Here is a 72,089-nt window from a genome sequence, read left to right on the forward strand (position 1 = left end):
TGTATTGGCTCTCTTTACATATTTTGTACAATCAATCAATCCCAATATTTCTCTCTCCATACAATGCCTCAAACTTGACTTAATAACATCCCTTACAACTATCCCAACCATTTTTTATCTGTTTCAATGCCTAGTTATGCCTAAAACTCATTAAATCTATTCCCCCCCCCCCCCAAAATGGAACTAATAGTTGGGATTCAAATATTTGAATTTCCCAACTTACAATTTATTGAATAAAACAACTAATAAACCTAATAAGATTTCCTATTAGGTCCTCAAGTTAACCAATCCTAAACCTTTCTATGTCTCCTAAAAACCCAATTAACTCAAATATGCCATTATGTCCATATTTCACTATCAAAGATCTTAAGGTCCTTAACATGAACTTTATGATTCATTATATTTTATCATGTTTAAAGCCTTCTAAGACCATGATTGGCTTCAACACATGTCAGTTGATTGGTTTAAACTCGTCATTGCCTTTGATCTATCTTTTGTCTTCTTTAGGAATTGCTACATATCCTGATGCTCCTACGTTAATTATGTTGGTCCAACAATGGAAGCCAAGGATTTAACAATGCATGTATTGGCACACTCTCCTTGTGAGGATCCCAAGTATCTTTTGCTGCTATTAATTTGGGAATCACTATATGATCTTGAATGTTATGAAGTACTAAAGCTGATAGTAACTTCTCCCATGTATCTAAAAATTTAGCATAGGTTTAGGGTCCCTTGGCTCCCAAGAATTTGTAGCAACTATTTTCACTGTTAGAAGAATAACTTCAGTGAAAAGTTGAGTGTAAGAAGTTAAAGAAGCAAGTTCTACTTCCATATAAATGCCATAATCATGAGGCTCATTCACTTGCAAAATCCTCTACCACACTGACATTACCTCTAAACCATGCAAAGGATGTTGAAGTGGTCCCCAACCTTGAAACACTCTTATAAGAAATGGCAAAGCAAATGTAGATGCAATACATATGTTACTATTATTTATGTATATATATGCATGTATGTATTTATATATATGGAGAGATCTTGACACAACAGAAAAATTGATCTAGCTACATACATATTCCATAATCCAAATAATAAAACAATAAAAATCACTTAACCTATGCTAAGTGACTTACCTCAAGATCCTACACAAAAACAATACACATCAAGAAAAATGGGCACAGCTTGCAAATTTTTTTACAAAAACATATCATAGCATATATTTTTAGAAAGAAACAAGCCATCACCTAGTTAAACTGGTCTATAGAACTGTCATCAGATTAGATACAATAAAATGAACAATCAGTTGTTCCTAGCTAGTAGGATCAGATACAGTTTTCCAAGGTGATAAAATTGCATATGCAAATGTATGTATGCATGCATGTATATATGTATGTATGTAAATATGTATGTGCATATGTATGTATGTACATATATATGTATGTATATATACATATGTATATGTATATATATGTTTATATACATACATGCACACACATGTGTGTGTGTGTGTCTATGTATATGTATGTATAAATATAGAGAGATCTTATGGATTGTGGAGATCAATGGAGATCTAACATTTTGTTGACATGCCCTTGTGATCAAGCTCTTTCATTGTCATGCCCTTGTGATCTCTACACCTCATTGTTGTACTCTTGTGATCTATGTACATATATATACATATGTATATGTATATACATATATATTCCTATGTATATGCATATATATATATATGTGTATATAATCATATATACACACACAGATGTGTGTGTGTGTGTCAATGTATATATACAAATACATATACATAAAGATAAGCTTCTCTATATATACACATACATATACATAAAGAAAAGATTCTCTAATCACTTTCTCAGGGAAATATAAAAAGATGGATGTTTATAAGGAAAATAAAAGACAATTTACATAGGTACCTCTTCTCCCCTTGAAGAAAATCATAGGGCAAGGGAAAAAAGATCGCAGGGGCACAAAATGACAACAAAATCATAAAGCAAGGGCATGCCAATGAAATGTAGAGATCACAAGGGCACGACAATGAAATGCAATGATCACAAGGGCATGACAATGAAATCCTAGATCTACACTAATCTCCACCAAGGGAAAAACATCGATATTCATAGATCATAAGGGCACAAAAATTAAATGTAGTGATAACAAGGGCATGACAATGAAATCTCCACTAGTAATTAGAGCTCAATGCTCTACATCAACATTCAAAACTCTCCACCCTCTTTTAGGCCCAACTCTCCACAATTGATCAAAACAAATGGGGAATGATTTATGTCATTTTTTTTTTAGTTTTTTTTTAATGCTCACATGGGTGACATAATTGCGATGCAATGTTGGTATTTCAATGATGTCGAGGACAATTGCAAAAAAAGAACATGAAAATCGACAAATAACTTGCCATTGCAAATTGTCATCACAATTTGACCCCAAATGTTGTACTGAGAACTTAATTATTTTTAAGACTTTTAGTTTGAAGATAGAAAAACCTATGGTTGAGGTTCTTACTATTGAAAGATAGTTATCTGATCTTGTGATTAAGAGTAGAGAAAGAAGAAAGAAAATTTATAATTAGATGAAGGCTTGCAACAAGTATGATTCATTTGAGCCTAGTAGTTACAATAACAAGAGAAGAGCTAATATTTCTAATGATATAGTTGGTTGTAGTAGTGAGTTTGGACAAACTTCTATGATGATTGATGAAGAGGATTTGTGGATTAAGAGTGCACATGGGATTTATGTTTTGAATTTCTTCATATGTTAATAAGTCCTTATGGAACATCTTGTTTTTGAAACCTTGGGTGTCTAATGTAGGTGAATCCTTGGGCTATATTACCTTAAGCCCTACTTATAGTATCTTGTTAGGAGAAGTCATAGACTCATGGCTCACTTTGATTAGGATTCCTCTTCTCCTCTCTTTAGGAACCTTAGTGATACTATGGTTTCTCATGACACTAATCCTTCTATGGAGCATGACTCTTCTCATTCATCTCATGATGAGGATGAGGCTTTAAGGGTTCCTCATGGACAAGTTCATAAGATTTCTATTGAGATTGATAAAATGCATGATTGACTTCTTCAAGAGAATCATAATATCAATATTATGGTTTCTTTAGATGCTCGTAAGAAAGTGATCTGTAATGATGGACATGGATATTTTGTGTGGTCATACTCACCTTGTCCACACTCATGTTAAGCCTTTAGCTCAAGCCACATTTAAAATAGGAATGGATTCACATATCACTAGTATTGAACCTACCTTGTCTCTTTCCAAACCTATCTCCATTTTTCCTTCTTATGTTTCTCCTATTGTGACTACTTATATTTAATCATTTAATCCTCCTATTAGTATTTTTACTATTTCTTATCTACTTATGAGCGTTCCACCTACTTTATTTCCTATCTCACAACCTTCATACAATAGTGTTTCTTACACTTATCCTAATCCACTTACTAGGGTTCCTAATGTCCCACATGTAGAACCTTCTATTCTAGCTAATTTTTACACTCTTCCTAGTTTGTCGAATGTGTCATTGCCACCTATTTCCTCTATTGATTCCACTATCATTAGTATTGCTCAAATTGTTTCTTCCTTGCAACAAAAAATTTCTTTCCTTAATCCAAGTTTAATGAGCCTACATGTGATATGGGTAGTCCTGCACAAAAATAATGTAGACCAGGAAAAATGGGTAGAGTTTGACAATTCTTTTACAAAACCATATCATAGTAGATATTTTTAGAAAAAAACAAGCCATAACCTAGTTAAATTTGGTCTAGTTGCTGATTAGCTTGGTTGATTACATATTCTTGTAGAAATTTCATCAGATTAGGTACAATAAAATGAACAATCCTCTATTCCCAGCTAGCAGGATCAAATACAAATTTTCAAAGTGATAAAATTGCATATGCAGATGTATGTATGTATGTATGTATATATATGTATGTATATATGTATATATGTATGTGTATATATATGTGTGCATATATGTATAAATATACATATATATACACATGCATCTATATATGTTTATATATACATACACACACATGTGTATCTATGTATATATGTATGTTTATAGATAGAGAGATATTGTGGATTGTGGAGATTAGTGGAGATCTAGGATTTCATTTTCGTGCTCTTGTGATCTTTGTATATGTATGTATGTATGTATATACATATATATATATATATATATATATATGTATATGTATATATATATATATATGTGTGTGTGTATATATACATATATACATATGTATATGTATATGTATATATATACATACATACACACATATGTGTGTGTCTATGTATGTATGTATGTATATAAATAGAGAGATTTTGGCACAATAGAAAAATAATAAAACTCACTTGACACATAGCATGGCCATAGATGCGATGCCAACACCTATTGGTAAATAGATTCCTCTTTTTCTCTCTCATTTTTTATGTGTTTATTTAACTTGAACTATTATTACTTATGGGGCATTTTGTAATATTGGATTCATTTTATGTAGGAGGTGATGAGGACATTATTGGATCTACTTATGTTAGATGTATTAGAATCACTAAAGAATTGTGATGAATTAGTCGTGAGAAATGGAGATGGGATTCCCCTAAGAGTAGTAGGAGGTGATGAGGACATTCTAGGTACTTTAAAGATTTTAGATGTTAATGGGGAATTTAGATGTTTGGGGGGGGGCGGCGGTGTGGGGCCAAATTAGCTTCCACCTTTAGGTGATTGGCCCTGATTAGTAGAGAATATTAAACTATTCTCAAAACCAACTGAAGCTCAATATTAATCTATGATTGCATGACAACTACGTGAATCTCTTAGTTTCAAGAAATGTAGAAGGATGTCATTATTCAATATGCAATCTCAATTTATGTGCATACAACATTAGGTGGAGCTAAAAAAATTGAACATGTTTGCATGTTTTTTAGAGGTCTTTAATTAGGTATTTTAAGTTATAGACCATCACAAACATTATAACTTTGACTCTTATAGGCAAGGGTAATGTCCTCAGCACACAAGCAAATCAAAACTTTCTATGTTGTGGCTTGATGAGGACATTCTCTATTCCATAGTAGCTAGAGTTCTAATGTTCATGATGGTCTATAATTTTAATAACTCAATATACATGTTAAATAAATGTAAACGTGGTGGTTTTTTTAAGCTCTGCCTATTGTCCATACATATAGAATGCATCTAAAAGTGTATTCTTGATTTAGAGTGGTAGAACCTTATTTTGTATGTGACAAAAAAATGACATGCACCAGAAGATGGGAAAATGATGTCACTTTTGTAAGTCTAGAACCTTTTTTTGTACTTTAAAGATTGATCATTTTTAAATATTTTAGATGTTAATGAGGAATTTAGATGTTGTGGGGTGGGTAGGCAAATGAGCTTCCACCTTTATGTGGTTGGCCCTAATTACTAAAGAATATTAAACTATTCTTGAAACCAAGTGAAGCTCAACATTAACCTATGATTGCATGACAACTAATTGTGTGAATCTCTTGGTTTCAGGCAATGCAAAAGGATGCCATTGTTCAATATGAAATCTCAATTCTTATGCACATGATATCAGGTGGAGGTAAAAAAAATTGAACAAGTTTGCATTTTTGTTAGAGGTTTTTCATTGATGGGATATTTGACTATTCTCAATGAAGTTTTGAATGGCCACAATCACACTTGTGTAGAGAAAACAAATGCCATGAAATAGAATTAACTAGTGTCTTATAAGCTATCTCTATGCTCCAAATATATTTTTTCCATGACAATATGTACTCCTACAACTAAAATTTGAAAGGATAATACAAGATTAGTTGACAAAATAGAATCTTTATGTCTTATAATTGAAATTTGAATCATGCTTCCCTTTCCATTTTTTTTGACATCAAAATAAAAATTACAGTTTTCTTTCTATATTTATATTTTAATTATTCTTAATGTGTTCTATTTTCTTTTCATTTTAAACCATCTAATTGAATTACATTTACACTTCACATTTATTGCATCATTGTCATGTAAATTCTACTATAATTCAAATAGCTTTAAAGTTTTGAGAATAAAACCCTATACACAATAATATGTGAATGATAACCAAAATAGATTGATTTGATAACAAAAAAGTGCATCCATACAGATGCCATAGCTACAAAGGATACTGATGACCTATTCTAATGGATAGTTGTCGCTCCCACAACACAACTATCGCATACCCATCATATTTGTGATGCAAGAATGAAAGCTTAAGTCATCCTAACTGTGACAGTCTACTATTACAATTGGAATGGTATGAAGATGAAATCTTTCCCTTGCCTTCTTCCAAGTTATGGTAGTTCTATCCATTGTAATTGTGATGGATGCCCTTGTCTAATTCATTTGCAATATAAAAAGTCTGATGCTCCTCCAACATGAACTAATTTGTGGTATTGTCTCTTGGGCAACGAGTGTCTATCACAGTATTTAGCTATAAATATTTGGTTTTACAATTTAGCACATAGTATTTAGTAGTTAAATATACAATTTTAAGTTAAATTTTAATTTATTTGCATTAGGATTTAGGGTTTAACATATAGAGTTGAGGGTGTAGGGTTTAAGGCTTGGGATTGAAAGTATTTGGTTTAGGGTGTTGGACATACTCAAGACTAGCTAGTTTACTGAGAGGGGAGGGGTGAATCAGTAACCTCAAAATTTTTTTAAATCAATTCAACACTTAACCATATAAATTGTTCATCATTCATTCATCTAATCTATGGCATGCATGAGCAAATATAAACATTCATAACACATGAACACAATATTTGGTGACCTAGAAACCTTCCAAATAGAAAGTAAAATTGGGGTGGGGATGATACCCACAAAAATTCACTACTGTAGTATAAAGTTGGCCTATTAAGGCTTACATTGACCACTTCTAATGATCTACCCTATTAAGAGCAATTTTGGACTGCTAGGTCCACCTTGTTAGAGGTTTTACAAACATACAATGAAGTATGCACTCTATTAGGAGATTTATACAAAGACTGTTAAGTCTACCCTGTTAAAGGATTTAGAAAAATTGATTCGCCTATTAGGATGAAATAGTAGATCTGACTTACAACTTGATTGATGAATAGATCTTGAAGTAGAGGTCACCTCTTGTGACTGATATGTCTTTGTTGCTCCTTAATGACCTTGTTGAATACTTTGTTTTGCTATTGATTTGCATTTACTCTTCATACATTACATATCCATTCCTTAACATACTATGACAATAATAATATTTTCAAATGATATAATACATTACATATATACCATTCCAATAATTACAATTTCAAGGTTGGCTAAAACACAAGTAAACAAATATTACTGAGTTGGCCAAACAGTAAAAAACTCAAGCTCTTCAAGCTGACTTGGTGACCTTCTGATACTCGACATCCACTGCATTACTCAACATCATTATGCACTTGGTAGAAGTAGAAGCTCAGTCCATACTAATCACACAATGTATCTTGGAACTTGATAACCATTGGAGACACAGTAGATATAGTGTCACTTGGTAAATACTGAAACCTTTATTTGCCTTGTTGTCACTCGGTAAACACTACACATCCATTACTCAGTAGAAACTAGCTACATATTATGCAAATTGATGACTCAGTAGATACTGTGAAACTTAGTGACCATTATCTATTCAGTAAACACTATTGAACTGAACATTCGCTCGGTAGCCTCAAGAATGCTCGGTGTGAACTGCTTAACTGTTGAACTTACAAGGTAACCACTAAATACTCAGTATAAACTATGGACTAAGTGATGAGCTTGGTAAGCATTCAGAATCAAACAAGTTTTGTCAGTAATGACAAATACAACATAATGTGAACAATCTCCCCCTTTGGCATTAGTGACAAAAATACTTGTGAGCAAAAACTTATGTACACTGACATTCTGATTTTGATTTTTTCAAAATTGATCTTTGTAAAGAATATCTTACATATCTCCCCCATACATATGGCATAATATATACATAACTTTTATCTGTACATATATCAATTAATTTTCTCTTTTACTCTCCCTATTCTCTCCCTTGTTCATCTCATACTCCCCCTATTTGATAATAATGCCAAAGGGTATATACAATATATTCAAATAGAGACATCAAAATGTGAGAGAAATTTAGAGTGTACCTTAAGAATAAGAGCCAAAGTCTTATCCCAATTATCTTGCAAAATTGTGCAAGTGAAGAGGGCCACTTGAACTTCTATAGAAAGTTTGATCATATGATCTGCTACTAAAAAAATGTTATCTTGGACCAATGTTTTTGAATATGCAATATGTTTTTACATTAGGTCCATAACTAGAAGGATCATATTCTTGATATCAATTAGTGTAGACCTAATCTTTGCTTCCTCTCTGAGTAACTCTACCTACAAAAAAATTCACCTTCATGTGGTGTGTTGAGCTTGAACTAGGGTCAAGCTGTAACCTTTGAGCACTAGCCTTCATGTCCACATCAATCTTATTCAATTTCTCCTTAATATCCTTGGTATACTTTGTAACATCACAAAGCTTTCCAAAAAGTGATGTCACATTAGTGAAGGATTGTTTAAGGTTGCTCAAAATTGAGAATAACTCTACTTGATTTATTGCAATGTGCTCAAGCACCTTATTCTCAAATTTCTTCTCTACCTTCTCAATGAGCTTCTCTTGACCAAAAGTGTCTTCATTGAACTTATTTACAACCTCTTCCAATTGTAACAAAATGTGTTGAGATGGATCAACATCAACACCTATAGCCTTAGTAATTATGTTTTTGGCATTCTCAATTATTGTATATTCTTTGTTTCTCTCTTCTCTAAGCTGCTTCTGCCTTTCCTTTTGCTCTAAAAGTTGACTGACCAATCTCATTTCATTAGCTATGGCAGTGTCCAAATCTATCTTAGGGATAACAATTTCTTTATCCAAGTCTATGTGTTCATCAATTGTCTTGCCAGTAAGCAGAAGTTTTAAAGGAGTCTTTGATTTTATGTCTGTGCTTACTTCCTTAGATTTAGAAATGGAAACAATAGTTGATGTAGTTGGACTAGTAGTAAAAACTTAGATTGGTCCAACTAGAGAAAAATTGAGAGAAGTACCAACTGTATCCAAAATTGATGTTCCTCCCAAAAATGATGTAACAATAGGTAATGTACAAGTTGGAATATTTAGAATTGAAGAACTAACTAGAACAAAAATTGGTGTAGTTAAAGCTGTAGTAGACAAAATTGTAGAACAAACTAGTAAACTTACTAAACAAGCTATAGTAGAAGTTGATACAATTGTAGTAGCTGTGCACATTGCTGAGGTAGATTGCTCGAGTGCTAATGAAGAGGGTTGCAACTCGGTAGATGAAGTAACTGATACTTCCATTGAAGATACCTAGAGCTGTGAGGTGGCAGGAGTAGATGATATTTTTGATGTAGTTGCAATCAATCCTATTGAAGTTGATTCCAACCCTGATGATGTTATTGGCTTAGGTGGAGAGTGAGGAAGGGAAGCAATGACTTCTACTACAATTTTCTCTAGGTCATCTTCTTCATTTTCTTCTTCCTTGTCTTCCTCTTTAGCTTCTTCCTCTTTTTCTTCATCATCAACCCTTAGTGCCTAATAGTCTTCAACATCAATAGTAGCACATGGAGTGCTATCATCTTCTTCATCATCACTATCACCATCATCATCTTTGATCTCAACTAGATCATCACTAGGCTTATGCAGATGATAGATATTCTTCCACATGTTTGGTGCATCTCTTACAACATGCTCAATATATTTGATTAAAATCAAACATGTGTGGAATCTAATAATAATTTTACCTTCATTGTTCTTCATGGCTACTTTTACTTCTACATTAGTAAGATTTGGCAATAGTTCCCTTAAATATTGGTCATAGATATCCTTGGCTATTTGTGCAGCAGATTCCCACCTTGGCTGCAATCTAACAAATAATTCCTTTAAGATTTGAGGAGCAATCTAATTTGGGGAATACTTCCACTTACCATTTTGGTGAGTACTAGTTCCTCAATCTACATCTTCTCGACATTAGTTCTAGTTTCAAACTTTAGAGCCTTGAAGCTTGTGATGCCAGCTCCTTCTTCCATTTGTTTCAACCTTTCTTGGAAGGTAAGCAGAGGCTTGCTGAACACAACTTCATCTTTTCCTTTGCCTTTGCCTCTTCTGGTGAAGACAATTGTGGAGGCCTTTGGTGGCCTGGTAATAATTACCCTACCCTTCTTCTTTGCAAGCCCTGCCTCCTTTTTACCTTCATGCTATTCTCCTTCTTCTTCTTCTTCTTCTTCATCCTCTCCTTTTGCCTTGGTAAGCATTAAGGGACCAGTGGCAGTTATCATCTTAGCTATTTTCCTCTTACCTTTGCTGATTACTTGAGGTAGCTTGATTTCTAGTTCAATTTTGGCTTTTTTCTCATCATATGTGCCAAATATTGGTTGCTTAGGGTCTACAGGTTTGTTTACCAATTCTTTAATGATGTCCTTGGTCTCATCAATATTGACCTCATAAGGAAGAGGTTTCACTTAAGTAGCTCGAGGCTTGACTGCCTAAATGTATACTCTATCACAGTCTACCATGAAACACACATCATCTTCATAATCATCAACAAGTTTAGGAGGAATCTTAAACCTGTTGTTCATCCTTTCTTTGAAATCTTCAAAATAATTGTCCATTATACTGTCAAAATTTACACCCATTTCTACAATAAACTCATTTATCTAATACAAAATGGGAACAACCTTTCTCCACATGACAGAACCTTTGGATGGATAGAATTTTTGTACATAAAACAAAAGGCACGTCAATAAAGAACCAAATTTACAAGGATTTTTCTTTGATGTCCAGATGCTGTCCATATTCTTGCTTAATTGTTTGAGTAGTAACTCTGATAAATCAAATTCCATATTTTTCTTCACAACTTTAAATCCTAAGTCCGCTGCCTCACATGGCATGTTATTTAAATGAATACAACTGTAGATCTTGTGGGAAATTACATGGATACCAAACCTCAACTCCACATCAAAAATGGTGCTAATTTTCAAACCTCTACCATCTCACTCAGCTAGGGTTTTCATCTGGAGTTCATCCCGACCTAGGGTTTTGGTAGATTTTGCTTTGCTTAGTATGGGAAGGCTAGTAATCTTGTGAGTCATCTTTTTGGTTATCAATATGGATTGCTCTAACCATAATTGACCATTCTGTATGTGGCTAAGAATATACCTAATCCATTTTATTTGAAAACTTCTTGGCAGGTGTGTGATATGTGTCAACTCTTTTGTTTCAAGATGCTTGTGCTCAAGTTTCAATGAGTCATCAACACACATTTCCTCCAAAGCACTATCCATTTCTAGGGTTCCTATCTCCTAAATTTCTATCTCCTAAATTGTACACTTAAAATGAGTGTGGATATTGTTAATTAATAGTACCTTTGGTGTAATTTGGGATTGTGCACCATTAGGGCCGAGTGCCTCTGCCACTATTGGAACAAGTTTGAAACTCAGTGCTTTCCACTCTACACCCTTGACCAACATCTCTAAACCCCTTTTTGCCTTGCTGTTACTGGTGCTTCCAGATGTCCTTACTACTTAGTGAGTGATGGAAATTTTTGAATAAATTTCTTAGCTGCAAATTCACTCGAAATCACTTGGAAATACTTGTGTGTACTTGTAAATCTCTTTACTATTTGAATATTGAAGACATAGTGAAAAATGGAGTCAAATTTTACCCCTTTTTTATGAAAATTTGTCACAAATGCCAAGTACCATACTAATGTAGTGAATGACAGACTGTCATCCACTCACTAGCTCAGTAGAAACATGTGACTCACGTATGAACTGAACTCAAGTGATCCTTTTATATTTAAAATACTGATTTGGATCTTCTACTTTCTTTCATTTGAAACTACTCAAGATATAGCTTGAAGATAGAGTTCCAATCCCTCCTAAGAAGAATCTAATTGGAAATGGTGGATTCACCCACTTCTTGAGTGACATTGCCATCATTTGAACTGTTCTGCTTGGTAGATTTAGGAATCCACTGCTGTCTCATCTACTTCCTAATGTTATCAACTTTAGCTTTCTTCTCATCTTCCACTCTTCCTATTTTCATGTAGTTTTTAGCTATATGACCAATTTTAGTGCATGTGTAACATCTTACTATTGAATCTCTCTTTCTTAAGTGATGCCTTGTGTAGTATATGCCAATGTGTCCATATTCTCCACAATAGTGACATCTAGACAAGTGTTGTAATCCCAACCAAATATTTCTTTGACAATTTGTTCAGTTGGATTGAATGGCTTGGATCTACATTCAGATGCCTTGTGACCTTGTTTCTTGCATTTGTGACATTTACCTTCAAATTTTGGTTTCTCATTGCATTCATTAGCTTTATGACCGTGTTTACTACAATTGTAGCATTTCCATTGAATTTTTATTTTCCATTGCTCCAACATTTTTTTGATGTATGACCTAACTTACCACAGTGATTGCTAGTAGGTCTTTGATTCCTTTGGGCACCTTGTTTGGAAGATTCACCTTCTTCTTTGTAACCAAGTCCTACTTTACCTTTTTTCCTATAGAGATTCTACTCGCTTTGTTGATTCAATTGATCCATATCTGCCTATGATTTCATCATCCTTTCATTGAGTTTCTTTTTAGAGATTAGATCAGCTTTCAATCTTTCATTGATTTATCTTTCAATGATTAGATCATTCCTTAAGTTTTCACTTTTAGATCTCAGATTCATGATTTCCTCATTTTTATTGGAGAGTTGATTGATAAGACTTTCTTGCTGAAGGGATTGATTTTGATTTGCATTGGTCCTTACCTCCAAATCTTCACTTGCCTTATTCCTTTGTTCCAAGATTTCACACATTCTTATTGACTGAACTTTTTGTTCTCTTTTCAATTTTCTTACCTCTTCTTGTAGAGAGCCATTCTTTGCTAGGAGTTCTTTGATTGCCTCATTTGCTTCATCTAAGTTGCATGATGGGAAACAATCTTCAATCTTTTTTTCAACATACTGATGGTCATTCATTTATCTTGCAAGTTCCTTCCTTCTTTTCAGAGATTCGGAAAGATGCTCTTTTGCTTTCTTGAGTTGAGCTATGACCATTTCTAGATCTAGCTTTTCATTCTCAATAGCTTTGTCAAGTCTAAATATCTCCATTGTCCTTGATCTTTACTCAAGCTATCAAACTTTATCCTAAGAACCACAGAGCTCTGATACCAATTGTTGGAAATACTCAAGACTAGCTAGGTTACTCTGAGGGGAGGGATGAATCAATAACCTCAAAAAAAATTTAAATCAATTCAACACTTAACCATATAAACCATTCATCATTCATTTATCTAATCTATTGCATGCATGAGAAAATATAAACATTCATAACACATGAACATAGTATTTGGTGACCCAGAAACCTTCCAAATAGAAAGTAAAACTAGGGTGGGGATGATACCCACAAAACTTCATTACTACAGTATAAAGTTGGCCTGTTAGGGCTTACATTGACCACTTCTGATGATCTGCCCTATTAAGAGCAATTTTGGACTACTAGGTCCACCTTGGTAGAGGTTTTACAAACATACAATGAAGTATGCACTTTGTTAGGATATTTATACAAAGACTGTTAAGTCTACCCTATTAAAGGATTTAGAAAAATTGATTCACCTATTAGGATGAAACAGTAGATCTAACTTACAACTTGATTTGTGAATAGATTTTGAACCACATATCACCTTTTGTGACTGATATTTCTTTGTTGCTCCTTAATGACCTTGCTGAATACTCTATTCTACTGTTGATTCGCATTTACTCTTCAGAAATTACATATCCATTCCTTAATATACCATGACAATAATAATATTTTCAAATGATACAATACATTACATATATACCATTCCAATAATTACAATTGCAAGGTCGAATAAAACACAAGTAAACAAATATTACTGAGTCGACCAAACAGTAAAAACTTTGGGCTCTTCAAGTTGACTTGGTGACCTTTTGATACTCGACATCCACTGCATTACTCAACATCATCATGCACTTGGTAGAAGTAGAAGCTCGGTCCATACTAATCACATAACGTAGCTTGGAACTCGGTAACCATTAGAGACTCGGTAGATATAGTGTCACTCAATAAATATTGAAACCTTCATTTACATTGATATCACTTGGTAAACACTACACATCCATTACTCGATAGAAACTAGCTGCATATTATGCAAATTGATGACTTGGTAGATACTATGAAGCTTGATGACCATTATCTATTTGGTAAACACCGTTGAACTGCACATTCACTCAGTAGCCTTAGGAATGCTTGGTGTGAACTGCTTAACTATTGAACTTAAAAGGTAACCATTGAATTCTCAGTATAAACTATGGACTGAGTGATGAGCTCGATAAGCATTCAGAATCAAATACGTGTTGTCACTAATGACAAATACAACATAATGCCGATGTTGTAGTTATAAGTTATATGGTTTGAGGTTAAGGGTATATGATTTAGGGTCGAGGGTATATGGTTTATGGTTTAAAGTTGAAGGTATATAATTTAGGCTTAGTTTTGAGGATTTAGGACCTAGGATTTAATATTTACAATTTACAATTGATGATGGAATGTTGATCATTAAGAGTTTTGGGATTAAATTAGTTTTTAAAGGTTTTTATGTATTGTGATTAATGCCAATTGTTAACGATAAGATTACAATATGTATGGTATAAGGTTTAGGGTTATCTTGTAAATTTTACGGCATATGGGTTATTTTATAGGCTTTGGGGTTTATGGTTGACAAATATGGATTAGGGTATGTGGTATATGGTTGATGGTGCATAAGTTATTGATATAGGGTTAATGGTCTATGGTATAAGATTGAGGATTTAAGATATATATGCTTTATGGGTTGGGTTAGTTCAATGTACATGACTTAGAATCTAATTATTTATGTTAGGTTTCAAAAGATGAAAAACTTGAACAAGAAATCATAAGAAAACAACTTCTTCTCACAAACAAGATTATAGTTAAACTGGATCCAATTGTTGTACATCCACTTAGGCTTATAAGTCTTCCTATATATATATATATATTGTAAATAAATAATCCACATGTAAATAAAAATAGTCAAATGTTGGTTACGATAAATATATACTTAAAAACATGGAAACCTATAAATGTTACATGAAAAACATAAATACATTATTTAACAAGAAAAGCAATTTTTTTTTTGTTTCAAATAAAATATCATAGATATCAACTAAAAATGCATCATTTATATAAGTTGCTCACCTAATAAGATATGATGTTGATTTATATGAGTATTATTGTCACAATGAAAAATATTATTCCTATGTATATGACTATTTAAGTAATAATGTATATATGCATTCGAGTATTTAATATTATTAATAATTGTCTCACCATAAATATAAAAGGTGAACAAAATAAATAAATTACTTGTATTTTTCAATCAAATATAAAGAATTCTCAAAAGATTTTAGTACTCAACTAATCATATATTTATGTTAGATATTGGTTTTGTTTTATCATATAATATATTAGCACTAATCATATTTATATGCTAGATATTGGTTTTATTTTTGTAACGAATTGCCTTTTGACATGCTATTTATTAGGACATGTTATGAAGTTGACTCTTAGACTATGTTTGACTATGTTATGACTCAACTTGAGTCAAATACATTATAGACTCTGATTACACTTTTATTTGTCGATGTTATTAGATGGGTAATTTAATTTACTTGTCATTATGATAGTTGTTATATATTTGATTTATGAGTTAGTGACATGTTGGTTAATGTTTTGGTTGTATTTTGCATGTTTATAACTTGTGATTGGATTATGCAAATGATTGATCTTTTAAATCATGCATAAATTCGGTATTAATGAATGATGAATTTTATAATTCATATTATTAAATAACGAGATCATGAATTCTATTATAAGATATTATATTTGATTTTATTATGTAATCATATTATTATATTGGCAATATTGATGCTTTGGCCTATGCAAGTTTGTGAGTGTGTAGGTACTAAAGGCAGAAGGGTTGTTGAGGTAGAAGAGTTTAGCTCCTCGATAGGGTTGGTATGTGATTGACTTCTGTATGCACACACACAATTATTTATTTTATTTTGAATAAGTTATTTTCTTTGATTCTACATCTAGTTTGATTATACAGATTTTTACATGTATAGAGTAATGAACACAACTAGTAGATTTGTCTATTATTTTTGAAATGTTATAATTTTGATTTTAAGATAAAATATTATGCTCTTAATTTATCAATTAGTAATTAACATTCTCAAATTTGAAATGATAGTTGTTAGTTGAGGAATTTGTTGTTAATTAATAGAACAAAGAGTGAATTTTTCATCCATAATCTTAACTGGAGTTACTCTCCAAAATTAGTGGGAAATGAAATTAAAAACCAATGATTTTAATTTAATGTTCATAATGGCAATAGCATAATAGAAGAAATGATAGTTTGGAGAAAATTGGTTCTTTAAGAGAATTGGGGAACTCATCAAAATGGGGAGTTAGTTTTGGAAAAGACAACAAACTAGAAAAGAGGAAAAATCTTATTCAAGTTTGGAATGGTGAGTGCAGTGGATGAAAAATAATAAATTGTGAAGAATCTGTGGAATTACATCATGTTCCTTTGTTTCTTTACTTGACTATGTTATCAATTTTATAATGTTTAAAAAATCTTATGAGTTTGAAATATGAGGAAAAATCCTTGGAAAAGAAAAATGTTGTTACAAAATCTTTTTTGTTTTTGGAACGATTTTCCTACTATGTATGTATGTATGTATGTATCAAGCAAACAACATTAGTTTTCTATGTTCAAGCATTCCTTTACAATCATTGGGTTAAAACCTCCTATTTCGAAAGTTTGATGTTTTTTCTTTCATTTTCTTGTTCTACTTTTCTTTGGGGTGACCATTCAAATTATTTTCTATTGGTACCTCATAGGTTATCGATGACATTCCTTATTATAAGAAATCGTCATTCTCCCTTCTTCCTTATGAATGTAAAATGGTAGTTTCATCTCATATTTTTGATGTAAATTTTTCTTTGTTAATGACATAAATTTTAGGAAAAACTTAAGAAAGAATAATTGATTGAGAGAAGATTGATTTTATTTATGGAAAGTGATCATGGTTATAAAAGATTGGTTTCTGGCTCACCTGGTAAGTTTAATAAATAAGTTTTGTTTTAGAACATTTTCAATGATGTTGAAAACAATGATTCACTAGAAGCCAAGTCTTAAAAAAAATTTATGACTTAGAGTATGCTTTAGTTAATGTTTTTTATGACTTAGACTATCCTTTAGTTAGTGACTTTTAAATAGGATAGCCCTAGCATCTACTCTATTTAGAATAAAATTTTCAATACCAAATAAGGGGAATTGTGAACCTGTTCAGCTCTAGGGAAACAATGAAGAAATTTGTAAATCATTGTTTAGTTTGATAAAGTGTTTTCCATACTATTCGAGACATGACCTTTTACCAGAACCGATAGCAAAAATTTAGAATTGTAAATTTTGAACTTAGGAGATTAGCCTTGACTTGAATTCTTAAAACAAATTTTTTAAAAATAGTAAAAGTTGTATTAATTTGTGTATTGGAAGGTATATAATGCTTTTAATGTTGGTCAAGTTTTAAATTCATAAAAATTGAGTTATTTTTTTCCATAATTTTTAATGTATTCATAGTATTGGTATTAAATTTTACAATTAAAACCAAGGGATCTAATTTTCAAATAAATTTAAATAGGTTATTTGTAGCTCATTTCCAATGATCTATTAGAAGGGTGTATGTATATCACTTTCAAGGAATGCATTCTCCTATTCATGACGATATTTCATAAAATGTTGGTTACATGCTTAATCAAGAACATATGGAAGAAATGATGTTTTTTTTTTAAATTTACTTTTTATCCTTTTAGGAAATTTTGATCTTAAGGAGGGGTGTTGAATGTGGGCATAAAGGGGAGGGTAGACCTGGTAGGAAAACTTATGATGTTTTTCCTTAAATGCTACATATAGGTCTTTTACATTTTGATGGTTATGATGCTTAGCCAAGCTTAGTAAAACAATTATGCATATGTTTGAAATTCAAGGTTAATTATTATCTTTTCCCTCTTCTACATCTTTGTGTATGTTTCTACTAGAAATATGTGTAAGTAGATTAGATCACATGGTTGTACTGGATCATTCTGATCTAATTGTGTTGAGGTTCTAGCCTTCTTATGCTAGGGTTAGGTAGTTCTTCTTAACTAGAGAACCTCAGGGAGCTAACCACTCCATGGTTGGGTAGTAAAAGAACTTAAGCCACTCTTCCATCCTATGATAGCAGATGGATTGTGCTTTTATGGCTTGCAGATTAGGCTACATGCAAATGGGCTAAAAGATTTGACGACATGTTTCTTTTTGGCACTTTTATGGTATTGCATGCTTTATATCATATGATGTACTAATGCTTTTCTTATGTTCGACATGTACATTGACATAGTTTGTGACATAAGATCAACATGTTTATATGTATATTTCAACATTTTTATGCATTTGTAGTACCAACATGCGATCATCTTTGTATTAGTTACAAATGACATTAATTATGCCAATTATGAAATTTAATGATGACATGATTCATCTTTGTAATTTATTTGAATGTTGCTATATTTAAAATTTTCAACTCTGTAGAAATGTGAACAAGTACTGATGCATATGTAGTTGGCATTTGACTTTTCAACTTTTAGATTTTGCATTTTATGGTTGGTTTGTGTATGTGGCATTGTTAGAGAATTTTAGTTCTTACATGTGGTATTAGAGTTATGTTTAGCACTAGTACCTAAGGTCTTACTATCGATGCTAATGTTGTGAAGTCTACTCTTGGTATAGGAGTAATATGTCACCATGTATTCTCGTAGAGGCAATAGGGTTGGAGGAAAAAATGGGAGCCTAAAAACCACAGGCGGGATCAAATTGTGGTGCTGCTCACTCAGTAGGGACAACACATGGATGACATAAAAAATGTCATGAGAGGGTGACCAACTAAGGAGGATGAGCATAGGGAAGCTATGTGATAGCAAGAAGAATAATATAAGAAAAGAAAGGAGGACCAACTGCTTAAGGCTCAAAGGAAACAAGGGGGAGATCAAAGGAATGAGTTGCAACAAAAGGAAGAAGTTGACTGTAGGATGGCCAGATTAGTTCATGATAGGGTCCAAATTACATAAGATCTTAGTAAGGACCTCAAGACGGTCAAACCTCCTACCTTTAATGGAAATACTTTAGGAAAGGAGTAGAAAAGTATTTCCATGACCATAATTTCACCAAAAAAATCTAGAGCAATATGGGATACTTTTCAATTGGTTGGTGAAGTGACAACATGGTGGGGAAAATGTTATGGTTGAGAAGAAGTTACAACATGGTGAGATGTCATGGGAGGACTTCCTACAACATTTTTGAAAGTTATGGTTGCCTCAACTATTTTATGACAAGAAGGCATCTGAGTTTTATAAGCTTATTCAGGGAGTGATGTCAGTCACACAATATCTTGAATACTTTTGTCATCTGGTTAAATATGTTTCTCAATATCAAAATGATGAATTGTTTAGGACTCACAAGTTTGTCATGGGGATGCATCCAAAGATCTATAATTGTAATGACCCTTACCAATAGGCCACTAAACAAAACCCTAAATTTAATACACTGCTAAAGTATATTGCTGAAATGAGGAAATAATAGTGCCAATATATTCATTCAATGAAAACCAAATGATTTTACAAATGATATGGCAATTTTCAGCACCAAAACATTATGACATGGCACATTATAGACAAACCCTAACTGGCTATATATAATTGAGAACTTGTTACAACTACAAACTGAAATGAAGAACCTGGATTGATCAAATACTAGAGACTGACTGCTGAAGATGATATGGTGAAAGTGAAACTCCACTTGAAACTCCAAACTAGCAATTAAGCACAAGTGAAAGGACTGAAATATACTTCCCATAGCTACAATAATTCAAGTGATCTTTCACACCCTCAAAATTGCGTACCAATTGAGAGTTTTTGTTCTCAATGGCCAATTGTGACTACTTGCAGCAACCTTAGGCTCCACAATGCACATCAACAAAAATCAATAATAAATCTCAATGATAGGCAATGAGCCCTCAATGCCTATTTATTCTTTTTTCCTTGATAGGTTGGCCTCTTTTTTTAATTATTTCTCTGCTCCTTCCAGCAACCTCTAGAACATTATTTTATTTAATGAGTTTATAAGATATATCACTTAATTAAATATAAAGTTACCTTGTAATATTTTATTTTATCGATAACTTTATAAATAATTAACTCCTCCAAAATGGGGACATTACAAGTCCGCCCCCCCCAAAATTGCTTGGCCTCAATCAATCTTAATGATGGATGCTGCAAAATCACTTCCCCCTCCCAAGTAGCATCTTCAATAGGTAAATATTTCCACTTAACTAGATACTCTCTAATTACTCTCCTGCGAAGCTGCTTCTCTCTACTATCTAGAATAGATTTTGGCACTAAGATCAATTTTCCCTCATCATCCAAGGGAGGTAATACTGTAGAAGGCATCACATTCTGACCCAACACTTTTTTGAGGCATGACACATGAAACACATTGTGCACTCTACTATCTACAGGAAGCTCCAACTCATAAGCCACCTCACCAACTCACCAAACGATCTTGAATGGTCCATAATAACATGGCTTGAGTTTCTCTACACCACTCTTCTTGAGAGTGGACTGCTTATATGGCTGCAACATGAGGTAAACTATATCATTTACCTCAAAGTTATGCTTAGTCCTCTTCTCGTCTACATATTGCTTTTTCTGGTTCTGAGCTCTAGCAATGTTGTCTCTGAGAGTAGCAACTATATCCTTACTTTCTTGTAATAGTTCACCTACACGGGGTACCCGACTGTCTCCCAATAACAAATCTAAGAAACTAGGTGCCTCATAACTGTAAAGTACCATGAAGGGTGTCATTTGTATAGTCATATGGTATGTAGTATTATAAAAATACCCACTAAGATATATCCATTGGACCCAAGCTCGCTGTTGATCTGCCACATAATTCCTCAAATACCCTTCCACCCATTTGTTTACAATCTCTGTTTGACCATCAGTCTGTGGGTGATAACTAGTGCTAGGTGTAAGCTCAGTACCACACAACTAAAATACCTCCTGCCAAAAGTGACTCATGAAGTGGCTGTCCCTGTCACTCACAATGCTTTGAGGCAAACCATGTAATCTAAAAACCTCCTTGAAGAAGACCTCTGCCACCTGAGCCGTTGAGTATGTAGTAGCGATAGGGAATAAGTGAGCATATTTTGTTAGCCTATCCACCACCACATAGATACAATTGCACCCCTGGGCCCTAGGCAAGCCTGTAATAAAATCCATAGAGATGCACTTCCACTTCCTATTAGAAATATGAAGTGGTTGTAGGAGCTTTGCTGGATAAGTGTGCTCTTGTTTGTTCTATTGGAAAACATGACACTCACACACATACTGTAAGACATCAGCCTTAAGTCCCTTCCAAGTGAACCATTCTCGTACTAACCTATAAGTCTTGAAATACCTAGTATGGCCTGTTGTAGGTGAATTATGGAATGCTCTCAAAATCAACTGCTTCACTTTTGATCCTAGAACTAGGTAAATCCTGTTCTTGTAAATGATCAAATCATCTATGAGAGTGTATCTGGTGTCGATTGTTGTTCCCTCCACTATAGCAGAGGCCCACATGTCTTTGACATATTTTTCTACAATCAAGTGTCACCAATCCTCTGATATCTGAATCATAGAAGTGAAGTGTGGCCTATAAGATAAAGCATCTGCAACAATAGTTTGTATCCCCTTAACATATGTGATATCAAAATCATATGCATGTAACTTACTCACCCACTTTTGTTGATGATCATTCAGGTCCCACTATCCCAAAAAGTGCCTCAAACTATTATGATTAGTTTTAATACAAAATTTGTTGCCCACAAGATACTCTCTAAATTTGGCCAAGGCATGCATGATGGCCAACATCTCCTTATCATATATGCTGAATGATCTCTCAGGCCCTATGAGTTTCCTACTCTCATAAGCTATAGGATGCTTGTCTTGCATGAGTACAACACCAACTCCCTCTCCAGAAGCATCACATTGAAGCTCAAATGGCTTCGTGAAATTAGGCAATGCTAATACTAGGCATGCAGTCATTATTTCTTTGAACTACATAAAACACTCTTGTGCCTCCCGAGTCCACACAAATGCCCCTTTCTTCAAAAAATCTATCATGGGTGCTACATGTCATGAGTAGCCATAAAAAACATATGATAGAATCCACATAGACCAAGCAACCCTCTTAACTATGTAAGGTTCTTTGATGGTGGCCAATCAACAATAGCATGGATCTTTTCAAGATCCATTCACACTCCTTCCACACTAATGATGTGTCCAAGATACAAAAATTCTGTCATCCCCAAATCACATTTGGACTCCTTGGCATACAAGGACTCCCTCTGTAAAATGCTCAATATTGTCTCCAAGTGCTTTAAATGTTCCTGCCATGTCCTACTATAGATCAAAATATCATCAAAGAACACCAGCACAAATTTCCTCAACTGATGGTGGAAGACCTTATTCATAGTGGATTGAAAAGTGGTAGGTGCATTAGTCAAACCAAAAGGCATGACTACAAACTCAAAGTGCCCACAATGACACTTGAAAGCAATTTTCTCAATATCCTGCTCTCGAACTCTAATCTGGTGATAGCCTTATCTCAAATCATTTTTTGTGAAATAACAAGCCCCATGCAATTCATCTATCAACTCATCGATGCATGGGATGAGATACCTATTCTTTATAGTTCTCTTATTCAACACCCTGTAATCAATACACATTCGTAGAGTACCATCCTTCTTTTTTACCAAAACAATAGAAGATGCAAAAGGTGACTTACTTGGTCTGATGTGTCCCATTGCTATCAACTCCTTGATGGTCCTCTTGATCTCATCTTTTAGTCATTTTGGGTGCCGGTATGGTCTGATCATGATAGGCTTAGCACCTTCCTCCAACTTGATAATGTGCTCAATGCCTTTGTCTGGTGGCCTACCTAGTGGGCTCTCGCTAAAAACCTTCTCATACCTGATTCTCAAGTTTTGAATATTTGGATGATATTTAGTCTTATGCTGCTCTTCTTGGGTAGGCATGATCAAGTCACATATTGTCACCCACTCTATATTATTATGCCTAGCTAACCTCTCCATCTGTCTAATTGAGATAGTCCTGACATCACCATTACGGATAGCCTTCAACACATGAGTCCTACCATCCACCTTGAACCATATCTCCATATCCTCTAGTCTTAGAGTAACCTCCTTCAAAGAATGTAGCCACTACATCCGAAGTACTATGTCCATGTCACCCATGTTGACCACATGATAGTCCACCTTGAACTCATAGTTGTTCAAGCACAAAGGTAGAACTCACACCATCCTGTCACAACGAAGAGTATATCCATTAGCTACCTTGACTCTCAATCCTTTGAAATCCTCAATAATGAGTCCACGCCTCTCCACAAATCTTGCATCAATGAAATTATGTGTGGCACCTGTATCCAATAGAGTAATACCCTTCTACCCTGCCAAAACTCCCCAGAGTCTAAAATATCCCTCTCTTTGAATACTAGACAGACGTGCCTCCTATAAATGTAGCTCTAGAGCCTCTTTTTTTAAAGCACTATCTATCTCTTGTTCACCCTCTACCCCATTAGGATCCTAATCATGTTGCTATGAGCTGTCTAAATTTGAACCTTGTAATAAGCCCACATCGCCCGATTAGCCTTCCCCTTAGGCCTCATAGGACAATCATGACCAAACTCATAGGGACCTTTGCAAAAGAAGCATAGCTTCTTCCTACATAGGTCATTAAGTGTTTCCTTATCCAAAGGTACAGCTGACTTGCCTTTTGAGTCACTAACCTTCTCTTTACCCTTGTTGAATTCCCCTTTGTTATCTCTAAATGATGAAGAACCCTTCGAACTAAACCGGTTTGCTGGAGCAACAAGTTCCATACTACGGGCTTTCTTCATGGCTTCCTATAATGTAGGAGGATCAAAAGCCTTTACCCATGCCTTGAGTGGTTCAATTAATCCCTCTGTGAATAAAATGACCAGCCTCCATTTTGAAATGTCAGGCACCATCACTGCAAGATTCTGGAAGTCATTGATAAATTGTTCTAAGCTTCCTAACTGTCTCAATTGGGCTAACTCCCAGAAATAAACTTCAAGATTTTTTTTATCAAACCTTTCTATTAATCTATCCATGAATTCCTAATAAGTGGTTATCTTATTGTGTTGCAATGTGATCATGCCATGTGTCCACCAATCATGTGTTGCCCCATCTAAGTGTAAATTGGCATGCTTGAGCGCTTCAAATTCTATCATAGTCTTTAGAGATAGGAAGGTATCCACCTTATGAATCCAAGCATGATTAGTCATTTTTCCACTGCCATCAAATGTGGGTAATACCAACTTGTTGGTGACCTGTTGTAACTCACTATATTTATCTGCCTGCTTCTGCCTAATAGCTCTATAGTTCAGGAACTTGTCAAATGTCCACCCATCCTATATGTATGTTGGTAATGAATCCCACTAATTCCTTTCTTGTCGAAGTTCATCTACAATATCTGTTACCATAGCATCAGGTGTGTGTGCTGGAGTTTCTTCCCTGAATGTAGGACGCGTGGGTCTGTCAGTTGTTCCAGACTGTGTCCTATGTTGTGATCCTACTATGCTCCTATCATCCTGGTAAATATCATGATTATTTTTCCTATTTTCCCCAATAAAATGTTGCATCATAACCATCATTGTCTGTGTACTTGCCTCTATTGACTATAGAAGCCTCTCCTAATGTTGTAAAGTCTCATCATCTCGCACACTTCTGGATGGGCTTTGAGAACATCTCTCATCCATATTCTTAGTTATGTTGGTTCCCTATGTAAATTGGTTGTATAAACCCTATTAGGCTAGCAAGAAACCTACACTGATACCACTGTAATGACCCTTACCAATAGGCCACTAAAAAATACCCTAAATTTAATACACTACTAAAGTATATTGCTGAATTAAGGAAATAATAGTGCCAATGTATTCATTCAATGAAAACGAAATATTTTTAAAAATGATATGGCAATTTTTAGCACCGAAATATTATGACATGGCACATTATAGAAAAAACCTAACTGGCTGAATACAATTGAGAACTTGTTACAACTAAAAACTAAAATGAATAACCTAGATTGATCAGATACTGGAGACTGATTTCTAAAGATGATATGGTGAAAGTGCAACTCCACTTGAAACTCCAAACCAACAATTAAGCACAAGTGAAAGGACTGAAATATCCTTCCCATATCTACAATAATTTAGGTGATCTTTCACACCCTCAAAATTGTGTACCAATTGAGAGTTTTTGTTCTTAATGGCCAATTGTAACTACTTGCAGAAACCCTAGGCTCCACAATGGACATCGAAAAAAATCAATAATAAATCTCGATGATAGGCAATGAGCTCTCAATGCCTATTTATTCTTTTTTCCTCAATAGGTCAGCCTCTTTTTCTAATTATTTCTCTACTCCTTCCAAAAACCTCTAGAACATTATTTTATTTAATGACTTTATAAGATATATCACTTAATTAAATAAAAAGTTACCCTGTAATATATTTTTTTATCGATAACTTTATAAATAATTAACTCCTCCGAAATGAGGACATTACAATAATGAGGTGGAAATGCATGAGCCAATATTTATGGACTATGCATTGAGGAAGGCACTAAAATAGGAACAACGATTGAAAGATACAACTCCAGTAAAAGCCTTCAATAACTGAGCTTTCAAGAGAAAATTTCAAGATAACAAGCAATAGGGAGGTCAATAATAGATGAATAACATCAGAGGAAAGGAAGAATCACAAAAGAGAAATAACAAAAATTTCCAAGGACATAATAGGGATAGAGGTGGTAATACCAACAAGAATAAAAATGGTAACAATAACAAGAACTGGAACAAGAATGATAAATCAACAACTTAATCATGACTTTGTGATGGTTGTTTTGTATGTGGTAGTTCTCACTATGCAGCTAGATGTCCTCAAAGGAATGCATCTAGAAATGGACCAAAGGTTTAGCACCAAATTCATGCAGTTGTGGACCATAGGCAAGTAGAGTTCCAGGCAACTCCTTTGCAGTTGACAGGTAAGCTTTACAATTGTGAAGCTTCAATTTTGATTGATACTAGTGCTATGAAGCCTTTTGTTGATCCTAGTGTAGTATCTGAACTTCCATTTAGAGCTAGTTATATGGCTAATCCTTGGTTATTTGAGTGTGGAAACTAGGCAGAATGACTAGTAGAGTATTCTCTATCCTCCAGTGAGTTAGAGCTTCTAAATTTTAACACACAAGTCAATTTATGTGTAGCTCCATTAGGGTCATATGATGTAATTCTTGGCATTAATTGGCTCACTAAGCTTAAGGTAGTAGTAAATTGAGGATAAGTTAGTAGAATTCTTAGATGAGTTTGGGAATCTAGTAGTGGTAAACAAGGTTAAGAGACTGATAGTGTTAAGGCATATTACAACTATGGAGGTGAAGAAGGCTAAGAGGAAAGGATGTCAAATTTATGTTGCACATGTGAAGGATCTTGAAGATCCTATACCTTCCATAGATGATTACTCATTATTGCAGGAGTTTTGGGATGTCTTTCCTGAGGATTTACTTGAGCTACATCCTTAAAGAGAGTTTGATTTCTCTATAGATATCAAGCTAGGTGTAGAGCCTCAATCCAAGGCACCCTACAAGATGACCACCAATGAGATGTATGAGCAAAAGGTAGAGTTGCAAGAATCATTTGACAAAGGGTTTATATTGTAAGAATTTTCCTTGGGGAAAAATCACCCAAGACCAAGAAGCACAATAACTAGCACAAAATAGACCAACAGAGTATGATTAAAATAACAATATGATATTCAATTCATTTTATAGTACACTAGAGGTGCCTATATATAAAGGCCTCTATGATGCATCTATAATGCCTAGGAGTTAGCAATATGATAAGCCTCACAACTAAGCACACATCCACTAGGAGTGGGTTATCCTCCATTAAGCACAGGAGTTAGTACGATGATGAGAGGATAAGCCTACAAAGGTGTGTCATGTAAATTTATGTTGTAGACACTATGTGTTTAATTAAGAGTGCAAACAACTGTGTTGTCAACATGACAACTAATATAAGTACACAAACTCCTAGGTGTCTAACCTAAGAAATAATAAAATAATGCATTTATCCTAAGTAAACTTAAGTAAAGTATAAATAATAATTATTTACACTAACACTCCCCCTTAAGTGCAACTTAGGTAAATGCACTTAAGATCACCAAAGCTATGATGAAAATGCATAATGGGTCTCGACTACTAGGCCATGTTAGGTACCCAAGTACAAATGCAATAAAATCTCTCTACAAATGGAGAAAGAGGGAAAACCTTATGGGAAAAACCCTCCTCCAAAAAGAGAGATATGTACAAGAGAGGAGAGAAGGATCATGTGACCCCCCTAGTGAAAAATCCCTCACCCCAAGAGATCTTGCAAATGAAAATACTTGGCCTTAATGAAGGGCTTGGTGAAGATGTCGGCTACCTGCTGCTCAATAGGACAATATTGCAATGTAATGACCTGATTATGAATCAACTCTCAAATGTAGTGCATATGAACCTCAATATGTTTGGTGCACTAATGTTGCATTGGATGTTTGGAAATTTCAACAACACTCTAGTTATCACAATGGATGACAGTAGGTTTGGGTAGATCAAAACCAAACTCCTTCAGAATCTGCTAAAACCAAATAGCTTCTGTCACCACAATTATAGCTCCTTAATACTCAATCTCAGTCGATGAAAGAGCAATGGTGTTCTACTTTTTACTCTACCAAAAAATGGGTTCAGAACCAAGATGAAACATATATCTTGAAGTAGACTTGTGAGAATCAAGGTCCCCTACATAGTTTGAGTCTCTATATCCCACTAACTAAAGTTTAGTACCGGCTACATAGTGTATCCCATGTGTATGTGTACCTTGGATATAGTGCAAGATTCATTTGGATTCCTTCCAATGAGGTTCATGTGGCTCTTGCATGAAGTAAGAAACCATGCCAATTGCAAATGAGATGTCAGAGCATGTATGTGTCAAGTAGATAAGGCTTCCAACCAACTATCTATACAAAGTCACATCAACAAGTGGAGTGGAACACTTTGTTTCTAACTTAACACTTGAAAGGAATGGGGTAGATGAAACCTTGCAATCACTCATGTGAAACTTAGCTAGTAGATCAAGAGCATACTTGGATTGTGATAATGTTATCCCTAATGAAGACTGATGTATCTCAATACCAAGGAAATAATGGAGTAGACCCAAGTCTGTCATCAAAAAACTATCCTGCAAAGTAGCCTTGATGCTTTCAATAATGGATGTTGTGCTCCCTATAATGATCAAGTCATCAAAATAAATCACAATAAGAAAATGCGAATCATCCCTTTGAAGAATGTAGACATTCAAATTGGAATGACATCTAGTGAACCCTTTGAAGAAAAGGAAAGAATCCATCTTGGCATACCAAGCTCTTGGAGCTTGTTTAAGTCCATAGATAGACTTCTTCAATTTGCAAACCAAGGAAGCATCCTATATGAATCCCTATGGCTGCTCCATATATATATCTCCTCATGAAGATCCCCATTAAAAAATGTGCTTTTCACATCCATCTAATGAACAAACCATTGCCGAGCTACTTCTATAGCTAGTGTCAAACAAATGAAATTCATCTTTGCCACTAGTGCAAAGGTCTTAGTGTAATCAATGCTAGGTACCTAAGAGAAACCTTTTACAACAAATCAAGCCTTATGTTTATCAACACTTTCATCCACTATGCATTTGGTCCGGTAATCCACTTACATCGAACCAATTTTCTTCCCTTAGGAAGAGAGACTAAGTCCCATGTATCATTTCTCATAAGAGAGTTATATTCTTCCTCCATTGCTCTATCCCATTCTGGAATACCTGATGCTTCTTTGAATGATTATGGATTTGAAGCAACAAGAATATAAGTATGTGGAAGTGAGTTGTTTTGTGATCTTGTCCTCCTATTATCTGAAGGACTCTCTGCCAATGGTCCTGCCGCATCCAATGTCTGCTTAGCCCATCTAGGTATATTGGAAGAAGATGTAGTAGGAGTATCCTCAATCTCAACTACCTGATGCCTCTGTGTTGGTTGGCAAAAAACATCTTCCAAGTCAATATTATCATTATCACTCTCTTCAATGAAGAAGGAAGCAGGAGTTGAAGAAGTAAAGCTTGGACAACTTTCTTCAAAATGTATACTCCTCTCATAGAATATACATGTGTCTCTGGATGCATTAACTTGTAGGCTTTATGTGAGTCTACATATTCAACAAAGATGTAAGGTTTTCTTTGAGCTTCTAATGCCTTGAGTTTGTACGAAGGTATTCATGCCCATGTTGGACAACCAAAGACTCTAAAGTGCTTAACCATAGGTTTCCTACCAATCCATGCTTCAAAAGGAGTTACACCATCCAAAGCTTTGTGACAACTCCTATTCTGGATATAGTTAGCACAATTCATTTCTTTAGCCCAAAAGACTTGATCAAGAGACTTGTTTAGTAGCATGCAAGTGGTCATCTCTTTGAGAGTTCTATTTTTCCTTTCAGCAACACCATTCTACTGTGGTGTATATGGTAGTGAATGCTAAAGGTCAATTCCCTCTTGAGTGCAAAAGTCTATTAATCCTGTGTTCACATACTTCTCACCATTATTTGTTTGAAGAACTTTGATGGCTTTCCCTGACTATTTTTTCGCTTGAGCCTTGAAGCTGAGAAATTTTTCAAACACTTCACTCTTATGAGCCATAAAGAAAACCCAAGTAAAGCGAGAGTAGTCATCTAGAAGGTGAGTGCATAGTGAGACTTGCCAAATTATGGCACTAGAAATGATCCCACCACATCACTATGAAACAATTCAAGAACACATTGTGCTCTCTAAGACTTCCCCTTTTTGTACAATTTTTTTGGATATTTTCCAAGTGAGCAACATGAGTAAACACCTTCTAAAAATTGGACTTGAGGTAGACCATTAACCATTTTCTTGTTGCTAAGTTGCTAAAGATATATGTAGTTGAGATGTCCAAATCTCTCATGCCATAGTTTTCTTTCTACATTTGAATATAATAACAAGGCTTGTGCATTTGGTTTTGGCACAAAGGAGGAGAAAGTGTATAGCCTTGAATCATGATTGGCTTCACCTATTGCAATCATTGAGTCATCCTTAATGCTTTTCACTACTACTGAATCTGGAAGAAATTCAACTTTATTTCAAGCTCCATAGTGAGTCATTTGGTAGACTGAAAGAAGGTTGGAGGTAAGATTAGGAACATATAGAACATCCTTGAACGTTCCATTGTTCGTCTAAACTTCACCTTTACCCTCAACTTCCACCTTAGTATCATCACCTACAAAGATGTGGGTTACCTCTGAATGTGTCATGGAAGAAAAATCTTGCTTTGACACACCCATATGATGTGTGGCACCTAAATCAATGATCCATTCTCCTTGACTAATAGTGTTTGTGAGTAAAGCATGCCCTTTGCCCTTAAAATCTAAATATGAAGATCCTTTCTCCTTATAAGCATTAGACAATAGAACATTGTGTTTCTTCATGATGTTCTTCAACTCATCAATCTACTTATGAAAACATTGATGTTCATCATGACCCATCTTCTTACAATAGGCACACTTTTTCTTCTCCTGATTAGTGTCCCCCCTTTTTGTTGGTATTTGGGGAAGACTTGCCTTGTTGTTGATTTGATGTTGGTATTGTCTTTTTTGTATCCACTTGTTTTTTGTTCTTCCACTTCTTCTTCTTGTCCTTTAATTTGTTTGAACTTTGACCAACTAAATTTTGAGAACCCTCATTATTAGCCAACAATGCCTTGGACTTTGGAGACTTGAGAATCCCCACTATTTGCAACTTAATTTTTTCATCCTCTAATAGCTGAGCATAATCATCAAAAGTGATTTTCTCATAGGTAGCCCCTAATGTAGTCTTTGTGGTGTTGAAATAAGAAACAAATGTGGAGTACTTGGATGGCAGCTTATTATGAATGAGATATATCAACTTGTCATCTTTCATAGGATTGCCGCAATCATCTAGCTTTGTTCTTAATTCATTCACCTTAATAATAAAATCCTATATTGAATCAAAATTATTAGGATCTAGGGAGACAAGATGGTCTTCAATTTTGTAAACATCCTCCTTAGTTACTTTACCATATAGGTTTTTGAGGGCATCCCAAGCTTCCTTGGATGTATCATACTTCTAGATCTAATAGAGGATCATGTCTTCAACCCCCATCCTAATATCACTTAGGGCTATCCTATAAGCTAGTACCCAAGCATCGATATCACTTTTGGATACTCGATCACTTGTTGGTTTAGGAAGGGTACCATCTACATATTGAGAAACTTCATCATACATCAATTTACACCATATTTTAATAGACCATGTGGCATAGTTATGTGGTGTTAATTTTGGAATGTTAAGATTTCCCATGATGCAAGAAATGAAAGATAACACTAGGAAAAGAGGAGCACAACACCAAGAGACACCCCCCCTATTCACTCAATCAAGAACCCCAACCATCTCCCCCCCCCCCACACAAAATGAAATATTTTGACACTTTATACTTAGTGCGATTACAATAGACACTTACCAATTCAGGCTTTAGTGGACTTCTGATTTACTATTACAACCTCCTTTTGGTGTCCAAATTTGGAAGTAAGCAATGTACAACAATTTTGAAGCAATACAATGCAAAGAAAGGACCTAATTCTAAAAGTGATATTTTTGTCCATACAAGCCTATCATATGATTGCAGATCTAGAAAGTAGACAAAAAATTATTCACTTTAAAAAAAATAGAACCTAATTTGGAGTCTAGAAGAGCCTGTACGGAGCAATTGAAGTTGCAAAATGCAGGATTAGAAAAGTATAGTCACCAAAAACTATAATTTTTGACAAATCAGTGCACCAAAACCATAAATTAATAGCACCACTGAAAAGTTCAAGAAATTCTAGCCAAAAAAAAAATTGCACCTGATTTGGAGCCCAGATGACTGAGATATGGCCTTCCAAAGTCGGACTGTCAAATTAGAAGTAAATCTGGAGAGGGGTCTGAGCAAAAAATTGCAAGGATAAATTTGACGTCCAAACAACCATTGTAATAATTCAAATTGGTCTATGGATGACAATCAAATGATCATCAATTTTAACATAGCAAAAAGATGATGTTAGCAAAAAATTGGCCCTTCTGATGATGTGGCAGTGGTGTGTCCTATACAGAATGCTAATGCCATTGTACGAATGGTACAAACATGTGACATGGTGCCTGCATGGGTGTATGGTCATTTACAAAGACATACGCTAATGTGGTAGTTGAGGTGTTTATGTGGTAAGCCGATTGGGCAGGGTCTGCATGGTACAAGCTCCACATGTCACAGATGACATGGATGATGTGGCATGGTTTTGCAACATCATTGAAAAAGTCACAAAATGTCAAAAAGGTGAGAAGATTGGAGGAGGGTTTTAAGAGCAGTGCTAGTGGGAGCCTTTAACTATCTGATGAGTACTAAGTCAATCGTTGGGAATTAGGGTTGGCTGAAAAGATCTCCTTTAAATGCCACTAGGGGGATTTAACTATTATCCCACATTTACAAACAAGAAAAGTTCTATGGTATTTAAAATGTGAGGGTTGCAATGGTAAAATAAATGAAGCCGTTGCATGTTGAGTGTGAATTATCACTTGCATTGGCCAAAATTTGTGGATTCGGCCATGGTTTGCTAACTGTCAATTAGTATAAATGGAATCTGCTAATGTAAATGGTTTATGGAATAATCATGTTGTAGAATATTCCTTGCAGGGGCTGGGATTCCACCACCCAGTTCCTATAAAAAAATTCCTCTGAAGTCTTAGTGGCCTAAAAAAATTTCAAAAAAAATGCTCTGGAAATGGCAAAGAAAATTATAGATCTAAAAAACAATTAAACAAATCTAAAAATAAACATATCGAATTTGTAAATAAGGACTTTGGGTGTTGGTTTGCAAAAAAAATTTGCCTCAAATTTGACTATGGCCCAATATAGGTGAATTTATAGCCAATTTTCACCAAATCAATGCTCCCGATGCAATGTTGAGGTCTGCTTTGGCTCTAGACACTCCCAATAGTTGCGAATACTTCAGATTTGAGTTGAGGTGTCCTCAGAGAGTTGAAGCAAGAATGGTCTCCAATGGCTATGAAATGATGCCTCTATGGCTCTGATATCATGCAATAATTTGCCTTAGGGCAAAATCACCCAAGACCAAGAAGCACAATAACTAGCACAAATCAAAATAACAATATGATATTCAATTCATTTTATAGTACACTAGAGGTGCCTATATATAAAGACCTCTATAATGCATCTAGAATGTCTAGGAGTTAGAAATATGATAAGCCTCACAACTAAGTACATGTCCACTAGGAGTGGGTTATCCTCCATTAAACACAAGAGTTAGTGCGATGATGAGAGGATAAGCCTACAAAGGTGTGCCATGTAAATTTATGTTGTAGACACCATGTGCTAAAATTAAGTTTCTTACTCTTGTGTTGTCAACAAGACAACTGATATGAGTACGCAAACTCCTAGGTGTCTAACTTAAGAAATAATAAAATAATTTATTTTCCTAAGTAAACTTAAGTAAAGTCTAAATAATAATTGTTTACACTAACACATATGTCCAAGTGTGTCATTGTGGGGAGCACCTATAATTTTTGTAAAGAAGAAGGATGGAACCTTGTGCCTATGTATTGATTATAGGATGCTAAACAAGGTTACCATAAAGAACAAATATCTGCTTTCATGAATAGATAAGCTTTTTGATCAGATGAAGGGAGCTAATGTGTTTTCAAAGATAGATCTATGATATGAATACCATCAACTCTAAATCAAGGACAAAGATATAGATAAGGCAACTTTCAGAGCACTGTATGGGCACTATGAATTTGTGGTTTTTCCCTTTGGTCTTACAAATGCACTTGCAACATTCATGAATTTAATAGAAAAATGTGTTTTGTAACTGCTTGGATAAGTTTGTTGAGATTTTCATTGATGATATTCTGATTTATTCAAAGACTATAAAGGAGCATGAAGAACATTTGTGCTTTGTTTTGTAGCATCTTCGTGATAGGAAGTTGTACACAAAGCTAACCAAGTGCATTTTTTATCATAAAAAAATTCACTATCTTCGACATGTCATCACTACTGAAGGAGTTTTAGTAGATCCTTCTAAGATTAGGGCTATTCTTGAATGGCTAGTTCCACATAATGTAAGTGAAATTCAGAGTTTCATGGGTTTGACAGGCTACTATCAAAAATTTGTAGAGGGATTTTCAAAGATTGCATCACCTATTACCTCATTACAATAGAAGGGAAATAGATATGTATGGATTGATGAGTGTGAGAGGGCTTTTCAATTATTGAAACAAAAGCTCACCTTTGCTCCCATTCTTGTGATTCCTGATCCCAACGGGCATTTCATCATGATCACTGATGCTTCAAGCGATGGTTTACATGGAGTGTTGATGCAAGAAGGTAGAGTTGTAGCTTATGAATCATGTAGGCTAAAGAAGTATGAGGTTAACTATATGCCTCACGATCTTGAGTTGGCTACCATTGCTCATGATTTGCAAATGTGGAGGAGTTATTTGATAGGTAAACCTTTTGAGCTTAAAATGGATCACATGGATTTGGGATATATCTTCACTCAACTAAATTTGAATGTCAAATAGAGGCTTTGGCTCGAATTCCTCAATAACTATGATTTTGGTATTGAGTACATAAAGGGGAAAGAGAACAGGGTAGCTGGTGCTCTCAATAGGATAAGGCATATCTCTATTATATCTTCTACTGAAACTTGATTGAGAGAGCATGTTGTAGAAAAACTCATAGGTGATGACCATTATGATGGTTAAAACAACTTTGCACACTGATCCATCTGATCACCATTTTGACAGATAAAATTTTGACATAGAGGGTCTTCTGAGATATCAAGGACATATGTATATTCTTGACTATGCAGGGTTGAAGAAAATTGTGATTAAGGAAATGTATAGTACTCCTTATTTGGGTCACCCTAGAGTGATTAAGATGGTTGCAGGTATGAGACCACTTTACTTTTGGCCAAGGCTAAAGTGTGATGTGACTACTTTTGTTGCCCAATGTTTAGAATGCCAGCGAGTTAAGGCTGAGCATATTCATTCGAAAGGATTGTTGTATCCTCATAACATACCAAAGTACAAATGAAAAGTGATTTCTATGGATTTTATATAGGGTTTACTATGATTAGGCAGAGACATGATGTTATATTAGTTGTGGTCGATAAGTTGACCAAGGTTGCACATTTTATACTTGGGAGTTTGAAGAATGGATCATTGGCGTTGGCCAAGAAGTTTGTACAAGAGGTGTTCATGTTTAATGGTGTACTTGAGACTATCATTTCTAATAGAGACACAAGAATGACCTCAAGGTTCTGTATGACCTTGAATGCTTCATTGGGGACAAAGTTAAATTGCAACATTTCTTATCATCCACAAGCTGATGGTTAGACAGAAAGGGTAAATCAAGTTGTAGAGGATTTACTCAATATGTATTGCATGGATCATCAATATAAATGGGAAAAATACCTTCCTTTGGTTGAGCTTGCATATAATAATTCTTATCATGCATCTCTTGGAACTCCTTTTGAGGCACTTTATGGGCATAAATGTCACACACCTATCAATTGGGATAGAGTGGAGGATCAAATTGTGATTGGTCCCAAGATGCTAAGAGAGATGGAAGAACATATGGTCATGATTCATGCTCGCCTGAAGGAATCTGTAGATAGGAAGAAGAGCTATGCAGATAGGAAATGTACTTTTAGACAATTTCAAGTGGGGGACAAGGTGTTCCTACATGTGCATTTGCATAAGAGTTGAATCTCTTTCAGAAAGTCTTCTAAGCTTGTGCCAAGATATGTTAGACTATTTGATATTTTGGAGGTCATAAATCTTGTGGCTTATTGACTTTCTCTACCACCAACTTTGGCCCATATCCATAATGGATTTCATGTTTCGTTGTTGAAGCCATATCATCTTGATGCATCTCATATTCTTGATTGGCATGCCTTGTAGGTTAAGGATTTGGGGGTGGTGTAGGTGTTACCTATCCACCTCGTGGATGAGCACACTATTTGACCATGTGACAAAGACATTTTGCAGTATAAGGTCCAATAAGACTAGTTCTCTATTGACAATGCTATATAGGAGAATGTTGATGATGTGCATCAGTCTTTTCCACATCTTTTTACTTAGATTAGTACTTTTTTATTACTGTTGTAGTTTCTTTTATGTTATGTTGATTATTGGATATTGATGGACATCGGGTCGATGTCTCTTCCTAGTGAGGATGAATGTCAAGACTCTCCTTTCAACATGCTATTTATTAGGACATGTTATGAGTTTGACTCTTAGACTATGTTTGACTATGTTATGAATCAACTTGAGTTGAATACATTATAGACTTTGATTAGATTTTTATTTGTTGATGTTATTAGATGGGTAATTTAATTTAATTGCCATTATGATTATTTGATTTATGAATTAGTGAGATGTTGGTTAATGTTTTAGTTGCATTTTACATGTTTATATCTTGTGATTAGATTATGAAAATGATTGCTTTTAAATCATGCGTGAATTTGGTATTAATGAATGATGAATTTTATAATTAGTGTTATTAAATGTTAATGAGATCATGAGTTCCATTATAAGATATCATATTTGATCTTATGATGTAATATTATTATTATATTGGCAATACTAATGCTTTGGCCTATGTGAGTTTGTGAGTGTGCAGGTACTGAAGGCAGAAGGGTGGTTAAGGTAGAGGAGTTTAGCTCCTTGGTAGGGTTGGTATGGGATTGACTGGTGTATGCACACAAACACACACACTTAATTTATTTTATTTTGAATAAGTCATTTTCTTTGATTTTACATCTAGTTTGATTATACATATTTTTACATGTATAAAGTAATGAACAAAATTAGTAGATTTGTCTATTGTTTTTGTAATATTATAATTTAGATTTTAAAATTAAATACTATGCTCCTAATTTTTTAGTTAGTAATTAACATGCTCAAATTTGAAATGATAGTTGTTGGTTGAGGAATATATAGTTAATTAATAGAATAAAGAGTGATTTTTTCATCCATAATCTTAATTGGAGTTACTCTCCAAAATCGGTGGGAAACAAAATTAAAAACAAATGATTTTAATTTAATGCTCATAATGCTAATAGCATAATATAAAAACTGATAGTTTGGAGAAAATAGGTTCTTCAAGAGAATTAGGGAACTCATCAAAATGAGGAGTCAGTTTTGGAAAAGACAACGATCTGGAAAAAGAGGAAAAATCTGATTCAAGTTTGGAATGGTAAGTGTGGTGGATACAAAATAATAAACTATGAAGAATATGCGGAATAACATCAAGTTCCTCTATTTCTTTGCTTGATTGTGTTACCAATTTCATAATGTTAAAACAATCTTATGAGTTTAAAATACGAGGAAAAAATCCTTTGAAAAAAAAATTGTTATTACAAAATCTTTTCTATTTTTAGAATGATTTTTTTACTATAAATATATTTATGTATCAAGCAAATGACATTATTTTCCTATGTTCAAGCATTCCTTCACAACTATTGGGTTGAAACTTCCTATTTCAAAAGTTCTATGTTTTTTTTTTCATTTTCTTGTTCTACTTTTCTTTGGGGTGACCATTCAAATTCTTTTCTTTTGGTACCTCATAGGCTATCGGTGACATTCCTTATAACAAGAAAACTATCATTCTCCCTTATGATTGTAAAAGGATAGTTTCATCTCATATTTTTGATGGAATTTTTTCTTTGTTAATGACATATAGTTTAGGAAAAATTGTGGCGCCTCTCGTGTTTGCGGTTTGAACCTCGTTCTATTTTGTTTTGAGAGATATTGGATACTCATATTATGTTACTTTTCAGATGACCTAAGGGTTAGATGTTATATTTTGATTCAGTATCATAGATGCTATACCGTTATGCTATTCAATTTATCATATTTGCACGTTGATGCCATTTTGAGATGACAATATGTTTTATGATGATATTTGGTTATCTAGTATTCAGACATATCTCTGAGTAAGTTATGTGATTGAATTAATGCTATGGTTATTTACTTCATTCTTGCATTATTATGCTATATGCGAATGTGAGTGATGTAAATAGATTATTTCAGTATAATTGAATGAATGGTTAAATTAGGTATTTAATGCATTTATTGCTTTGGCTATGTTATTATATGTAGTTAAACTTGATCATGTGTTTTAGCATGCAAGATCTATATCCCTGGCAGTAACACAGAGTTAGTGATTCAACTATTCATTTTACCAATGTTGTCCCTATATGCTCGACATATCTTATTTAAAAGTTTAATTAAACCCTCTAGTGATTTGTTAAATCTGAACTCATTTGCATTATGTGATTAGACCAGTGAGTGTGTCTGTGCATTTAGAGGTTCACATTATCGCTTAGTTGTTAAGGCCTCCTATAATTTTGGTTTCAAGGTTTTCAGGATTTATTCAATTGATTTTTAAGTCTGGCAGCTTTGCCATAGATGAATTCCAATTACTTGGAACAACCTATTTTTGTTTGGGTCAATTTGGAGTCTAGCTAGTCCAACTAGCTATTTACCCTAATCGATTATTCACTCAAAAAGTGAATAAGTATTGAAAGAGGAATTTAATTCCTCACTTCTCATTTTGGCAATTTGGAAAATTGAGAGCTTTTTTTGAAATTCTTTTCTGAAGGATTAGTTTTTTGTTCATTGTAAGAGCTATGGGTACAAGATCTTCACAAAGATGGACTCATTGGATCCAACTTAGGGAGGCCTTGCTTTGCCATCATTTCTGGCCCTATCTACAGAATAATTTTTTTACATGGATTTTTTCTATTTTAGCCCTTTTGGCTATCAATTAGGACTCTCCCATTTTCATGTTTTAGCTTTGTTTTTAGTTTTGTTTCTGGTAGTCATTTGTTTGGAGGTTAAGAACTAGTGTTCCCCTCCATTTTTGTTTGTTGGTTTTGCCCAATTGGTCAGGTATGAACATTTTTCCAATTTTTGGGATGAGGGTTTGGGGTTTCACATCGGTATGCTAATCATTTTTGCATACTGTGTCTAAACCAAAATTTTATTGAATTTTCGAGGCTTTTGTGCTCTAAGAAAAAATGGGTTTTTATTTTGAAGTTTTCTAGTTTTGGGGTTTTTACCTCATTTTGCTTGCCACCTTATTTCTCAAGTTTTCTTGGCATGATGTTGGTTGTGGACTTAGATCATTTGTTTGGATGTCAGTTAGACCATTGTTTCTCTTGTATGTTTCATTGGGATGCGTGCCACATCCATCCTTTCAAGCTTGTTTTCAGTTGAATGATATTTTGTTTGTGTTCTCATCCAGTGCTTATGTTGTGATCTTTGTGATGGTGGTACGCCACACACGAGTACATGTGTGTACATTGTCAGGTGACTTACGAGGCTCAATCTCCTATTTGCACTTCGATGGAGTTACAATCATTTGGGGTTGAGTTGAAAATATGCATGCCTACAGGCACTCATCATTAGATGCACATCGGTAGGGTACGATAGCACATGGAGGGGACTTCTATCTCATAGCTTGGTGTTTATGGTGCCATAGGGTTGCTAGAGGAAGCTTTAATTAAGTGATAACTAAATAAAATATTGGGTAGTAATAAAACTTAAGATAATAAAATGCTTTAGTGTGAGAGCCTTTTGTTGAGAAGTTGAGTCCACACGATCTAAGCTTGAGCTTTCTGATGCAAAGTGACTCTCCATGGTGTCAGCCCCCCCACACAATTTCCCATTGAGTGTTTGACTAGAACCTGTAGTACTTGCATTCTCTCATAATCTTGGTTTCAGTCACCATTACTATCTGGCGTGAGTGTTAGCCATGGATGCTTACTTTATGTGTGTTTGTGGTTGGATCATTATCTCCATTAGCATGACTGGAGTGGACCTATGAGTTTCATGTGGTTGGGAGGCATAGCTACCTATACCACTACTGGGGACCAGTGTACAAAGATGGTCTATTTCCCTAGTGCAATCATTGCTTGATGTTTTGCTTGGTACTTCGAGTTTTGAAGTATGCTTTCTTGTGATTTATGCTTTCGTTGGAATGCTTGTATATCATGTTTAGATGATGTTAGTTTATTGACACATTCCCTTATTATGATGTTTAACATATGATTAGATTATGTTATCTTCTTAGTTGGAGGATCTATTGCTTTTGGTTTAGCATGTTAGATTTCTTGTTCTTATGATGTTATTACACTTTAGTAGTGATGTCCTAATAAGACAACTTTAACTATCTAGTTACCAGTTTAGGATGTTACGCGTGCGGGATGGCTTGGACCTTCGAGGTTTCATGATGCTATTATGGTTGGGAGGAACCAAGTACTTAGATTGTTATTTCAGTTCATTGTGATGTTGCTTTCAGGTCTTTCCCTTCACTGCTATGTTAGATGGTTAGATGCAGTTTCCATCTTGCAGTTATTGTGTTCAAGTGTCTCTACCTTGATTGTGGATCTGGTATTTCCAGGTGTGGAGGTTCTGACTTGTTGCTTTGTCCCTTTGTTTTTCCTTGGAGCATTTCTTTCTTTTTTTGGGTGACCATGTGCCAGCATAGGGCAAGCCTTCAAAGTATCACAAGCCCAAAGAAGAAGAGTTGTGTGATACTGGAATGTAATGCACGCCCATAGGAAAACTATCGCGCAACACTTAAAAGTATTGCACATCCTTTGAGGAACTATCGTATGATATAGATGAAGTATCACACAGCCTTTTGAGAAGTTTCACCCATACCCTAAAAGTATCACACAGTGTTGAAATAAAGTATCACCTAGGTCTTTGGAAAAACTTGTCCGAGCGGACAACGAGCACTTTTTAGTTTGAACAGAAGTTTTCGGGAGGTGTTTTGTGTTAGTGTAAATAATAATTATTTACACTTTCCTTAAGTTTACTTAGGATAAATGCATTATTTTATTATTTCTTAGGCTAGACACCTTGGAGTTTGTGTACTCATATGAGTTGTCATGTTGACAACACAGGAGTAAGCAACTCTATTTTAACAGATGGTGTCTACAACACTGGAGTTTGCATAATCATTTGAGTTATCATGTTGACAATAGAGTTGTTCGCACTCTCAATTTAGTACATGGTGTCTACAACATAATTTTACGTGACACACCTTTGTAAGCTTATCCTCTCATCATAGCACTAACTTCGTGCTTAATCGAGGATAACCCATTCCTAGTGGACACGTGCTTAGTTGTGAGGCTTATCATATGGCTAACTCCTAGATATTCTAGATGCATCATAGAGGCCTTTATATACAAACACTCTTAGTATACTATACAATCAATTGAATATCATATTGTTATTCTGATCATACTCTATTGGTCTATTTTGTGCTAGTTATTGTGCTTCCTAGTCTTGGGTGAATTTTACCCTAAGGAAAATTCTTACATGGTATCAGAGCTATACCAAATTCTTACATGGTATAAAAGCCATAGAGGTGTCATTTCATAACCATTGGAGACCATTCTTGTTTCACCTCTCTAAGGACACCTCAATCAGATCCAGAGTATCCATAGCTATTGGGAGCATCTAGAGCCAAAGAGGACTTCACCATTGCATCTAGAGTGTTGATTCAGTGAAAATCGACTGTAAATTCGCCTATATTGGGCCATAGTCAAATTTGAGGAAATTTTTATTTGCAAACCGGCACTCAAAGGCCCAATTTGCAAAACTGGTATGATCATTTCAGATCTTTAAATTTAATTTTCAAATCTGCATATTTTATTATTTCAATCTATACAATCTCTCTACATTATTTTTTGAATCTACATATTCTATCTAGATTAAAATTGAGATTTTTTTTTGTAGGTGAAGATTGGAGCTTGCTGGTGCTAATCAAATATTGGCATCATGTTTAGAAGGTCAAAAAACTCCCAAATTGACTTTTGTTTCATCAAAATTGGATATCTAAGGTGAAATCTAGAGTCAATCAATTTTTGGAGGTGCGATGGCGACAATTTAGGAAAAATAATTACAGAGGTGATTTTCAAACAACGATATCTCCCTCATATAGACTCTTTTTTTTGAGCAATTTTTTTGTTTTGGGGTAGAATTTCGTGATCTACACCTTGGTGTAGGATGTTTGAGATCTTTGTTCTTGAATTTTTCTGCAAGTTGCAAATCTCAATTTTTGCAACTTCAAATGCTTAGTACAGGCTCATCTAGACACATAATCAGGTTCCATTTTTTAAAAAGTGCTTAATTTTTCGTCTGTACCTTCTAAATCTACAATCAGATTATAGGCTTGTGTGGACAGAAATATCACTTTTAGAAATAGGCCCTTGCTTTGCATTGTATTGCTTCAAAATTATTGTATTTTTGAGCTACATTGTAAATTTCTAGATTTGAACTATAAAAGGAGGTTGTAAATTGAAAATCAGAAGTCCACTAAGGTCAAAATTGACAAAGTGGCCCATTGTAATCGCACTATCTATAAAGTGCCAAATCATGCATTAGGGGAGTTTGATTGATTATTTTTGCATTTTGGGGGGTGCATGAATACATCTCATGGAGGTTTGTTTCATATGTTGAGGAGGTCTTAAATTGAAGTTGACAAAGAAGAACTATAAAAAATGGAGTGCCTTAATCATTGATCATCTAAGAAGAGAGCTTATTCATGAGCAAGTCATCACATTGCACTATTGTCCTACTGAACAATAGGTAGTCGACATCTTCACCAAGGCCTTCACAGAGGTCATGTATCTTCATTTGTGAGATCTCTTGAGGGTGAAGGATTTTTCACCAGGGGGGTCACATGATCTTTCTCTTCTTTATTGTACATATCTCTCTTTTTGGGGAAGAGTTTTTCCCATGAGGTTTTCCCTCTTTCTCCATTTACAAAGAGATTGCATTGCAATTGTACTTGGGTATCTAACTTGGCCTAGTAGCTAGGACCCATTATGCATTTCATCATAGCCTTTGTGAGCTCAAGTGCATTCCCCTAAGTTGCACTTAAGGGGGGTGTTAGTGTAAATAATTATTATTTACACTTTACTTAAATTTACTTAGAATAAATGCATTATTTTATTATTTCTTACGTTAGACACCTAGGAGTTTGCGTACTCATATGAGTTGTCATATTGACAACATAGGAGAAAGCAACTCTATTTTAGCACATGGTGTCTACAACACTGGAGTTTGCATAATCAACCGAGTTGTCATGTTGACAACACAGTTGTTCGCATTCTCAATTTAGCACATGGTGTCTATAACATAATTTTACGTGACACACCTGTGTAGGCTTATCCTCTCATCATAGCATTAACTCCTGTGCTTAATGGAGGATAACCCATTCTTGGTGGACATGTACTTAGTTGCGAGGTTTATCATATGGCTAACTCCTAGATATTCTAGATGCATCATAGAGGCCTTTATATATAGGCACTCTTAGTGTACTATACAATCAATTGAATATCATATTTCTATTCTAATCATACTCTGTTGGTCTATTTTGTGCTAGTTATTGTGCTTCTTGGTCTTGGGTGAATTTTTTCCTAAGGAAAATTCTTACATTTTGGCTACCCTCTATGGTGTTCTTGAATACCTTAGAATTGCATTTTGGTTTTGAAATGTTTTAGATTCAAAATTGTTTGCATCCTTTCGTAGTTAGTCATTTTGGTCAGTAGTGGCATTTGGAGATCTATCAATGTTTGGATGTTTGTTTAGTGTTCTATTGTGATCTTTGTGATCCTCGTATGTTGTATGTCATGTGCATCCATACTTGTTTTAATTTTTTAGTATTATCTTGGCTTATATTTATCCTTGTTCCAAGGATCTTTGGGCAAGGCATTACAAAAACTTAAGAAAGAATGATTGATTGAGAGAAGATTGATTTTGTTTATGGAAAGTGACCATGGTTATAAAAGATTGATTTCTAGCTCACTTGGTAAGTCCAATAAATAAGTTTTGTTTTGGAAACATTTTCAATGCTGTTGAAAATAGTGATTCACTAGAATGGTTGCCAAGTCTTAAATGTTTTTTATGACTCGGATTATCCTTTAGTAAATGACTTTTAAATAGGATAGCCTTAGCACCTACTCTATTTAGAATAAAATTTTCAATACCAAATAAGGGGAACTGTGAACCGGTTTAGCTCTAGGGAAATAGTGAAGAAATTTGGAAATCATTGTTTAGTTTGATAAAACATTTGCCATATTGTTGGAGCCATGACTCTTTACCAGTACCAACAACAAAAATTCAGAATTGTAAAGTTTGAACTTAGGAGATTAGCCTTTACTTGAATTCTTAAAACAAATTTAAAAAAATAGTAATGCTTTTATTAAGTCATGTATTGGAAGGTATATAATGCTTTTAATATCTGGTCAAGTTTTAAATTCATAAAAATCCATTTTTTTCATAATTTTTTATGTATTCGTAGTATTGGTATTAAAATTATAGTTAAAACCAAGGTATCTGATTTTCAAATAAATTTAAATGGGTTATTTGTAGCTCATTTCCAATGATCTATTAGAAGGGTGTATGTATATCACTTTTAGGTAATGCATTCTCCTATTCATGATGATATTTCATAAAATGTTGGTTACATGCTTAATCAAGAACATATGGAAGAAATGATGTTTAAAAAAAAACAACTTTTTTATTCTTAAAGGAAATTTTGATCTTAAGGAGGGGTGCCGAATGTGGGCATAAAGGGGAGGGTAGACCTGATAGGAAAACTTATGATGTTTTTCCTTAAATGCTACCTATTGATCTTTTACATTTTGTTGGTTATGATGCTTGGCCAAGCTCGGTAAAATAATTATGCATATGTTTGAAATGCAAGGTTAATTATTTGTTTTCCCCTCTTCCGCATCCTTGCATATGTTTCTACTAGACATATGTGTAAGTATATTAGATCACATGGCCGCATCAAATTTTTTCGATCCAATTGTGTCGAGTTGCTAGCCTTTTTGTGCCAAGGTCGAGTAGTTCTTCTTAATCAGAGAACCTCAGGGAGCTAACCACTCCATGGTTGGGCGGTAAAAGCGCCTGCGCCACTCTTCCGTTCCATGATAGTAGATGGACTGCACTTCGATGGCTTGGGGATTGGGCTACATACGGATGGGCTAAAGGTCCAATGACATGCTTCTTTTTGGTACTTTTATGTTATTTCACATTTTGTATCATATGATGTACTGATGCTATACTTATGTTCGACGTGCAAGTCGACATAGTTTGTGACATAAGATCAACATGTTTCTATGTACATTTCAACATTTTTATGCATTTGTAGTATCGACGTGTGGTCTAGTTTGTATTAGTTACAAACGACATTAATTATGCCAATTATGAAATTTAATGACGACATGATTCGTCTTTGTAATTCGTTTGATTTTCAACTTTTAGATTTCACATTTTATGGTTGTTTTGCGTATGTGATATTGTTAGAGAATTTCAGTTCTTACAATTTTATATTATAATATATTATCTTTAGAACAATAAATATTTTTGTTATTCAAACTAATAGTATTATATTAGATTAAAAAATTAGAGATTAAAAAAAAAAAAATTTAATGGAAGAGATCATAAAAATAGTTGAATATTTTTTTCTCCGAAAGAAAATAGATAGTTCTTGGGCAAAAACTAATTAAAAAATAGATACGATACATTTATATATATATATAAATATGAACATAAATACTACATTAATCTGCGTACAGATGTAGAAGTCCGATTCCTCTTCCAACTGAAATTACGTCGATAAATAATCATAATCAATAAATGAAGTCAAATCACATAGATTTATTGGTAGAATGCGAATTAACGACTGTACCAAGCATCGTCAAAGCTACGCAAGGGTTATCCACAGGTATCTGTTTTAAGAGGCAAACAACCATTTTGTAATTAATTTGAATTCTACTACACTCCATTCTTATCAGAAATTTAAGAGTTCTTTTAAGAAAATTACTTACAAAGTGCCCTGCTCCCAAAACCCAAAAGAAGTACAGATTCTTGTAAGTTTTTACGAATCCCTTCGTTACAGTTCCGTTGCAGTAAAGTGGTGTACGAGTGGTAGAGTTGAACCCTTCTAGCCCTCTCCACCTGAGACATTTTTGTCATTTTCATTTTCTTGATTGCTTGAGTAGCTATGCCTATCATGCTTTCAAACTTTTTGTGGGTATGCCAATGATATTTGCCTTTGAAGGGAATAAACAATTGAAACTTTTCCACTTACTTCAATTTTTGAACCCATGCCTCTGTTCCAATAGTTGCACAGATCAAGTCCACCTGCAAGCTTATTTCATTAAGGATCACCATATATAAAAATTGTAGCGAATACTGCTGCCTATGATAATATTTTTAGATGGGAGTTTTACCTGGCCATTGTAAATCGTCACCTTTTCACCCCGAGATAACAGCTCATCCACCTGCAGTTTTCAGTGAGAACTCGCCCAGATCAGTTCAATGCATTGTGTATATAGGCCTGAGTCCGTGGTGTAAAGATGTCCGTTAAGTTGTGGTTAGCGTTTCGCCTTAATGATTAGCTTTAGAGTTACGAGAAAACCCTAATTCAAGGTTTTAATGCCCAGTTTAAGGGTTTTATCACTTAGTGATCCGAACCATGTTCAGGAAGATGTAGAGGATGTTGGAAAATGGGAAAATATTGAAATCTTGTTTTTCTTTTTTGCATTTTCTATGTTTTAGTACTTTGCATTTTCAGGTCTTTGGGGCATTTATGGGCTTCCATTGGAGGAAGGTGTAGTGCTTCACTTAAACCTTCTGGCACTGAATGTAGAACTTTTGGAGATCTTTCTAGAAAATCTAATAGTTTGTGATTTCAAGCTACGAGTCGAAAGTTATGTCTTCTACAAGTAGACGTAATTTTTAATATAGATTTTCGTAGTTTTAGTGTATTTTAGAGTTTATTTTGTAATTAAATAACATGTGAACTTTTCATTTTCATTTCCAAGAGATAGTGGTGACTGTTGGGATCCATCAAACTTTATATAAACTCTATTTTCGAATTCAATGTATCACTTTTTGGCTGGCAAGAATCTGTTGTTGAATTTTGATTATTTTCAATTAGAATCACAATACCTCAGGTCTCACACCAGGTATTGTAGTCCAAATTCTTAATTAGGATCACTTGGCCCTAGGGTTCATGTGTTCTGTAGGGGTGCTTGGCCAGTTGAGTGAGATAGGTTAGATGAACTACTATTTCTGCTGCATTCACTATGTCAATATGAGTCCACAGATTGGCTTGTTATAATGCACTCACTAATTCCTGCACATGAGACGAATTAATTCTTGCCAAAGATTGCAATGTACTGCCTTTTACTTTGAAGCTATTATGATGCACAGTTGTACTTTATGTGGAGATTCTATAATTCTTACACCCCGGAATGATTTGATGCCTAAATTGCAATGCGATCCCCTGCGCACAAAAGCTATTCCGATGCACGAATACCCTGCATGCATACATTCTGTAACTCTTGCATGAGAGAATGAAGTGAATCGTGCCTATTGCAATGCGGTGTCCTGTGATATGGAGTTATCTAGTTGCATTATAAATAAATGGGTCAAGAATCATGTTGTGGTTTCTATCCACAGTTCTGCTTAGATCAATTTCCAAGAAGTTCCATCCTTTCATGAAATACAAAGTAGTCCTTCCAAATGCATGTTGTGAGAAATTCGGATCCCCAGCCGCCAATGGAAGTTGGGTGAGCTGGTTTATCATTTATTTTAGAAACAAATTATAAGTAGCCTATGTTGGATTTAGTATTGGGTTCCGGTAAACAAGGAACTTACCACATCCACTGCACTCTTCATGAAGTCATTCCCCAATGCTTGAAAAACGGCATTTGATTGCTCTCCCCACCTGCAAGGTAAAAATAACATCAATGCCATTTGTAGTGTAACACTATGGTAATGTAACCATGTAAGAGAAAACTCAGGAAGACAAATGATCAGAACAACTTGAACCTCATAGAAACACAAATCCAAGAGAATATAATATATTCATATATCAGATATAACTGTTTACACATTTGTGTTCATGTGGACAGTTAAGTTGTAAATGAGCAAGTACAGTCTACTAGATAGTCAGCATCAGCGATCAAATAGTCGCTTATCAGAGCCTGTAATTGATGGTTCTAGACTTCTAGTCTTATATAAAATTATCTGTTACCAAGCTGAAAATAATTTCTAAATATGATTTAAGTTTTCAAATTTCAGTCTTAACTTCTTGGAGGTGTGAAATGTTATTAAATACAAATCAATGCAAAAATGATTACAACAATAGAAAACAGGAAGACAAGAAAAAGAGACAAAATATTAGGCAGAGGTCCGACTTGACATTAACTTGTGAATCTCTTGGTCAACGAAGAGTCATGTGACTGTAGCTGATTTCTTGTATTGCTAGTTTGCAGTTTGCAGATTTGAGAAGTTTCTGTCCTTCAAATTGTATGTTTTTCAGGAATGGCATGGAGAAAATTCCCTAGAAAATGAGTTGAAATGAACCTTTTTAACGAGAGGCTTATATCATATCGAAGATTACAGCTAATCAACCGTGTTGCCATGATGACTAAAATCCAGGTTATGAGACCTGGCAAGGAGAAATTTGGGTTGTGAAACTTGATATCCTTGAAGTTTATAAAGGTCAAAAGAATGTAATTCAGAAGTCTTTATACGAAATCAATAAACAGGAATATGGCTGATGAAGGAGAACTAGAACAGACCATTATTAAGCGATCCCGGGAACTTGTGCTGATGGATTTCTGATGAGTCACATCTGGCATTATATTAGGAAGTCAATTTCATTTATAATATTTAAATAATTTATGCATCTGTTTGAAGATGAATGATAAGAGATATATGTGAGATCAATAATGATTGGAAAACAGAGAACTTAAAACGTGAAGGAATGAACATTACTGAAAAAGCCAAGTTCCCATATTTAAGAATTAAGACACTGCTTCACACCATTAAGATTCTAATGCAAGAGTTTGCATTGCATCTTTGTTTTGGGATTCTATGTCCCACTTGCCTGCAAATGCTTTGCAATTTTCAAAGTGAATAGGGCCTTACTCAATGTTTGATGGAATAATCTGGAGCTTTTTGCGAATCACTCCATTCATGAATGTGGATAAGTCAAAGTTTCTTCCACTTTGTCCTATGTTCTGCTTGGATGTCAAATATTGTATATATCGCTGAGGACTTCTTCTAGTCATACTTTGCAGTGTAATTGTAGAAAGAGGATCAGCTCTTGAATCAAGTAGAAAATTGTAGAAGTCCTGCAGGGGAAAAGAAAATTTGTAATCAACGGAGAAATTTAATGACGAAATATAAACAGGGAAAGCAAATTCACCGGCAGGGCAGTATCTTAGCAATCAAATGCTCTAAGTTTTCATTCTTATGGTCTCAAGAGTATACATACCACACTATTACTGGCTGAGTCGATAACACTCTCCAATTCTGACCAAGAAGCTGTAGCGTCTAAATATTCTCCAGTACGAACTTGTTCCTTTATTTTCAAAGCAATGCTGTGACACAAAAGAATTGGCTAATGTCAAGAAAGTAGAGATGGATGGGAGCTATGCATGTTCCTTGGTCAATTCAAATAAAAGCAGTTGCATTTCCAGCTAATGAAATTTCGACTTGCTGAGACCATTTTCTGTTTTCCAGAACGGGAGAGAAAAGTTTGTGGGCTAAGAGCACTATGTATTGAGCTGCACCTGTTAACATTTTCGGCATCAGCCAGCTCCAAACGTGACACATCTTTAAGCAAAGGTCCCCATGAAAGCTAGCAATCAATAGGTAATTTTTAGACGAGTTTTTAACCAAACTGGAAATGAATAATAATATCAATCAATAAAATTTAATAGACAAGTTTATATTTGAATTGAAAGTGAATTATCATTTATTAGGCAGACTATTAATACTAAGCTTACCACATAATCCACAGGGGAAATCCAGCTATCACCCAATAATACACCTAAGAAGCAAGATGAAATTGGAAATGAGGATTCTATGCAGAGTTCACTAATTCAATGACAGTCTTATGTGGGTACCTGTGATTTAAAATTTCTTGTCTACTCAACTTGCTTGGTAATGGTAACCTTATCAAACTGACAACATTTTGCTTAACAATTCATGAAATTTAATAGATTGGAGAGCTGAAATTATTGAGAAATTGGGCCTTTATCCATATCTCCAGATATTAATTGCACGAGTAAATAATGTTTTCCAACTGCTTAATCACAGTCTATTAGATATGTATAAATTTTTGTACCTCCAAGTTTAGCTTTTATATCTCCAGCCTCAATTGCCTTGCTTAAAGCTAGGCCTAACATACTTGTAGGCTTTCCTCCATATGATTCTCCCACAATGAATATAGGCCTTTCCTGCAGAGTACTATTCTTAAAGAAGTCTTTCAAAAAGCTTAACAGGTCAGCTGCCACCTGTGCGTCGGTTTTGGATAGCAGTGTGTCGTTTTCTACATAGCTAAAGCCTATAGAAAAGTCACAAACAAGTAAATTCTCAAAAGGATCAGATCCTTGCATTATTTGAAGTTAGCAAGGTTTTTGAAATACTGTATTTATATAGATAGATAGATAACAGTTAAACATAAAAATTTAATTTGAGAGAAAGAGAAAGTTTGCAATACCTGTACCAACAGGGCTATCCTGGCAAACATTCGATTGAGATTTGTTGGTGATTGCATCAAAAGTCAGGAGTTACAAGAATGAGTAACAAGTAGTACAAATATATTACTTAACTGATAATTTTTTTTTTTTCAGAAAATTTAATTAACCAACCATCTGAATGCATATAGATGAATTAACAGGAAAGAAATATGAAAGGCTCACTGTACAGGAAGAACAAATATTCATTTTACCCATCTCATCCTTGCAACATAAATGCCAAACCCATATGTAAGCCTAATTAATAATAGGAGTCATTACCACAAACAATAGATCAGCTTTTTGAAGCCATGTTGTGTTTCTGGGTTGCAATTGAGTGTCCAAAGCCCCAACTTCTTGAAAATTGCCTATTCCAGTCCCTGAAGCTCCCTGCAAAATACTTAAAATTACATGATTGTTGCGATTTCACGTTGCACATAGCTTCACATGGCTCTCGCTTTTAAAATCGGAAACATGTCTAGGATTTGCAGTCATTCACAACAAGTAGATTGCAAAAGGAAAAAAAAATCAAGCAGCAATGAGAGGAAGAACTTTCGTGCACCCACCGGCCCTCCCTGCAGCCACATAATGATAGGCCAATCGGCTCCTGCTCGCTGAGGACTGATGTAGTGCCACCAGAACATATGTGCCTCTGTTGTACATATTGACATCAGTATTCATTTTCTTTATTAGACATCAACTTTCCATAGCAATTGTGTTGTATTTTTCTGGATTTTACTGTGTCAATTTTATTTGCATCAACATTTCAGATCCTACTCAATGATCTATCATCAGTCTCTTTCATCCCGATGATCCATCATCCGTCTCTTTCATTCCGATGATGGATCATTCAGTATGATCCCAAACGCTGATGCAAATAAAATTGACATGAAAAAACAGAACACAAATCATTTTCTTATCAAATTGTTTCTGAATAAGTGTCCGAAGTTTTTAAACAAAAATTATTGAATAAGTCTCCTCAGAAAGGTTGTAAAAATAAAGTAAAATCAGCCTTACTTGGTCTGACTTCAATATAACCCCACTCTTCAGATCCATCAGGGGTTCCTGCCCTTATATTCCCTTTACATTGAACATTGCTGATTCCCATGCACAGTAGCAGGCTCAATAAAAATGCTACCACTCCAGAGAGAGACATGGCTGGATCTCGCTCAAGGTGAGTCCCAATCAATTTTCTACACAATCAAACAAAGTAAAAAGTTCAAAATTTTCTTTTGCTTTTTCGGGTTTGTTTCCATTTATATACGACTTATTGATATGAAGACATAATATGGGATTATACAGGGCTTACCCAGACTCATTAATCGACACCTGAATTTTGATTTCTCAAGATGACTGCTACTCATCAAGTTGACAGAGCGGAGAAAACAATTCAAGTCCGGAGAAGTAAATTCTCTGTGCGAGGCTTTCAAAGAATGAAAAAAGCTACTCTGCCTGATTATTTCCTTCTAAAGAAGACTTGCTGAGTTGGTGTATGTTTCCAGGAGACTTCAGTATGCATTTATGGAGTCAAATAAACCGGAAAACGGATCAATGGGTTTACAGATATAATAAATGGGCATGTGAAACAGTATAGAGTCGATTGAAGGGTATTGTCCTGTGTACTCCAGTGACGTCGTAATGGTGCTTGGCAAGGGAAAACGAGGGGGAAGGTAGGTACAAAACATTGGATTTTGCACGTCCTCTAATTGCTTGATTGAAGAACAAGCAAACACATAGGAGGATCCCAAATGACAGGACTGTTGTATTTTAATTCTTCCAATTGCGTGGGCAAAAAGGACTGGTCCTAGCGTGTAAATTAGCCTTTCCCTCTATTCACATTCAATTTAAAGCTTTCGGCATTTACAAGTTTGGTTGGGCTTTCAATCATTTGCAGTCTTCTTTTCCCCCTCTTTCTTGTAATAAAACTGGGTGAACGAATGAATGAAGTCACAGACTTGAGTGGAGAATGTATGAGAAGCCCAAAATTTTCAACTTGGAAAGAGATATTTTTAAAAATTCAATCACAAAATACATTAAATTAAAAAATTGACATCTGGAAGGAAAAATGCATATTTTTTTTTGTAAACATATGCAAAACAAAAACTTATTTTAACTATCGTTTTATCTGTGACTATATTGACTCCATTGTAATTTTAATTTTCCATACGAACTCTGTGACTCTATATATATAGGAAAAAAATACACTTAAAAGAGCAGTATAAGAACACGAAGGGACCTCGAGACATAAAAAATTACCTGTTCTCAAATTCTTTGCTCTCTTTGAATGTCTGTACTGATTGATTATGACTGATCCATCATGAATGTTTAAAGGAGAGAAGGGAAATAGCGTATTACGGTTTTAAAGCAGATATTGAAGGTGGTATTTAATTAAAAACGTTATTGCTATCACAAGACACAAACATTCGCTTCCCATACTTCGCCTTTATCTTAATCAGGAAGCGTGATTTGAGGAAGTCAGTTACTGCCATTATCATCGTTTGTCAAAAAAAATCCTGGCCTGTTATTTCTTGGATGACGATGATATGTGATTACAAACATTTCAAAGCGGTCAAAGTAGGAATAGGAAAACTATCTGTAAGTTAATATTTTCTGTTTGCAGTAAGCATCTCAATATGCCTCTCAACTTGCCACATCAAGAAATTTAGTTGTATGGGAAGTTGAGTTTAACCTAATTAGTCAAACCCAACGCTGTTTTGATCAATTTTTTTTTTTTTTAAAACTAGCAGTTGCACGTTTAACGAACTATTAGTGATAGGAATGATTTGCGTAATTGAATGAGGAAACAAAAAAAAATTATTATGGTTAAATTTAGAATTATAATTAGATTAGGTTTTCAATTTAATATAATATTTAATTAGGGTTAGAGTTAAGTTTGAGGTTATGTTTCAAATTGGATAAGATTAGAGTTAGGATTATGATTCAAATATATCTTAAAATTAATTACATAGTGTATGATTAGGGTTAACTCGTTTATTTTCAAATAGATTATGATTCAATTTGGTTCTGTGTAAGTATTAGAGTTAGATTCAAAGTATAATTTATTGGAGAAGTTTTTGGAAAGTATCAATTTGGTTATGTGTAAGTATTAGAGTTAGGTTCAAAGTATAATTTATTGGAGAAGTTTTAGGAAAGTATCGAAACCTCATTTTTTAGGTAAGGGTTCAATTTCTAAATATGATTTAATAAAGGTTAATGTTAGATTAACGGTTTATTTATTAAGATAGATGGATTTATATTTTTAGTAGGTGAATACAAATTTTAATCCATGGACAAAATTGAATTAAGTTAGGATTAACATTATGTTTAAGGTTTAAGTCATAGTTAAGGTCACATTGTAGTTACATGATTAAAGTTTGGATTAGGGTTTTGCCTAGGGTTAAGGGTCTCGTAAAATGATTATGCTTAGAATTGGGATTATGATTATAGTTAGGATTTACATTATGATTATAGTTGGAATTTACATAATGGATAGCTCTAAAAAGTTGTGAGAATATAATGATCCTAGAATACATTATTAACATATAGGTAAATAAATGTTTATATTGTGTATTATGTTGGAATTAAAATAAATTTATTTATTTTAAATGAATAAACAAATTTATTTTAAATGAATAAATAAATTTATTTTAAATGAATAAATAATTATGAAATTTTTTAAAATAAAAAGAAGTAGAAATTAATTTATATATATGACAAGCATTTCTAAATTTCAAATCTTTTTTAAGTAAAAAAATTCAAATTATAAAATAAAACTATAATTTTAAAACTAAAACCTAGATACAAATAAAATCTCTTTATTAAAGGTATGTAAACAATTTTTAATTGGCATTTCATTTTTATCTTAATACTTACTAAATTTTTTAAAAAATAGAAATAATCCAAAAAAAATAGAAATAAATTTTTATAACATATATTTTATTTTTTCTTCTTGTTTGTAAATCATTTCAAATTTTAAAATTATACAAAGTTCTATTTCTATTTTTCAAAATGAATCAATATAAATTGAAAACTAAAAAGCTGAAATCTAGACTTAAATGTTAAATTTCTATATCTATTCAAAAAAGAAGAAGTATTTCTATTTTATTTTATGTTTTTGCATACATATCTTTTCAAATTATACTTGATATGAAAAAAATTATTCTATATTTTTACTCTAAACAACGTTTGTATTAGAAATTTTTCTAAATGGTACAAATTGATCTATGTATATAACAAACTTTTCTAATTTGAAATCATTTTTATGTAAAAAATCAAATGATAACATTAAACTATAAATTTAAAACTAAAATTTAAATCTATCTAATGTAATCTACATTTTTTCATATATTTTATTTTTTTCTTAATAATTACTAAGTTCAATATATATGTGTGTGTTAGATATATGTTTTAATTTTTCTTTTTGTTTATATATTATTTAAAAATTTAAAATTATATTCAATTATATTTTCAATTTTTAAAAATGAATAAACTTAAATTTAAAACCAAAAAACTAAAAATCTAGACTCATGCAAACTTTCTATATTTTAATAAAAATACAAGTCTCCGTATTCTATTTTATATTTTTGCATGCATATAATTTCAAATTGTAATTGATATGAAAACAATCTTTCTTATTTTTTATTTTTTTCTATAATCAAATTTTCTAAAAAATAAAATCTAGATACAAATGCAATCTTTTTTTAATTTTTTAAATGTTGTATTCTATTGACTTTTTGCATTTCAAATTCTAGTTTAAGATAATTAAATTTTTTAATTCTAAAATCAAAATATATATACAAATTGACTATCATTATTATTTTTAAGATTTATATAAAAGCATGAATCATTGCCAACATATCTGATAATAAAAATAATAGAATTTCAATATTTTTCATAAACAACACAAATTTATGATTATATATATTTACAGAGAGATGGAAAAATTTACAATCTCAATTCAGGTTATCAAAAATTATTTGAACAACATAACATTTAGAAATTTTTATAACTAATATGATTTAGTCCTGTTTATATATTTTGTTGTCATGCATGTAGTACCATTTCTATTTTTTTCTTCAACTTCTCTATAATCTATATGCATACATTTTGTAAGTACTCATTATGTATTTATTATTATATTAAACTTGTCAAACAATTCAAACCAATATATATATATATATATATATATATATTTTGTAACTACTCACTATGTACTTATTATTATGTTAAACTTATCAAGCAATTCAAACTAGTATATAAACTTGTGGCATTATAATACCTTCATATATGAAAAAATTGAACATGCACAAGAAGAAAAAATAACCAAAATTGTTGATAGGAAGAAATCCAATAGAGCCTACACAAGGTCAGAAATGGGAGAAAAACATAGGTTAATTAATAAATATATAGGTTAAATAAAAGAAAAAATAGAAACTTTTGAAGAAGAAATAAAAATTAGAAACTTTCCTACAAAATTGACAATGATAAAGAAAACTTCAATTTTTTAAAATGAGTTTTTTTTATATCAACGGAAAATCATAAAACCAAGAAGTCTTACAACATTTCCATGCAGAAAAAGAAAATTGGAGAGCAAAGCTCCCACAATAAGCCTATCGGCAAACTAGCAGTTGCACATTTTTGTACATGGAACGATAAGCCGATAGGAGTAATATATTTGATGGGGATGAAAACATGACATAAATTATAATGAGGTTTTGATCAAAGGAATAGACTTAACATGACATAAAATATAATAGTTTGAATTTTAGAAAATCAAAATGGACAAGAATAAAACTTTGAGAATACATGAGTGAAAGTGAAATCTTAAATTAATAGTATGGAAGAGCAACTAACATTAACCCAAGAGGCATGTTTAGATCTTATGTGGATATTATTTTCAAAGACATTTTAACACTTTTATTTTAGATTGAGTGTAAAAAGTGTCATGAAATTTTGAGAGAAACTTGTTATTGAAAAATAAGATATTATTGATAAGCTAAAATTGCATATCCATGCAAATTCTAAGGTACTCTTTTTCTCTTTTTTGGAAGATGATCTATATATGTATACACATGCAAATGATGTTGAGTTTGGCTCATTCCTATAGCATTTTCCTCCCTCTACGCACACATGAATTCAACATATTTAGCCCCAACTTATCGACATAAGTATTGTCAATAGTTAGAAATTATTCAATTAATTACATAAATATGCATACATCAACCCTAGTATAGTTCATATCCACCTAAGTCAAGCAGTTTGAACTCTTAGGATTATCTTTGTGGCCATGAACTCAAAAATATAGATGTAGACTTGACCACCATCTTGGAAATATTTAAATTTCAAAATTAGTCAAATCAACTCTATTATGTTTTTCCCTTGAGTTGACTGAGTACAATTTTTTTTAAATGTGATGATATGTGTTAGTATTTATGACATTTAGTTCAATTTTATCATCTAGAGATCTTATTCTCTATATTTTATTCAAATAATTTTACATTAAACTACTTTAATTGGTATTAAGATTTCAATACAACTGTAAATACTTTAATCCTTTGAATGTTAAAAAAGAGCTAAGAAAGTGAATCTAAGTTAAGGAAAACAATAAAGAGAAACTCTATATTGAGTATGTTCAAATATAGATATAAAGAACAAATTGAAAACCTAAACTTAGACTTGAAAATTTGATATCAAATAAAGTATAAATTCAATAGGTAGCACATGTTAGATGTACTTTCCACAAATGGCTAGTCATGAGGTTAGGTTTATGTATAGAATTAGAGTTAGACTAAGGGTTTACACAATTCTTGGTATGATGGTTAAGGATAGTAAGGTTTGTATTAGGGTTAGTATTTAAAGTTATAGTTTAGCAATTAGGAATAGGGATTACCATTAAGAGTTGGGGTTAGGGTTTAACATCTAGTATTAGCAATATGAGTAGGAATAGGGTTATGATGTTGTTTTACATCATTTTTAGAATTATGTTTAAGGCTAGGGTTTGATTAGGGATAGAACTTTAGATAAGGATATAGTGTTAGGATTATGATTTTTAAAACCATACTTTATCATTAAGGATTAAGAATAACAATAACCATAATTTTAATCTTAATTTGTGTATCCTTTAATCATAATTTAAGATTTATATTTTCTATTATAAATATTTAAATAAAATATTATTTACTAACTAAAGATAATTTTTTTTTGCTATTTAAGATATGACATCATTTTAGTTGTAAAATAAAAAATAAAAAATAATATAGATTTCAAAAGAAAATTACTATTATATTTTTTTTACATGCAATACAAAAATATTCTATGAATTAAACTTAATTCTATTTTAAAAAAGAACTAAAATGAGTCACTACCCTTCTAAAATTAATTTAAAAACATAATTTTTTATTTCAAAATCTTTCTAAATTTTAACTAAAATCTATGTAGACTTAATTTTTTTTTTTTCTAATTAATTCAAAATTAAAATCTTTTTCATAATAGAATATTTATATATTTTAACCATAAATTATTTTTATTAACATATTTTAATTTTTTAAAAGAAGTTATCAATAATTTAAAAATATTTTTTAAAACCAAAATCTAGATTTCTATAAAATCTATCTATATTATTAATAATAATTAAGAAACATTACTTATCAAAACATTACTATTCTATTATACTTTTTTTTTTTTTTCAAATTCTATATTAAGTTAAGTTGTATTCTTTTAATTTTTAAAAGAAACATAAATTATTTTTCAAATAAATTAGTGTTTAAATTTGTAATTGACTAACAAAAAAATATAAAATAAAATATTTTGTTGTTATATATAGTGTTATCATTTTTTACGCCCCGCCAAGATTCAAATTTCAAATGTTTTACCTACCAATGGCTAGTGTGCAGAGTTAATATTATTTTAAATACTCGATCAAACCTTATAATGTGTTCTGCAGCCCACAAGTCTTCCATCGTTAGATCTAAAGAATATCTATGGTTGGCGCTATCTCGCCATGGGAGGTTGCGCGGTGGATACGTTAGCGACATAGCGCCCTTTTGCCGCGTGCCCGGTGGGTCCCCTTTTTCTCAATTGTTTCTTTGGTGCTGGGTTTTGCTAGTTCCACGATGGGCACCATGGCGCTATCAAAAAATTTGAGCTTCTCGTCGTTAGTGACATAGCGCTCAGATGGAAAGTGATCCTGTGGCAAGGTTTGGAAGTACGGTGGGTCCCAAGCATGCCTTGTCAAATATCGGCGAGGATTTTTCAGACACGTTGGCAGTGGATTCATCTTTTCATTGGCTAAGTATAATTGCGTGGAGTATGGGTCCTACTTTCCTTGGTAGGCTGCAGATAGGGATTCGTTAGACAGTTGGCACGTGGCTAGTTCCTATTGGCTATGCACTGAGAAGTCAGATCTATCTTGCTCGTCGTTAGATCAGTTTAGATCAATGATGGGCGTTATCTCACTATGGAGAACTACAAGAATTTTAACCATAGCGACATAGTGCCTCGGTGACGCGTGGCATGTGGGTCCATTTTTGTCTTGTGGGCTGCAGGATGAACAGGGGGCTTGTCTTCCGTGGCAACTGTTAGACAGGTTAGAATACGTAGGCAGATCTTATTGGCCCATCCAATTAACCAGGTATGCAGTCCTACAAAGAGTTTGAGTGCCATAGATGTGAATTTGATCCACGGTTGGCATCATGTCGCTATTGAGAGTTGCACGATAGATACCCATAGCGACATAATGCCTTGGTGACGCATGGCATAGATGACGTAATGGGCCCTCCCTTCTTCAAAGTGATAGTACATCTCAGCCTCAGTGGCAGTTGTCAGACGGGTCAGAATACAGTGGCATTTTTTCATTGGTCCATTCAGCTAGCTCGAGATGCAGTTGTACAGATTTTTGGACCATCGTAGATCTAAGGCAGATCTACGGCAGGCGCTATCTCACTATGGAGTACTGTGAGAATTTTAACCATAGCAACATAGCGCCCTTTTGCCATGTGGATCAGGGGGCCAGGTCTCGCCAAGGTATGTGTGCTAAGGATTACCAGGTGTCATTCGAGTGTGGTGCACTTGCCGAGATGGCACTAGGTATGATGGGCCCGGGTAAGAACAAGCATAGTATTATGACGAGTCTTCACGATCATCAAATTTTAGGAAGATTGATGGTTGGCGTTATCATGCTATTGAAAGTTGCACACTATATACCATAGTGACATAGCGCCTCAATGACACATGCAAGGTGGGCCCGTGTTATCTCGTGAACCTCAAGGATGATGCCAGGTTGTGCCAGGTAGATACTAGGTGTGCTGACAGCATTTTGCAAGCCCAAAAGTTGAAAAGCAAAGCGCGAAACATGATGAGTCTTCACGATTGTCAAATTAAGAAAGATCAACGATGGGCGCTATCTCGCTATGGAGAACTGTGAGAATTTTAACCATAGTGACATAGCACCTTGGTGACATGTGTCTCATGGGCTCGGCCAACATTAACAGTTAACGGCTGGCAGTTAGTGTAATTGTCGTAGCTGGAGTTGGAGGAGTTGGCGCGGTTAGTGATGAAGAGATGGTCACCTATGTAGGACTTCCGCGAGGTGGCAAAATGAAAAGAGGTTGTTGGTCCACATGGTCCATCCTGCTTATAGAAATAGGTTGACTCACTGACTCTGCTGATTCACAACCCAAAAAAATGAAGGTAATCGGTTTTGTTGTGTGATCTGATCTTCATGATTGATTCCAACTACCATGAAACGAATGCATAACGAGAAGAACACTCCACCACCCATCTTTTGATCCATCTACTGGGTCAAAGCACAGTTATGGCACCGTTTCTGTCTTCTTAAGGGCTCTGTTCCAAATCATTGTGTTTGGATCGACATCCAAATCAGATTTCCCCTTGATTGTTCTTTGCAGAACTTAATGGCAGGTAGCTGCAAAGTCACTTCAACTGGAAGAGATCTCAGTTATGCCTGAACTATAAAGGCAACTTTTGTAGATTTTGTTGCAGTCAAACCTTTCTTTGGCTTTTCTCTGCTGTTGCTCTGCAATTCCAGTGTAAATTCTCCTATGCCTCTGAACTGTATGATTCTCTATTTTATCTCCTTCAACCATTGGTATGAAAGTGCAAGAACTCTTTGCCTTCGCCATTATTTTGTGAAAGTTTGTGATTTGCATGACTGTATCTCTATTGGCTTGTGAATGGTATATAAGTGAATCTCTCTTTCCTTGTGACATTCATCTTGATCATCTTGATCTGCATGTGATTATTTGATTAAAGTAAGTCTAAATGTGTATATCCTTAGTCTCATTCTGGTTCAATAGTGCATATATGGGTAGAGATTGGTCTGAACACTCTATTTTGGTGCATCGCCTCTTTAGATTAGGCTAGGTAGATTTGTTTCATGCTCTCCTTCTCCCTTTTCCCCTCCAAGAGTAGTTAGGTGCACCCTGATAGTAAGAGGAAGCCGGCCTTCTCCGGAGACTCAACCTTACAGTTCAAGTCCCACAGCTTGGAGGTTGTTTCCATGTTTCACTAGGTTGTCCTCATGCATAGGCTCTGGACAAGGGTGCAAACCTAAGTGACAACATATAGATTTATGAAACATTAAGCCATCTTTCTCTATTTAAAATTGACAATTTGTTAAAGTGTCCTCATTGCAAGTTGTATAAATTTTCTAATTAGCAATATAACCTTTTTTGTAAAGTAGATTTTCTATTTTAAGCATTTCTTTATGTTTTTCTTCATTTACTTTCATTTTTCATTACATTCTACTACTAAAGTTTTTGATAAGTAGCTCAGTAAAGTTATTTTCATTTTCAAAACCTAGATTGGAAGTTTTAGATTTCAAAACATAGCTAGTAAGATGAATTAGTATATTACAATTTTCCTATATTTTCTTTGAAGAACCTTATTTATCATTGAAAATAATTATGAAACATGATAGAAACATCTCTAGGATTTTAAAAGACATCAACATAGAATTCAAAAAGATATGAATACCTCTTATTTTTTTGTTCCAATCTAGAAATCATTATACCTCAAGAATATCAACATATACAAATAGAAGAAAAATGACCACATTTCAAAGATAAATCTATAGAGAATAATATTAGAAAATTGAGATCAAATTGAGAATAACAGACAACATTATAAAAAAATGAAAACATTTATGACAAAATTTGAATCAACTAGCTAAAATTTGAGCTTTCTACTATGAAATGAGTTTGTTCTTATAAACAAAGGGTAAACAAAATCCTTCAAATGTGGACGTAGATAATAGAAACTATAGGTTGAATTAGAAATTTAGAGAATAGAATAATTTGAATTATAAATATAAATGATATATAGAAACATTTAGAAAGTGGAAATAAGAGATAAGATTTACTATGAGAAAATATAAAATCTAGAGGAGTTGACAATTTTTCCAATGAAAATTTATAAAATTCGGGAGCAAAACTTCCATATATAAGCCTATCGACTTAATAAAAATTAATATAGATTTCAAAAAAAAATTACTATTATATTTTTTTTACATGCAAGCCAAAAAAAATCTATAAATTAAACTTAATTCTATTTTAAAAAAGAATTAAAATGAGTCACCACCTTTCTAAAATTAATTTAAAAACACAATTTTTTATTTCAACAAAATCTTTCTAAATTTTAACTAAAATCTATATAGACTTTTTTAAACAATAGTTTTCTAATTAATTCAAAATTAAAATCTTTCATAATAGAATATTTCTATATTTTAACTATACAATATTTTTATTAATATATTTTAATTTTTTAAAAGAAGTTATTAATAATTTTGAAATAATTTTTAAAACTAAAATATTGATTTCTATCAAATCTATCTATATTATTAATAATATTTAAGAAACATTACTTATCGAAACATTATTATTCTATTATACTTTTTTTTTTCCAAATTCTATATTAAGTTAAGTTGTATTCTTTTAATTTTTTAAAACAAACATAAATTAGTTTTCAAATAAATTAGTGTTTAAATTTATAATTGACTAACAAAAAAATATAAAATTAAATATTTTGTTGTTATATATAGATTTATGAAACATTAAGCCATCTTCCTCTATTCAAAATTGACAACTTGTTAAGTTGTTATTATTGCAAGTTGTATAAATTTTCCAATTAACAATATAACCTTTTTTATAAAGTAGATTTTACATTTTAAGCATTGCTTTATGTTTTTCTTCATTTACTTTCATGTTTTATTACAATATATTATTAAAGTTTTTGATAAGTAGCTTAGTAAAGTTATAATTTTCCTATATTTTCTTTGAAGAACCTTATTTATCATTGAAAATAATTATGAAACAAGATAGAAACATCTCTAGGTTTTTAAAAGACATCAACATGGAATTCAAAAAGATATGAATACCTCTTGTTTTTTGTTCCAATCTGGAAATCATTATACTTCAAGAATATCAACATATACAAATAGAAGAAAAATGACCACATTTCAAAGATAAATTTGTAAAGAATAATATTAGAAAATTGAGAATAAAAAACAATATTATGAAAAAATGAAAACATTTATGACAAAATTTGAATCAAATAGCTAAAATTTGAGCTTTCTACTATGAAATGGGTTTGTTCTTATAAAGAAAGGGTAAACAAAATCATTCAAATTTGGAAGTAGATAATAAAAACTATAGGTTGAATTAGAAATTTAGAGAATAAAATAATTTGAATTAGAAATATAAACAATATATAGAAACATTTAGAAAGTGGAAATAAAAGATAAGATTTACTATTATAAAATATAAAATTCGAGAGAGGTTGACAAATTTTCGGTGAAAATTTATAAAATTCGGGAGCAAAGCTGTCACATATAAGCCTATTGGCTTAAAAATGATTTACATCCATTCACATTTTATTTATTTTATTTTATTTTTTAAGCTTGTAACTAGTAGTTGCATGTTTATGTACATGCAATGATTAGCCAATAGGAGTGATTTGTATAATTGAATGAAAGGAAAAGTTTGGTTAATTTTATTTAGAATTGTAATTAGATTAGGTTTTAAATTTAACAATATGTTTAATTAGGGTTAGAGTTAAGTTTGACTTTAGGTTTCAAGTTGGATAAGATTGGAGTTAAGATTATGATTCTAGTATATCTTAAATTTTTAATATCATTTAGAATTAGGGCTATGGTGCACAAAAATTTCTCACAAATAATTAGATGATGTAGGATTGGTTTAATTTATTTAGATCTTAAATAGATTAGGATTCAATTTAGTTTTGTCTAAGTATTAGAGTTAGGTTCAAAGTTTAATTTATTGGAGAAGATTTTGGAAGGTATTGAAAACTCAATTTTTTTAGGCTAAGGGTTCAGTTTCTACTTATGATTTAATAAAGATTAATGTTAGGTTAATGCTTAATTTATTAAGATATATGGATTTATATTTTTAGTAGGTGAATACCATTTTCAATCCATACACAAAATCAAATTTAGTTAGGATTCACATTATGTTTAAGGTTTAAGTCATAGTCAAGGTCACATTGTAGTTACATTATGATTAAAGTTTGGATAAGGGTCTGGAAAAATGATTAAGGTTAGAATTGAGATAATGGTTATAGTTAGAATTGGGATTGTGATTATAGTTAGGATTTACATAATGGATAGTTCTAAGAGTTATGAGAATATAGTGACCCTAAAATACATTATTATAATATAGGTAAATAGATGCTTATATTATGTATTATGTTGGCATTACAATAAATTAACTTATTTTAAATAAATAAATAATTTTTATAATTATGAAAATAAAAAGACATAGAAATTAATTTACATATATGAAAAACATTTCTAAATTTTAAATCTTTTTATGTAAAAAAATCAAATTATAAAATTAAAAAAAAAATTAAAAAGTAAAATCTAGATACAAATAAAATCTTTAAGATATGTAAACAATTTTTTTTTTTGCATGCATTTCATTTTTATATTAATAATTGCTAAATTTAAAAAGAAGAAATAAACTTAAAAATATAAATAAATGTGTATAACATATATTTAATTTTTCTTCTTCCATGTAAATCATTTCAAATTTTAAAACTATACAAAGTTCTATTTCTAATTTTTCAAAATGAATCATATAAGAGCAAGGCCTCATGCAGTTGCTAGGCTTAGTTTGGGTAGTAGCCACTGCTTAGTAATTTTAATATTATTTTTTTAATAAAATTTAGATAGAAAAATTAGTGTCTAAAAAACTAAAATAAAATTTAGAAATAAAAAATGGAGGGAAGTAAATTTATGATGACAAATGGAGCTTTTTCAATAAGCTACTACTGTTTATTTTGAGCCCCTCTTTTCTTCATAGCTTACAACATGTTTTCATGCTACTACTTATTAGTGTTTTTTGCTTAAAATTAAGCAGTTTTATGTTCTCATGAGACATTAAAATTGTTTAAAAAAGGATAATATAGAATCTTCTCCTATTAAAGTGGAGCAGCTATTTTGTAGTGAATGAAATAAGCTGGGGAAAAATGTGGGGTTTGAAAATAGGCAGTCACTGCTTATTAAAAAAATTGTCACGTGTCTTCATAAAATTCTTTTCCTCCTTTTTGAACTATCAAAATAATTAGTTTAGATTTTTTAATTTTAAAATCAATAAAAATTGCTGCTTAAAAATCAACAGTAAAATAAGCAGTTGCATGGGGCCACCACTTAGCTCCACAAATTTCTCTTATAAAAGTTGAGTAGCCACTGCTAGCTAAAATAAGCTAAGCAGTGGCATGAGAACATGGTATTATTTTTATTTCCTAAATAATAGCCACTCCATAAAACTAGGAAAAGATTCAATACTATCCTTTTTCCACAATCTTAATTCTACATAGGAACACTGTAGTGCTTAAATTTAAGCATAAAATTGAGTTAAGTTGCCGTGTGAGAACATGATGTAAATTGAAAACTAAAAAACTAAAATGTAGACTTAAATGTAAACTTTCTATATTTTTCTAGAAATGTAAGAAGAATTTCTATTCTTTTCTTTTTTTGGGTGCATATCATTTAAAATTTTAATTGATATGAAAATAATCTTTCAATTTTTTTTTACTATAAACAATATTTGTATTAGAAAATTAAAAAAGTGGGAGAAATTATTCTACATAGAAAGGAAATCTTTCTAAGGTATGTAAACTACATTTCTTTTTTGCATCCGTTTTATTTTTATCTTAATGATTACTAAATTTAAAAAATAGAAATAAATATGTACAAAACATATATTTTAAATTTTCTTCTTTCTTATAAGTCATTTCAAATTTTGAAATTATATAAAATTATATTTTCAAATTTCTAAAATACATCAATTTGAATTTAAAACCAAAAAACTAAAAATCTCGACTTAATGTAAACTTTCTATATTTTTCTCAAAATGTAATTATTTCTATTCTATTTGATGGTTTTGCATGCATATCATTTCAAATTACAATTTCTATGAAAACAATCTTTCTATATTTTTCCTATAAATTTTTTTTTATTAAATAATAAAATCTAGATACAAATGCAACCTTTTAATTTTGTATTTAGAAATTTTATATTTTATTATCTTTTTGAATTTCAAATTATAATTTAAGACAATTTGATTTTTTAATTTTGAGATAAATCAATAAGTAGTTTTATCATGAGTCTAAAATCAAAATTGACATATAAATTGATAATTATTATTATTTTAAAGATTTATAAAAAGTATGAATCATTGTGAACATATTTGATGATAAAAATAATGCAATTTCAAGATCTTCCATAAACAACACAAATTTACGAGCACTTCATGTTTGCATAAAGATGGATAAATTTGCAAATGAAATCAAGCTTGTCAAAAATGATTTGAGCATGAAATTGAAACAAACCTATAGTTGCATGAAATAAAGAAAAAAATATAACTAATATGATTTAGTTATGTTTACAGTTCTTTGTTGTCATGCACGTATTACCATTTTCATGTATTTCCTCTCTCTCTCTCTCTCTCTCTCTCTCTCTCTCTCTCTCTCTCTCTCTATGTGTGTGTGTGTGTGTGTGTGTGTGTGTGTGTGTGTGCATTTTATAACTGCTCACTATGTATTTATCATGATGTTAAACTTGTGAAGCAATTCAAACCAGCATATGAATTTGTGGCATTATAATCCTTGCATATATGAGAAAAAATAATGAACATGCACAAAAAGAGAAAATAAGAGAAATTGATGATAAGAAAGAAAATCCAATAGAGCCTTCACAATGTCAAAAAAGAGAGAAAAACATAGGTTAATTAGTAAATCATTTAATTTAAAAAGAGGAAAAATTAGAAACTTATGGAGAAGAAATAAAAATTTGAAACTTTCCCACAATATTGACAGTGCTAAAGGAAACTTCAATTTTGAAAAATGAATTCTTTTACACTAAGGGCCCATTTGGTTCTACAAACCTTGCTTTAGTCAAATCAAGGTTTTGTATATCTTCATTCTGATTTTTGAGATTTTACTGAAACCGTTTGTTTCACTCAAAAGATGCGTGCGAAGAAATATTTTTATGTGTAAGCTTGGAGTTGAAGGAAAATTTCAAAAAGTAGTCCAATATATTGTTTTTACACTCCTTAAAAAACAAAACTAGGTTTTGATTTTCAATTCCTACTTTTTTTTAGGAAGTTGGAAAACTTGGTTTTGAGGCAAAATTGGAAGTCTTGTATGCTAATTCAATTTTGCAAATTTTGAAACAAATGCCCTTATTTTCAAATCTAGGTTTTGAAAAAAAAAATTCCTATCATCTTCCAGGAACCAAATAGACCCTAATAGAAAATCATAAAACCGAGAAGTCTTACAACATTTTCAGCAGAAAAAGTAAATTCAGGAGCAAAGCTCCCACAATAAGCCTATTGGCTTAAAAATGAAATATTTTACTAAAATAATTTTAGCACATTCCATTTTTTAACATATATAAACACATTCCTTTATTTTTTGTTATTTGTATAAATATATTCTTATTTTTAGCATACATAACACATTCTTAATTTTCTTCATTTATTAACACATTCTTATTTTTAAGCATAGAGAAACTTGAACCACATATAAAATACATTCATATTTTTAAGCATATATAAACATGCAACACTTACCTAGTAAAAAAAAATCTAAATATATACCTATATATTTTTATGGATAAACATCCAACAATTCTACGAAATCAAGAAAATGGCATAGATAACATGACTACTATTGGCGGAAGGTTTGAAACTTATAGCTTATACCAAAGACCAATTTATTTTAGTAGGCCTCTACATGGTAAAATCTTAACCTAGGATAATCTAGCCAAAAGAGGATTCCAAATCCCTAATAAAGGCATTCCTTGTAAGTAGAAGGATGAAACAATACAACACTTTATACACTGTCAATTTGCTTTGCATGTTTGGTAGGGTATCTTCAGAGACTTGGCATCCGATGGGTGCTTAATATGAATACTCAACAATTTATCTATGATTAGAGAGAGATGTTTATCAAAATACCCTCTCATCAAGAAACTTTGGCATAAAATTCCCTCATGTCTACTAGAACATTTGGAAAGAAAGGAACAATCATATCTTTAGGATTCTAAATGTATTGTGGATAGTTGGGATCGTATGCTTACAAATAAATGGAAACTTGTTGATGTTTTTTATGGGTTTGATAATACTAAGAAGATTGCTTGAAGCAACACTAAACGGAAACATCCTTGCACCCCTCCCTACCTCTCCCTGCCCCCTAAGATCAAATTGAATTTTAGTGGGGTTGCTAGGCATAGGAAAGTGACTTGTTGAGGAGTGATAAGAGATCATAAAGCTAATTTAATTTTTAGGGTAAAAGCACAAACCTGTGTCACCTTTTATGAAGAAACGTGATATCAAAATGCGACAGTTCAACATTAATGACAAAAAAAATGGTATTTGTATTTAGAACTTAAAAATGATGTAAACTGATGAAATGTGTAGAGTTGGATGAAATTTATGCCTATCATTTTAAAAAAATTTTTTGAGTAAGAATTTATTCATTTCTTTTATTTTGAAGTCCCTTTTTTTAACTATAAAAAATATAGGGTGCATTTTCCGTCAAAAAAAAAATGCAAAACATCTTTTTTTGTTTTGATTTGAAAATATCTTATAGATGACATGTATATCTCGTGCACAAAAAAAGAAATAATTATTTTTATCTATATTTTCTTTGTTATAAGTACTCAAGCTTGACCTTCTTAGAAGCCAATAGTTTTTTTCTCCTATCAAAATTTCCCAATCAAATCTACACCTTCTTGAGAAAAAAATACATATTCATGAAGACGACTCTCTCCTCTAGAGATAAATATTTTATTTTTATTTTTTTGGTATGATTTACTATTTTTTCCCCTTTTCTAAGTGAGCATCTTTTGAAATGTTGAAATATCAACTTATAATATTTTGAAATTCTAACATATTATAACTAATCAAAACACTAAAAAATTTATATAATGATGATATTGAATCTAAGATCTATAAAAAGGATATTTTTAGTTTTTAAATAAAATTGAGTTTTGATAGAGAAATGAAATTTGACCAAAATAGGTTTTGATATCACAAACGGTGACACAGATCTATGCTTTTACCTGTTATTTACATTAGCAACCTAAAAGATTTTTCTAGTAACTAGGCATATGGCATGGCCTTACTTTGAGGTCTTAGAATTGCACTATCAATTGGAATTAAATACATGAAAATTGAAGGTGATTCAAGTTAATAATTGAAGAGACTACATGAACTATGGTAGTTGCTTGGATTATGGAGGGAATATTAGAGAATATTAGGGCTCTCCTAATGGAATTTGAAGATTTTACCATACAACATAGTTTTAGAGAGGGTAATGTTATTGTTGATTCAATGAATACCATAGACCTATTGATGGTTTGTGATGTTGGAGGGAGGAGTGTTATTTGCTCCCTAATATGAACATCTAAGAATAGAGAAAGTGTTTTACTTCTCAATGAACATCTACACAATTTCTTTTGTGGCCTCTTGTGGAATATAGTGGTTTTTCTCTTGAAAGTTACCCATTATCTTTTCAAAATTTGAACCACATGACGAGGCCTAAGATTATGTACATGAATTGCCAACTTGTTCCCTTGTTTCTCTATGATGTGTCAACATGGCCAGTTATTGCTATCGAGTATAATGAGCATTTTTTTCAAGGGAAGTGAATTAGTTTTAATAGTGGGCTTTGTAATTTTTTTTAGATTACAAAGCTTGCTTGAAATTCATGTCCTTATTTCCATAATGGTGATGAGCTATTCACACGAGGGAGTGGCCATGTTGGAGATGGATGTGGAAAATAACATGAAATACTATGGATGTGGATAAGAGTAAGTGTAGAGCCCAATAAAAGTGATGATTTAAAGAACAACCCTATGATTTGGCACATTTGTAAGAAAGGACGTGTCACTTAGTTTGTTCAGTATTTGACAAGGCATAATGAAAATATCTTTCTACAACTTTTCTCCTCATGGGTTGAATGGTGTGTGTCAATGGGTGACATTTATTTCAAAGTTGATAAAGTGGTAATAACCAAAGCCACCAATCTCTTGAAAAAAAAAGGGAAAAATGGAAGAAAGCCAGTAGGATTTAAGTTGTCAAAAGCCTTAACAATTTTTTTTGAGATAGGGAAAACCATGTTAAGTTGTGTGGTGGTTATGGGATCAGGTGTGTTTGACAATAATGCAACATTTCACTCTTAAGGAAGATTTGGTGTTTATTATTTTTATCATATGTATTGTCTAAATCATGTTAGAAATTACAATGCCATCTTCTCATTCTGTCTTCTTCATTCTTTGGAGAAATCTTTTAAAGAGTCATCGAGGCCAAAAATAAGGGTAAGAAGATGACTATCCTTTATCCATGCTTTATTCTCAAGCTCTATCATTTTCACCTTATCTAATGTTCTCATAGAAACGTTACTGATGTAGAGCTAGTGAGTGGTATCCATCTTCTTCATATCAGACAGCAACATCTAATCAACTTTGCAACACTCCTCAATTCTAATGTCCCCTAAGAACTTCCTTTTAGGCTACCCAAGTGCACTTAATTCTTCCCAAACACCATAACTTCTTCCAAGGCCTCAACCTTCATTCTTCCTTCATGAAACATCTTCTTATGGCTTAACAACCATGTTCGATCCATCCCTTCATTTTGGACCACTAATCTCTTACCCAACACTCACATCTAGCCCTTAAAGCTAGTAGTCCTCACCAGTCACTAATTTGGGTTTTCCTCCAACTTTTCCAAACCACAAAGGAAAATCAAATGTATTTTAGATACCATTTTGGGATCTAAAAATCCTCCCTAATTTTCAATACCAACTCTTTTGGACCATACCCAAGATTCAATACCCCTAGCCTATAGACAATAGGCCTAATTCCTCATGTTTACAAAACAACCCACATCTCCATTCATCCATGTGAATCCAAAGGCTGAAATAGTCTTTCATAATGTTTCAAAACCATAGGTTCTTAGGTTTTTTTTGACTTCATCCCATACCCATTTTCCTAGCCACTAAACCCTTGATTTAAGGGACATACCATGAGGGTTTGATCAAAAAGACTATTCCAGACCACTCTTGGCCAAACTAATTGAATAGAAACTTCAATTTATGTCCCAACATGAAGGATTCACCCCCCAAACATATTCGAACATGAAATGATCCACTGTCTATTAGACTGGTGTCTAATCCAAGCTGAAACTCCATCAACAATTACCATCCAACACTGCACTTACACCAAGTTTTCCCACTCTCCTGCATTTGGTTAATATGGTACAAATAAACTATCACAACCTCATTCTCTCCCACCAATAACAATTAATATAGGTTTTAGGAGAGAATCTACATTGGAAACTTTAGAATAAGTACAGTTGATTGTGCTTAACTAGTCACTAGTTTGAATGCACCAGTCTATTATTCCTTACTCAACCAGTAATGAAAATGAAAAGAATGCGTGG

The 72,089-nt window shown here is 32.9% G+C and overlaps 1 protein-coding gene and 1 long non-coding RNA gene across 3 annotated transcripts; one reads left to right on the top strand and one right to left on the bottom strand.

Moving 5' to 3' along the window:
* Positions 1-46,076: 46,076 nt before the first annotated feature.
* SCPL51 (serine carboxypeptidase-like 51) lies at positions 46,077-52,267 on the bottom strand. Its single transcript, XM_089817250.1, has 14 exons — positions 52,129-52,267; positions 51,678-51,763; positions 51,394-51,501; positions 51,096-51,114; positions 50,721-50,939; positions 50,380-50,423; positions 50,164-50,231; positions 49,866-49,971; positions 49,517-49,722; positions 48,239-48,308; positions 46,807-46,857; positions 46,665-46,717; positions 46,402-46,531; positions 46,077-46,302 (listed from the first exon to the last, which is right to left on the bottom strand). The coding sequence occupies exons 1-14, from the start codon at positions 52,265-52,267 to the stop codon at positions 46,222-46,224; spliced, it is 1,380 nt and encodes a 459-aa protein (XP_089673376.1). The 3' UTR covers positions 46,077-46,221.
* On the top strand, positions 46,163-52,647 carry LOC149576428 (uncharacterized). Of its 2 annotated transcripts, XR_016361512.1 has the most exons (4): positions 46,163-46,298; positions 52,162-52,285; positions 52,414-52,515; positions 52,614-52,647. It is a non-coding gene; the product is annotated as an uncharacterized LOC149576428 (long non-coding RNA). The 2 variants fall into 2 exon arrangements; XR_016361511.1 differs by having other exon boundaries at positions 52,414-52,647.
* Positions 52,648-72,089: the final 19,442 nt, after the last annotated feature.

Source organism: Cupressus sempervirens, chromosome 1 (assembly GCF_028749045.1).
Source record: "Cupressus sempervirens isolate cs-2001-9-10 chromosome 1, ASM2874904v1, whole genome shotgun sequence".
Classification (NCBI taxonomy): domain Eukaryota; kingdom Viridiplantae; phylum Streptophyta; class Pinopsida; order Cupressales; family Cupressaceae; genus Cupressus; species Cupressus sempervirens.

Excerpts from the sequence above, each read along its gene's own strand:
- SCPL51 (XM_089817250.1), bottom strand. The coding sequence starts at position 52,267 with ATGTCTCTCTCTGGAGTGGTAGCATTTTTATTGAGCCTGCTACTGTGC. Across the intron at positions 49,972-50,163 it reads GATGCCGAAAATGTTAACAG|CATTGCTTTGAAAATAAAGG; the intron begins GTGCAGCTCAAT and ends TTTGTGTCACAG. Across the intron at positions 46,532-46,664 it reads GCATGGGTTCAAAAATTGAA|GTGGAGAGGGCTAGAAGGGT; the intron begins GTAAGTGGAAAA and ends AAAATGTCTCAG.